The following is a 72,089-nucleotide window of genomic DNA, read 5'->3' as shown; positions in this document are numbered from 1 at the left end:
ACCTGATAAGGGCATATTTATCTTCTTTTTTTTTCTATTTCGTTTATATGATTAGGAGTTGTTTGGGCATCGGAAGATCCTGCTTCCGTAACGCGATTCGAGAACGAGATACGCATTTCTCCTCTTTGCACGTAAAGCTTTTCTTCTCTTAAACGCACTCAGTAAGAATATTTTCATCCCTTTACATACGCTCTTCCATGAATAAACTAGGCAAAGTCGTACACTAATTACAAGTGTTCCGGCATATAAATAATAATGGAAGTTTGATGATTTAGCGTTATCTGACCCATACGGAGGCATACTTTCTTTCTCGCCAGAAGCTTAACTGGACGCCAAATTAGGTTTATCAGAAATTTCCTGAACAAAGCACGGTTTTGTCGAACAGCCTGCGGGTGTTAGGTGCCATGGTCTTCCCCATTGGATTTCCCCAATCACGTAGGTCACAACCGAGTATTTTGCTGCTTTTCTAATTGGAAACCTATGCGGCCTTTTCCTATTTGCTTCGAAATAGATCGTACCCCTTGCGACGGGTAGTAACGCTTGTGACACGGTGCCAGCCAATTTCAAACATAACAGACATAGAAAGTTGAATTCTACTGACGTGGAATAATTTTAACTACAAAATAAGCTGAAATTAACGATTCAAATATCTTGAAAAAATAACGAAAATCTCTTCTGAATACCAACCATCGTCCGCGGCAGTAAAGTGCCAAACAAGAATTCTGTAATTGCTTGATTGATACATAGCGTCATCTATTATAAATTCAATGGTATTATTTCAGGTATATATATGCCTGCTCCGCTGACTGGTCACAGACAATTCGTCTTGGCTCTGTTTCGCTCAGCTCAGCAGTCGCGTGCCGTTTGACGCAGTGGTACGACAGCCTCTATCATCCAGATAAGCTTCCGCACAGAGTCGCCGTTCTGCTACATACATGCACTTGTATGCGATGCACGTCGTCCATAAAAATGCGCGTCATTCATTATTACACTACTGCCTTTAGTCTGTCCGTTGGTATTTTCGTGTGGTGCTTTTCGGCTACAAATTCAGATTGACGATCGTAGGCAACGCCAGAAGCCTTAGGGCAACAGCCGATAGACAAATACTTGTATGGTCAGTTTTTGCTAGCTACATTGATCCTGTCGGGAAACCATAGTAACCAACCATCGGGGAAAAAAAAAAAAGAAAATATTTGGCAGCCCTGTATGAATATGACTAAAAGTATGAGAGCTCAATAAGCCCCGGTCACGTTGTTCCCGCAGTCGCAAACTAGGGTCTTGCATGCAACTTCGTTTCGCGTACACAGCAAGACGAAAAAGCGTTCCCGCAACGATGTCAAAAGGCAGTACTGTTTATAACTTACAGTCATAATTATTTTTCAGCTTGACTATTTAGCAGTTGACTTCAGTTACTTTTCGCAAGGACCGTGTCGTAGTCTTTTATCTGCTTTTTTAGACAAATCTCGATGTGCTTATTGTATACAAAACAACTTTTTGTTCTCCTATTGGTTCAGCCACATTTTTAAGAGTTCCTGACATTTTACCCAGTGGTCAAGTTAGCGGTCTGTTCAGAATAAACAAACAACAGCTTTGGCGGAACACTACAAAACTACACAAATACGCAGAACAAAGTCATATAACCATCAATTTATATAGCGCTGTTTCTCGCACGCAATCATACAGGAACGAAACTTTAATCCAAATCAAATACTTTTTATTCGAGAGGAGCGACTTAAGTACAAATACAAATTTCCATTTTCTTTCTGTGTGTTTCATGTCACTATTACGGAAAAGATCGCAGCAATATTACTAGGCTGGTACACACGCAATGGTGATTTTTTTGCCTCTGACAGCCTGGCACAGCCCATCACTTGCTCGGATCATTTCTTCTATTCAGAATCATCTTTTCCGATTAAGGCGGGATGCCTCTCTTAGTTCTTAGCTGTTAAGACTAGATCTCAAGGCAAAGTTTTCCACGTAACGAAGTCAAAACAAAGGGAAGAGAGGATGCATTTGAATGTCCCGTAGACGTCCATAAACATCGGAGAGGCGAAAGGAAATATCCAAAATAATTACCATTAGGTAACATTGTCGCTTCCAGTTATCAACAGTTTCTCATATGCAGTCGACACTGAACTGATCGTAAGCACAAGTTTAATTGTTCTTACATGTCAAACATTTTCCAGCCATAGTTAAGTCTGCTGATGGCTCAAGCTGTGCGTTGAGGGCGTAAGCTCAATGCTTAAGCTTTTCTATGAGCCGAAATAGCAGCGGATGAAACGCTGAGACCTTTTCGCTAATTAATACCAGGTCAAAAAGAAAACTGTTTCCCTACACTCTAAGTGTAGACAGCTTGTAACGAAGCAATGCTGAGATTTCGACTTTACGCTGTAAGGATAATTCTTACATTTTGTTTTTTGAAGAAAAGCCTTCTTCCCATTACATTGCAGGGACTAACTGAGGCGTCATGGATTCGCTAAAGGATGGAATCTGCTAGATTAGACACTGAGATTATCTAGTATCGAAACAACACTGTAAGATTATTGCTCACGTATCGCTAATACATAACGTATTACCAGTTACGTATAGCAATTAGATGAGATAAGAGATATAAGATAGTACATGACTTTTTCATAGAACTGCAGTTGACCAATTGAACTTCGGAAGGAATAAAAGCACGGGGACTAATCACGTTTTTCAGAGCTAACTGCCTTTATGGCTGCTATGGTCCGACCCGCTAGGAGAAGTCGCTTGGATGCTAGGTGCGAGGAATCGCACACAGAGCAAACTGCATAAACGTACTCAAAGTTGTTTATAATATTTCAACTTATAAAGTACCGAAAAACGTCTATTAAGTTAATCAGTGTTGTAGAATTAACATTCATGGAGAATATCTAATTAGGCATAAGTTTGGATAAGAGTTCTATAGGAACTGTCTCTTGAAAAATGTCTGCTACCCTACACTGAAGAATTCAATCGAGCAAGGAAGTCGTAGAATATATATCAATACCAACTATAATTTTCGCAAATAGTGGTCCACCATTGGTGGCTCCATCATGACGTTCCTACGATCTACATTGCATATGTGAGCATAAAGCAACAGGCATTTTTGAAACTCAATATCGTTTATTAATCAATGAAAAACAGCATTTGAGATAAACTTTCATTTTCGCTATCTTGCGTAAAATGATAACATGTAAAACGCCGGTTTCATTTCAGCATTTGCATACGTTAGGACTGTGCTAGGACATCCTGTATTGGTAAAATCATTTTATGAACTGCAAACTCACATATGGACAGTGGAAGTAGGCCTCATTATTCAAGATAACCCTTTTAAGTTTGAGCACGTGCGAGACGGCTTTAAAACGAATCGGGAGTGCACTAGGTAATATAAGGTTTTTTTCGAAAGCCCGCTGCTGATCATCGTGCACTGTATATCAGACACAACTGTTATGCGATCGGTTCATGCAACGAAGGTTTAGATAAAGAAGAATATATATATACACGAATCAACTTTAATGGTGTGCACGGACATTTATATACATACTTGAAAGATAAACCATTTAACAATTATTATTATATCCGAAATACTGAACAAAAGCACGGTAGCAGGTTATCAATATGCAGTGAAATGTTTCATCCGAAATCTAGGAGAGCAGTTTTGCCGTGTGTGGCATTGCGCTATTTGGGAGCAGGATAACCTGATGATATTTTTCGGGTCCTTTCTTTTAACTAATCTTGTTGACTCGATAACAAACGTGCCGTTCAATTGTCTGCTTTGTTTTTTATTTGAAAAAATTAGGCCCCTGCAGTTCTACCAAACACGACGCATATTTTTTAAAGATCTAGTTGATTTGTCGGCTTTAATTTTTCTTTTAAAGCCATGCATTCCGAGCTCTAGTTTATGTAGACACAGACACAACATTTCTCGTCGCCGGTGATAATTCTGTGGAGAAATCGGTTATTGTGGCCGTGTGACGTTCGATACCAGTCTGAATGTTAAGCCATAATTCCTTGTCGGATTCAGAGAGTTCATGCGGCACGCAAGATTCCGTGCGACCCTCAAGTGCTTGAAACAGTTAACGACGGCCGTATAGCTGTACGCCATCTTTTCGGGCAATTGCCGAGTTGTTTGTCGGCCGTCTTCTTTGAAAAGTAGTTTCAAATGCTCGTCGTCAAGTTCAGATGGTCGGTTAGAGCGAGGGGCATTTCCTAGGCCCCAGAGGCCATTTTCAACCAGCCAGACTGTTCCTGAGCAGTATTTTAGTGGTAGCATCAAACACGAGGTAAATGTCGCAAACCTTTTCGTCGGCCTTTTCCGTCTTTGACGGGTTCCTTCAGGTTAAAGTTGTATATCCACACAAAACACAATATCGTTACAGCCCCCAGACTAAACAGCGTATCGAAAGTAAGCACACATTAGGGGAAGCGGATTAAAGGATGTTTCAAGAAGCGTAGAAACCTAATCGAGTAGCTTGGCAAAAGAAAACTTTGCTAACAGAACCTTGTAGCGCAGTTACTCGTTAAAGCTATAATCAGAATCAGCAATACGTGATAAGTGTAAGCCTAATTAACAATTTAATTGCAAATCCCTACTGTTTGGCTCCTCTTTTGCTAAACTGTTATCTGCTATTGCGTGCTCGATTGTTACCATTGTTTTTTTTTTTTACTATTTTCACTTCTTTATGTCATTTTTAAGCACTTAAACTTTGTTGTTCTTCGGTTTATTTTTCTTTTTAATGTCTAATTTTTCATACAATTTCTTACATTATAGTACATCCTTTCGAAAGCCAGCCTCTAACGCATCGTATTAAGAACAACGGTACAGCATTTCTGCAATATCAAGCATCTTGTTGCTCCTTCCTTACGATGTTGCCGTAGTTTTCCGACAATATTATTTCTTCTGAAAACAAGTTCCTGTTAATGTGCAGCTTGGTTCGTATTTATTATCGATGAAAATTATCGATTCCTAATACTTGGTAACCTTGCAGGAACGCAAAGTGTTCATGGGTAAATTCAGTCGAAGCAAGCTTATATGGAGAAACCACCATCAGATCGCACATGGGCCGCCGCACGGCGTGCCGGCGGGGTGTTACAGAGGAAACGTGGCCTAGCGTGCGCGTAACCACTTTGTTTGTGCTTCTTCGCCGGGACCTATGTTACCTCAACCGAGAGAGAGAGAGAGAGAGAGAGAGAGAGAGAGAGACGAGGAACAGCTGTCAGCAAAGGTATTGCTATAGCGTGTTGTTTTAGTCTTTGAAGCATTTAATTAAAGAAGCATTAAGCATTCAAAGAAAAAGAGGGATATGCAAATTCTGACTGTTTGAATGACCGTTGACTATTCTTTCGCAGTGCCCAAGACACATCGACACCCACTCATCGCCATACATTTACGCATACAAGAATAACGCAAGGATGTCTTATGGCCGTCTATCGATTGAATGACGCGATGGAACTTCGAAGCACAACACGAGGAGTAATGGGCTGAACAGGAAACACTCGTACGGAAGTGATTTCTTTCTGTACAGTTAGACACTCAGACACATCAAGATGCGCCAAAGTAGAGTGTCGTGGTTATGTGTATGAATGTTGTTATTTACTGTGTTCTGCTAGTGTCAAAAATTTCGTGCTCCTATCGTGTCATAAAGTTTGTTTACTTCCGTCTACCTATTTGTGTTTGAAGCCTAGGAACTAAAAAAGAAGGTATATTGCTTCTGCTGAATTCAAGAATTTTAGAAATGCTACAATTTAATGAAACTACATGATCATCACGCATATGCTCAAACAATGAAGGGATTGTAATCATGGACTGTGACATATATGCGTGGCATAGCGAAATTCTAACAGATTTCTAAGGACAATAAAATGATTTTGTCTATTTTGTTGTCGCACAGACAAGAAAAGGACCTGTTTACTTTTCTTCTGAAGAAAATGAATGAAGCAAACAACAAACTGAGCGATCAAAGCGTCCTCAAAAAGTAAATAGGCAATGGCGCGAAAAATAAAAGACAGGGTAGGATCATTGAGATTATTTATTTTATTGAAGAGAAGAAAAGTAAAAATTACTTACATTGCCCTATCGACGCTAACCCTCTATCATGTACAGGTCTTATCTTTATTTCCGCGTTAATAGCATGAGGAAAATACAACGTCGGCTCCAGGGCCCAGTGCGGCGGCTGTCTACGAACTCTTGTGGGATGTCCGCTCCAGGAAGTGGTGATTCCTGAAAGGTCTACTGCGCGGCAGCGGGAGGAAGGTGGGGGAAAAGGAGTCGTCCACGCGGCCCCGAATACACACTGAATTGACTAGTAAAATGTGTCGACAAATCCATGAGATCCCATGTAGTCTCACTTAATTTGGAAACGATATCACCGGCGCGTTCACTCCCCGTGCTTTTAGGGAAAGCCTTTTTCTCGAGTGACAAATAGACAGTCTTTTGCATAATTTTTAAATGATTCTAACAAGACAGTCTTGTTCCAAACACAGATTCAGAAATGCGATACATGTTTCTGTATGCGTAATTATGCGTTCCGTTGCGTGCTTGATCATAACTGAATCGAATAGCTTTAGTCGAATAAACTTTGGCCTATGTATAGATGTGTAATGATAATGTAAATCGTCGTTATTAAACACAAATTTATGTTAAATTTAGGACAGTAGTCGTGATATGCCATACGATATACTACGTGACGGTCATCGTGTGTAAATCTATAGAGAAAACTGGTCGATTTTACTGTTATACACATCCTCGAACCTACAGAACCCTTTTTTTTTTAAACTGGATGTCGTAGTGTAAGAAGGAGTTAAGTGCTTGGTTGCAAGCCGCTGGTCAAACGCGTAATACAATAGATCCCCAGAGCCCTGCGACTATAATATTCATTGATACAAATTATTACCTAGCCATCGACTAGATTACTAATTCGTTTAGCTAAAAAATAGACAAATTTCGGATTATGCTATCAAGACACGTTGGCTGAGTAACACATTTTATATGAAGGCTCACGTAAATTTTAGCCACAATGCCAATGAGACAACGTTCCAGCATGAGTGACATTGTTTTATACAAGGAACGATCCTAGCCAAAATCAGATACGCTGACATCTTCATATAAGGTTCATTAAACACTTGAGCTACATTCGATCCTGTCAAAATGACGATCAAAGGCTATTGCGCATACGCACGGCGTGCGTTAGAATTGTTAGCCTTAAAGAGGCCGAATGTTTCATGGGACATCCTAACACTATACCATAATCTACGTCTACAGAGATTTAGATTAGACCGTGCGAAGAGCTGCGTCTTCATTTTTTCTAACACGCACTGGACTAAGCACAACTTTATTGTGTGCGTAAATAGGCACCATTTATTGTGAAATGGATTAAGAAATTTTCCCAAGTCGTCTTAAACACTCAACGAACTATTAGGAACGTAGAGAATGCGCGCTCGTCGATGCACGGCAAACAAACAACGCGTAGCCGTAAGACCTCACAGAGGTATGGCTTGCCAAGCTGAAGTGTGGCCTACAGTTGTCACATGTAATACGATCAGTGAACTTAAGACATCAAAGTTGAATAACAAAAGTTGACTCGTCTTCGAACTACAGTCGTTGCCAATCGTGCCTAAGTGCCAGCAAAGTTCTGTAACTTGTGCAGGCACTTACGATGACGTTCCATTGAAGCTGCTGAGTCCAAAGTTGGCAATATGCTAAATGCGTGATTTTTATTTATACTATTTTTATGAATAGTTTAGGGAAGTCGTCTTTGCATGCCATTATCGAACGTAAATAGAGAGGAAGACGTCATTTTTATGATCGTTGTTATGGGCGCCCGAATCGATACGGTGAGTTCGTGGGCCCATCCTAACTTCGAACACTTGGCTTATGCCTATATTTCGATGCATGTGTTAGCTAAAGATATAGTAGTAGCGTAATAAATAAATCCATCGTAGTCTGATTTTTAAATGTCTACTATTTTCAGCTGTCGTAAAGTAAAGTGTCACTTCAGAAACACCGGCCCTGAATAAACGTATCCTGTGCGTCCGACGATTTATGTTTGCTCGTCTGATTTTGAAAAAAAGAGCCCAGTCTTTAAGAGCACTCATTAGCATAACGGTCGTGTAAGATCCAATGTAGCTTAAATTAAGGTTACTCAAATAGAATGCTTTTTCTATTTTGAACTTTAAAGTTAATATCTTTCATTTGTGGTTTAATTACATGTTATTTGCTGCTGTCTGTCAGTGGCGATCATGTCGCTGTCGAGAATAGGCCAGCCAACAGATACTGCTAGGGCTGTCAAGGATTCGCTATAAGATGGGATACGGCTCGGTATCTCTTTCTGCTGTGCACTGTTCCTCGTCATTATACATTCCGTCGACAGTGTAAAAATTATTTCTGTGGTGACCTGATTACGGCTGCCCGTAATGATCATCGTCTCGCTCTTGCGGAAATCTAGCGAGAGGTCCACTAGACGAATGGAAATGCTGAGATAACCGAGAGGCTCTTATCCGGTCTTGTTTTTGTTTACTTAAATTGTAAAATTGTTTACTTCTTGTTTCCATAAAATATAACTATGATTTAGAAAAAAAAAAAAAAAAAAGACTTAAATGCAGATTTGACGTCAATATCATTTCTCTCCCCTCGTTCATAAACATATGAAGATACAAGTGGTGGTTTACATAGCTTGTGATATGCCTATTTTCTTCTGCAATTTCCATATGGTTTTACAAGCATAGATACGACTCAGGACACTGCGTCTCTGTGGCACCCGCTTTACGTTTGCTTGCATCTTTTAAGCACTCCTAACTGTAGTAAAGGGGACGGTTTAGTAACAATATAGTAGCTCGGAATTAATTGGACTTTTATCAGCTTTAATATGGAGAGTAGCTTTCGTTACTATAAAGCATTGAGAAATGACAAATTACATACCTTAGTTTTTCTGTTATATACGATATAAGTAATACTGGCAAACTTAGCATAACAGCTATATTAAGGTCACGATAAAGCTTTTTATGGCTGTTTCGATTGGACCTGTTTTCCAAAAGTGGACGTTCAAGTTCACGACTGCTACGCTTATTTCGCCGATTTGGAATAAAAAAAAGCGTGTATTCAAATCTTTAACGAGGCAATAGTATACATTGGCGCTATTCACAGAGATCTGAATATTCTGAGGCCACTGCCATAAGCTAGTCGCTGAAGAGCTGCATAGTTCGCACGACAGGTATCGAAACCCTCATCGTGGTTACCAATTTCCTGGATAAAGGTGTGACATCGAACATAATTTCATTGTAGCCGGAGCAAACAAGGCCACTCCTACCGAGTGAAGTTCGGCATAGCTCTCGTTTAAAAAGAGTCAACTAAAAGAGTTCTCCTAAGCTATCTATGGTATTCGGCGAATTTATTAAGTACGCTACAGCGCAGCTCTACAGAGCACTCTTTACGTGTCAGGTTTTGTTTCCCGAAAAATTCTAGGCTCACTGCTGGGGTGATTCAAGGTGTTTTCAGACATCAAATTGATTTAATCCTCTCTAGCAATGTAATGTTTGTCTTGTTTCAGAGGTACATCGCGCAAAAGTTCTCCATAAGTTGCGCCTCTTGGTTCTCATAATGTTAACTCTAAAATAAAGCAGACCTAACCGCCGCTTGGGTGAACGGTCTCATTGTAATAACCCAATCAATTCAATTGGAACGTCTTGTATATATATATATATATATATATATATATATATATATATACAAGACGTTGTATCGGATATTTCAAGGGTAAAGCATCTAATTACAATTTCGATCCAACAAAAAGCTTATTTAACTGTAGGGTAATACCAAAATTTCCTTTCCGGCATTTCTGCCATGCTTCCAAAAGTGGATCCCTTGTCAAGCACAAGGTTCGTACGGCGAGCCGCTTGTCTCCGCCGCTCTAGGATGGAATACATTCATGAACAACAGTTGAAATCTCTTGTCTTTTGTGGCCTGTTACGACTCGCCTGTCAGCACCACAAATGACGACGTATGACTGAACGCTCCTACCATCTGAAAATTAGGTGCCGCTAAATATCGCACCGTTAGATGATAGCCTTCTTTGAAGGTATCAGATCAAGAGTTTTAGCAGTCCATGAGCAAAAAAATAACGCCAGCCAAACACTACCACTCGCCGTCGAAAGTGCGACTTAAAACAGCTACGAATTGACGTATATACGTGATGAAACTTATGTGTACATATTGCAATCGAACGTCAGAAGAAGCACATATAGAATTCATAATTAAATCCCTCTTTAAGACATGACGTTATGCATATTTAATTGAAATACTTTATTATTATTTGAGTAACCCTTTATGAGTAGAGAAGGACTGCGAGCTATCAATATAGCTGTTAGTGGTGTATATATATATATATAGCTTGAAATTGATCCCAAGGCAAGGTTAACTCCATCTTTCTTTATACAAAAATCTATTAATTAAATTAAAAATTCATTAATTAAATTCTAATTGATGAATAAGTGGTAGATGCTTTTTGTAGGTTTGCAGACCCTGTCACGTTAGTGGTTTTGCTGGTGCAGTCAGTCGCTTCGCTGCGTCTGATGCCTGTTGGTGCTATGTTACTGCTGCGTCTGGCACGTTTAATGGGGCCTACTGCATTCGGGTTGGCAGAATTGATGGCACTACTCGAAGAGATATGGGTAGAATCGGTTGAGCTACTACCATTAGAACTAACGGCCGAAGAAATACGCAGGCGTGCTGGGCTGGGATGAGTTATGTTTTGCAGTAGTTTTAATGTGGCTATCCATAGACTTGTTGAACAATCGAGCTCTACTTATAGTGATTATGGTGATCGCCGTATTAGGAACGAAGAAAATTTCCATTAACTTGTCTCATCGGTCGACTGACAAGGATCCAGAAAACAAGTTAAGCTCTTGTGTTTTTTTTTTCTCTTTGTTCTGCTTCCACACCATGGAGAACATCTTCACGTTTGTCCGAAAAGGTCACACCATCGCCGAAAGCTACTTCAATGCTTCATTTATACGTTCTACTCCAAATAAAATTTAACGTGTCATTAAACGGACGGTGCCTCCGCATAGGTTCAAATAGTCTAGGTGAATTTTTGCAAATAGTCACAGGTTATGGGCACTGAATGCATGCAACGATAGATAAGGCAAAAAAAAATTGTTGACGCGACGGGGTGGGTGAACAAAGCTGTCGTCGCATTTACGCATTACGACGAAGGTGATCCACACGGACATTCATTGATCTCTACATATAATATAAGATTCGTACCAAGTACGTTCATTCACTGCCGTACGATGATCAGGAATTGACTGCAATAGTTTTCTTCCAGATCTCAGAAATTTGTGTGGCAATTTACGTAATTTATTAACTCGGAGACGAAAATAAGACCAGTGGACATCCTTGCTTATGCAGCACTGGTTTTGTTTGCCGCTTTCTATTCGATTTCGCTTCCGAAGGGAAAATAAGACGGAACGTTTGTGTCCTTCGTATGTAACAATCGATGTGTTACGGTTGACAGCAATAAAATATTCATATTTCAGGACCAACAACAACTATTTTGGTGGTCGTACATTCAGTGCCTTTTTCCACTGTTAAATTGGAGTCGTTTGTTTGAACTCTTCGCGTCGAAGGTATCATCGCCGCGACCTCGACAGTGACGCTCGAAATGAATGCGCTTCATTTCGTCGTGTCGATGTCCGGCATCCTATTGTCGATCGTAGTGGACTCCTTCTCAAAATTCCTACGCCTTTTTTTCTATTCGATTTTACTTCTAGTCCATATAGAAGCAGACGCCTTCGTGGATTCCTTTGAACTTTCACAGCCAATCACAGGATCCTTCGATTTTTTTGCAGAGCCTATGAACACTTCGACAACTAGGCTTTAGTAAATATTATGAACAGCAAACCACGAAAAGAGATCGCTGTTTCTTATAAGGGCTGCTCTTAATCTCTAAAAAGGACTTCCGTCAGCCGTTTGTAAATGCTAATAAGCAAACCTGTAAGTAGAGGATATTATGTGTTGTTTCAATAATGTATTAGTACACAAAATAGATCGATCGCACGTTTCTCGAGTCGAACCGTCCACTTCTGCGCTGAATTGGTTCAGAACATATCATAGATTACTTGACCTTGATAAGGAATAGTTCTGAGCTCACTTGAAAGGTGTATCCGCCGATCGTATAGTTAGTTTGACCACTATTTAACTACTGCTCTTTTTGTTTAGAATACTCTCAGAGCTTTAGCTTGTAGAACTTAAAGGTTATCAAGAAAATTCTAAGTGTCACAGAGCTCGTTTTTACGGTCGAACAGGTAGGCTAGCATTCTTTTAAGAAAATGCCATCATGCATAGTTAATTCTGTTAAACCTTGTTGTCCTTCGACGCGACCAGGAAAAATAGGCCTGATAAGGTAAAGAAAGTCTGTTCTTTTTTTTTCTTTCAATTCGAAGTACCAGCAAGCAGAACTTCTGAAATGTGTCTATCTTCGTCAACGTGTCAGAATCACCGCATTAATAAAAAAAGATCTTGCGATCATTCGTTTCAATGGACCAAGCCACACTTACAATCGATTTGTTTAACTTCGTCAACTCACGCGCCACTGTCTATCGTTTGTCCGTAATATAACGTATTTCGGCTCCTGTCATCTTAAAGACGCACTGCTTTGGGCATTAACCCTCAAGACGTCGCTAGTTTCGTTCAGTTTACGTATGTTTCGCGATAATTCGCTTGGCACCAGAAGCGTTATCGACTCTTACCGACGATGTTGATTGTTATATTGCAGATACGAAACAAATCGTTTTGGACCGTATCCAAAATGACCTAGAAACCGCTACGGGTTGGCAAATGGCCTCACCTAGAGAACGGGATAGGTAGTGAGGTGGGGCAAAGACCTGCAGGAAGAAGCATACGTTCATGCCGAGGTTTACGTTGATAGATGGCTTGGGCATGCTAATAAGTGACATAAAGGAGGAACCAATCTCGAGCGCAATGAATAGCAAAGTATAAGACAGAAATGTAGATCGGCCAGTACACAGCGTGCCGGTAAGTGTTGAACCTCAGTCCCGGTAAACACGGAAAAGTTTCATGCCAGTGGTCAATAGACTGCGAAAATAAAAACAACGGAGAAACAATATTGGCCAAAAAAAAAATTTGAGAGTGAGTAAACAAACGCGTAACGGTATGCAATACGGCGGAAAGTACGACTCATGCAGATTAAAATGTCAGATGACCATGCTCAGTGAGACCATCTTCTACTAAACTCAGATCATTTTAACCCAAAGAACGGTTAAAAGAACTGTTAGTAGTCCGAAGTGTGTGTATATATATATATGTCTGGTAGTCATGTTCAGCAACATGTACACTGGAAACAATTAGTACTAGACGAGTGGTAGTATCTAATACGAGTAAATATAATACCAACATATGTAATCGGGATTTTGGGACAGCCAAATTTGTGTCAGATGGCAAAAGTTTAAACAACATTTGTTAAATTCAATTGCAAGATTGTGCCGAGAGAGGCGTGTTATTTCTACATCTACAATATCATATATGTCAACAGTAGGAATACTGATAATCTAATAGCAACGATGTTTGCAAAAGATAACGTTATTTGACCTCATCTGTGACGAAGTCTACGGATCAACTTTCTTATGAAAACATTACTTAGAGGCGTCTTGATTGTATCTTCTCTATAGAGTGTGTTAACGGAGTGTAATATACTACCGGATCGTTTTAGCCTTTTAAACGTGTTAGTCTGCTTCAAAGTTTAATTCATGTACAAGTTGAAGGAATAGACTAATTCAATCCATGCCGCATCTAAAAGTAATCTGACGAGCCTATAGTCCTTCAGCGCCTGCATTTTGACCACATAGTATATATTTAAGTAATATATCGTTATATTTTTAAAAATAATGACTGTTTGAAGCTCGTGCCGAATTGCCTTTGACTAGAGGCAACATTGCCTCATACTTATACTGCCAACGAGTTTTATATAGCTATATTCGTTTCACTAAACTGAAAGCTATTATTAAACTATATACTAAGTATAAATATACTGGGTTTTTTTTAAAACTTACAACGATCAAAGTTAGTAACTGAGACATCTTTCCTGATGACCCTATTGAAGGCCGAGGCACCATTTTCTGTTAATATCTTAAACAAAATTGTTACTCGAAGCGCCTGTAATTGTGTGCGAGCCATTACTCCAATTGAAGAAACTCTACAGTCGGAGGTTAAGTAGTAATAAATCAGTTCGTTACTGTTGATCCTAGAATTTTATCTAAACTTCCTTTCTATTTTGGCGCATCTACGTATTTTGTAACATTTCTCACCTAAAGGTAAATAAGGCCGGCAAACCATTGCGATAAGTTGTAGTTGTGGAAAGTGCCATTGCCTCGATTCAATCAACTCTAGTGTAGAAGAAATTTATACCGGCCGTCGAAAAGTTTTATAACGTTGTGAACGGCTGATCACAACCGTCCTTGTACCGCGGTTGCACATCAACTTTATTATGTTGCAATACCAGTGTTACATATATACTTCGTATATTGATGCGTAAAATACGTCTAACGGAGAAAGTTTCGCAGATATACATTTCAAGTTACACATATTTTGCAAATAAAGGACACCCAGACAAGATTGAAACATCCATGTATATTGCTATTTGACAAAAATCACAGTACTGCGGCCGGCTGTTGCCACAATAACGCATCGAGGGTTCCTGAAAATCTCGATCCTTAATTGTACCCCTTCTGAAAATCGAACGAAACAAGGCATTATTGTCAACCGAAACTCATGCGTCACAGTCAGTCAAATATTTAGTGTTACCAAAAAAGCAGAAGGTCTAAGCCAAAGCAGCACAAACTGGTACAAAAAAGGGTAATTTGGGGTATTTTCAGATTATATCAATATTAAATGTTCTATTGAAAAAAATGAGCTAGATAAATAAAATTAAAATCATCTAATCAAACTAGAGGACTCAAATCCGAATTTTCAGGTAATTGTAAAGTATGGTATAAGATAGCAGCGTTGTGTATGTTTGCTTTACAATTTTTAGAACTAAAGAGCTTGAACTCCTGTTTCCTTGGCTTGAATAGTTGAGAAAGTTTTAATGATTGGCGTATCCACCACCACAATTTTTCTCGTCATGCCGCTGATTGAAAATAGCTATTAACTTAATAACGAATACGAGAAACATCACTTTATAGACGCAGTACGGTGGCGGATTCTGCAAAAAGGCCTTAAAGCTAATCCGCAACTAAGTAAGTTCTGGCAATGCGTTCATCATGGAGCTCAGTGAATCGAGCATTTTTTTTCCCAATGGTACCATGCAGCGCCCATCTTTGTATAACCGTGAATCGTGAACGATAAAAATTCATTAAAAAAGCACTTCACAAATGACGCTCAAGTGAATATGGTATTGCATGAGGTGAAATATTAAAAAAGTAAACATATTTATTTGGTCTGTTAAAAAAAACGTTCGAGGAAAATCTGCTTTCTTTTGATGCTTTTTTAAGCTACACTATTTGTTGACATCAAATACCCGAAATAGTGACCCTTAACCACGATGCACTTTTGACACTGATGAAACAGAAATGATGTTTGTTTTTTAAAAATGAGAATATTTCCAAATGGAGAAATACTTTTGAAAACTCGAAAAATGAAAAAACAAAAAGAAAATTTGAATTAACTAAAATAAGCAACCTTAAAAAATGCAGTTACAAAAAGTTAATTTTCTGGTGATTCAGGATACCCAATCCTGGAACGTACGAAAGAGAGAGAGAGAGAGAGAGAGAGAGAGATAAAACTAAAAGTAAAACGTTTTCTTTTTTGGATAGGATCGATATTTAGATGCAGTCTTACCTTTCGGTTGATGAATAATTCATGTGTAGACTGACAGTCATATAACGCCGTCATAACGTGCAAAAACCGGTTAAATTTAAAAAAAAAAAAGCTAAAGCATATAAAGCGGTACGAATGATATATGTTGGAGTTTATGTAAAATTTAAGAAAACCTCTCGACTATATAGCACTTGGACTTTCGTTAGCGCGCCATATTTACAATTTGTGATTACAACTGAATGATCGCAATTTGTACGATATTTCCTTTGGCTAAATATATTTATATTCAACTTGAGAAGCCAAACTCTTTAAATACTGAAAATGCTCCGACCTTTCGTTATTTTGCCTGCGTCACGAACGGATTTAGGTACTGCAGTAATTCTAGCTGCATTGCGGAAACTGAGACAATAATAGTCAGTGTTGACTAAGGGCTCAACCTCGTTATCTGAGATTAAATACTTTGTCTTGTGTCGCTTTTTGACGTTGACAACATGTTGTCCTGCCTTCGTAACGTTTTAAGCAGTCGTAATGGTAAAAAGCAAACGAAAGTATTATAGTAGTATTATAGGTAAGTTTAGGTTTAAGTTATACATAATTGAACGACATTATTACGATGGGTTGAATTAACTGCTTTATTTTGCCTCACTGCCTACCTTGGGTTCGCCCATTTTCTTTCTTTCTTCTTTGTTATTTTTACAGCTGCTGATGCTCTTCCGCCCTTTTTTCTATTTGTAATCCTAGATTTAATTGAATATTTCGTCGCATTTCAGTGCAATTTATATTTTGTGCCCGATATTATGACACCCCTTAATTTAATAGTTATCTCGTAGCGAAAATGTCGAAATAAGTGCCTTTCTTCATCGTGAGAAAAATGTCAAAATATCGAATTTTTCTATCGGAAATTCTGAACGACCTCTTGCGAATTTTGTTAGCCATAATAGCAGTAGATCGAGAATATCCTTCGACGCATCGCTTAACGAAGCAATACGATCTTCTACACGATTTAACGATCTTCCAGCAAAAGGCTCAACATAGCAAGTTCAGCTCTTATAGCAAATCTACAATTAAAGCTATCATACGCAATCAAAATTAAAGGTTTCCTTAATTAACGTTATCGCATTATCAACAATGATTAATTTCTACGAAAGATTGAACGTAAGATTTCGGACACTTATAAATTATATCTTTATTTTTCTTTTTTGGCGGCGCCATAATCTATGTAGACTAAGAATGGAACTAAATAGATTTCCTGATGGATGGTATGATTCCACACGATTCTATCAACTTACGGTAGTAAAATGTTTGAGAGGTTGTAGACATTGACAAAGTTGCCCCTTTACTTTAGCTGACGTATGCCAAACGCTGAAAAATTCCCTTTTGGAAACCGCAGCTCACCGCTGAAGCAAGGAAGACTTACAAGTGAGTACGGTCCACGCAAGCGTGCAGGATTCAGGAGATCGAAGAAACTCTCGATCGGCAACGATTTAGAAGCATTTAGTTTAAATAGTGCGTATCCGTACCTTGGGAGGAGACAAACATGAGTTCCAGTAGAAAAGGTCGTTTGGACGTGCACCCAGGGACGATTTATTGATGCCTGAAAAATTTAACAGGTAAAAGCAAATGAATTACTCGTCGGCATTGGCTAACCAGATCCTCTACGTAAATTTGAACGCATAATGGAGCCTTTAATTCGAAACGTTTTTTCCTTTTAGACGGCCATCCCGATGACGCGAACTCTTTTCAGCAAAATGCGGCCTTCTTCACAAGTCAAGTCGATTCGATTACACGGAAGAATAAACAATGTAAAATACTAATAAGGTCATTGACAACTTTCTTTAAGATTAAGATCACTATAATGTAACAAAGTAATATCATTGTGTGCTAAATTAATTTTAGATCTACTGGATCGGATACAGGTTCGAACCATCTTTGTCTTTACATGAACTAAATATTTGAACGTTTGTTGCGGAGAGCAAAACCGATGACTAGGAAAAATAGTGTTAGCAAACGTACCTCGTCTATTTAAATATGCATAAATATATGATTCGGCGTAAAGCCACAGAAATGAATTTAAAAAAAAAAATAAACGTTTCGATATCCTTCCAGATACGTAGCACTTCGATCACTCTACTAATTTTACTTAAGCGTTACAAATTAAAGTGACTGAATTTCGTAAATCAGCGAAAAAAGAACTTGCAAATAATCTAACATCAACTTTGGGCTACAAATCGTAGAGAATACAATGTACAGCTACAGACATCTAGAATAAGCTAGCAATGCGATAATGTAAAACTCGTGAGTGTCTAGAACGAAGAGTCGATTGACGCCGTTTTTTAGATCGTGACAATAAACTTTAATACGTATTTATTTCCCTGTTTGCCTAACGAATTACTCGTTTACAATATTTCGTCTGCTTCAGGCCAAGTGGTAAATTCGTTGTTTCTGGACAGCACTATTCTCATCATTTCTCCCTAAACTTCAGATTTCAGGAATATCAGAAAGAAAAAAAAGAAAAGAGAAATTATTTGAGCCACCAGCTCTTTATCGATGGTTAATGCGAAGGTAATCGACAATGTCCTATAGACAGTACGCGTAGACTTATCTAATAACTACACTTATTCAAAGCGAACCCGCTCAAATTCAAAAAGTAAAGTGGACTGCGTTCAATAAGAAGCTCTTAATCAATGCAGGCCACTTTTTAATTGTACTCTCGGCTAAAGAGTTCTTGCCACATCTTTACCTTGCTATATATCTATTTGACAGCTTGTTTTCGGAGCCTGGACTGGAGTTAAGCGATGAGTATCTGCTAAGCTCACCTGCTATTGTGACCATCAGTTTTAAGATGCGAGCCCATGCTTTCGTGTTACATCTATTTAATATAACTGTATAATCCTAGAAAATACTCCTTTCGCCCAACTCTGCGCTGTGACGCACCGGCCTTTTGATTCGTCTTTCGCTTTGCATACGGCGGTGTTGCCGTTGGGATAGGTGCATGGCTGCCGCGGCCCAGTCGTCGATTTGACAAAGGAGAGTCTTGTCAAATCGACGACCTCCAGGACCTCCGTTTCTATACGTCATTAGGTTGTACATCGTAAATGCAGTTAGGGGCCATAATTGATGAAATATGTTTCTTTTTCCTCAGAATATCGATTCTAAAAGATGATTAATGAAATTTCTGCAAATATTTGCCATATTATTCAGTTTTATTACGGAGAAGATATAAATATAGCTCGGGCTTCTAAAAAGATGGTCGTTCTATCAGGAGAATCATCATCGAATTTTCAGGTGCGTTATTGGAGGAAGCAGCCTAAACATCATTCCTTCGCTTTCGCTTGGGAAACTTCTATGTCGAAGAGGTTCCTTGTAGTGGTCGACCGGCCATAGAGAAAAGAGCCGACGAATTAGTTCCAAACGTTGAGCGAAGCAGTTTTAACCTTTTGCAAAAAGACCCGATGTTCAGGTGCAACAGGATACGGTATGAAGGAATTTATTTTACCCCAAAAAAAGGTGATACTAGATTTGATGAGGTTGGAAAATTATGAGTTGGTGCCGCGTGACAAAACGAATCTCTGCCGCCAACAACAGCTACTAAAGATTACAACAAGCCATTGAAAAAAAATTCAACCGGAACTATTGAATGAGAAAGACATCGTCTTTACCACGACAAGGCCAAACCAGGTACAGCTTTCGCTACCCAGGAAAAAATGCAAGATCCCGGATGGTAAATCTTAGCGCATTCACCGCTGATTTTGAATTATGAGACCGTTATCTATTTCGATCATTGTAAAGCCCTCTTAACAGCATTAGTTTCGTTCCAATGGACAGATGCTTAGAACCGATAGAAGTTTTATAGTTTAAACAAACGATAGAAAGTCATCGATCAAAGTCACGAATATTCCCTTTACTTATATTACTTCAAAAAAAAAAAAAGATATTTTAGATCGGTCAATACCTTCAACTCCATCCGCAATCAAGTGACCTAACGTAAGTATACCCTTTATTGATAACAGTATGAATGCATTTTTTTTCCATCGTTGAACAATTTGACTCAGGGAGGGTTTTGTATGCTTGCGACTTCTAATTTTCCTTCTCCATTTTTTCTTCTGCTTCTTTTATCATTTCAATTTTGAATAACCCTCATTTCATTCTTCATTTATCATCATTCGCTAGGATCATGTATTTAGCCGCGGCTAACTTCTGCTTTCGACGGTAGTGCTGCTTGAATTGCCCACAGCGATCTCGTTGGTCGTGAAGAAGATTTACAAAAAAGGGAAGTCTTTTTTGGTAGGACCTACCAGCGTCAGGCGTCAAATTTTACTCAGGTTTGAAAGCATCTTGTAAAATTACTGTAGTTACTCCTCATCTGATTACTGAGAAGAGAATCACTTTATAATAGTACTATAATTATAAAATAAATATCAAAATAATTAATAGAGTTATTGAACTTGATAGGTATTTCGTATTAACAGTGCCACTAGAATTGTTTTTTTTTTTGTTTCTATTTCATTTTGGTTGTTATAGTAATATTGCATATTGTATTATTTTTGCCTTAGACAAGATTAAATAATCCATTTCAGGTTTCATTATAAATGGTAGCATGATCTGTATGATTCGATTCGAATTTTTCATAGATATTTTTTTTAATAATCAGTCTTTCAATCAATTTTTTAATAATCTCTCACTTTATCTAATTTTTAATATAAATAAATAAATAAATAAAATGAAACGTTACAAAGTTCACTATCTTCTCGCATTTATTAGACAATATTAGAAAAACGCCCATAAAACCTAACCCTATATATATATGTAGTCGATAGTATGACCTAATAAAAATGAGGCAATATTTAGCCGACTACTTTTCGCGTGAAGCTAACCGAAGTGAACGATGAATTTGATACGGGTGTATGTGTTTTAATACTCGGAGCAGAAGGTCCGTCCGCTGAACGTATTTCCGTGAATGAACCTCTAGGCAGTTAAAGGCTGCGATTATCAATTGGTGAACCATAGGCCAAGGGTAAGATCTGCGGAATACGAGATCTATCTAGCAAGTGTGACTTACGTTCTGCAATTCAGATCTTGCACTAAATATGCAATGGACATTTATTTACTAGCTGAAGATATCCACTGCCAGAGATGTCATCGTCAGATAACGTTGGAACAACTACAATAAGAGACTTTCTTCGTTTCCAATGAAAACTTTCCATTCTATACGATTAAGCTTTAATTAAGATACACTTATTGTGAGCCAAAAAAATAGCTCAGGCCTAAGGAAAGCCCGCATGGTCAATACGAACGTCGGTGCTGATGCCAACAGGTACTGTAAACTTTCGACCTATTAGTAACTAATGTAAGTTTGGAAATGAAGCTGCAAACATTCAAATCTTTCGTGGCTATTTTGCGTAGCAGACTGTTTATTTATGGATAGATAATTATGAAGTTAGTTTACTCGTTTGTTACTCTTGGCAATCAAGCTGTCGTCAAATCAAAATGGATCAGATGTTAATTTTAAGTTATCGTTCGAGATGTACGCCAGCATTGTCCAGGGGGGGACAGGACTGTGTCAGTTCAGTGATAAAGCTGTGGCCTGTATGGATTAGATCGATTAAAAAATTAATTTCCCATTCTTAAATTTGCGGTCAAGATTATTTTTGGGCAAACAATGTAAAACAACGTCACCAGTCTATAGACGCCTTGTAATAAGATTTTTTTGTAAGCCAAGCTGCTCGATTGGATCCTGTGCCATTCACAATATTTTGCATTAGCGATTTTATCCGAAGCTCATAATAAAGTTTTACCTAACACAGAGATAAAACGACTGTTTTCTTTTAAAAATATTTCCTCTTGAAATCCAGAGAACGACTTCAAAACACTCACCGAATGATCATCCGGAGTTGTTACCAATTAAGGGATGGTATTCATTGCCGGTTAAAACGTAAATAGTACACTCTGCCCTATATCGAGCTTTTCGAATTCCGTGTTCCGAAACGAAGCTGCGCATAACAAAAAAATGGAAAGCTTCGAAAAGGACGGAATAATGCCAAAACGTTAAATCGATCAAACGTCTCTGCAAGTTCCCACCCGCAGCACTTACTTAAACTCGGTAAAGTTTTGGTTTAGTGTGTAAGCACGGAAAATGCTATTAAGGTAGAAATCGGCACACTTTAATGTGGAGATCGTCATGTTGTTAACAGCAAATAATCTTAATAAACAATTTACACAGTAGACGATTTCATTTTTACTCATCGACGATCCATAAAACCTAAAGTCATCCATCCGCATGCAGTCTATATATGCTACTATTTTAATATCTAAGATAGAAACATAAAGCAGAAGTTCTATGTAAGGTTCCTGAAGGACCTTACATGAGTAGGCTTTTGATGTGCTAAGTTTATCCCACCCTTATTTTAAAAATGTCTTTTTAATGCGCCTAGAAAGCTACCTCAGAGCTCGGATACTTGTAATATAATTTTATAGTAAAGTTTACGAAATAAAATAATGTCTCGAACTGAGCAAAATCAAAATGTATGTTTTCATTTACATAAATAGCTTAGTGTTGCACTATCCAACTAATTGTATTGAAATGGGCTTACTTTCCTAAACTAATGTTGTTTTTTGCCTTAAGGTTTCCTCTAAATTAGAAAGACTTGTAAATGGTCTACTGAGAGTGCCCTAAATGAAGCACTTTACGAATCGAGAGGAGCTTATCTGCGTCTGACCTCGTATATATATATATATATATATATACATATATATATAAAATAAAATTTTCGGGTAGCACAACTTTATACGACCCACTGAAAATAAAAAAATACTTTCCGGTCAGGAGTTATGTTTTCAGGGGAATTCCCAGGTCATATTCCCTATAGGTCCTTCCACCGAAATAAGCATATTACAATATAATAGGACCACATCTTTCGTGGCGATCTGGGCAGAAAAATCTGAATCACCATAATGGTTGAGGAACAGCGTATCTTTATATTTATCAATTGCTTGAAATTCTAATTAGGGTTTCGAAAGGGGGTAGGAAGGTCCAATGCGTTCTATCATGTATTCTGAGACCAACGTACCACTGTTTCTTCATGCTGCAAACTGGAAGGACCGTTATTTGACAAGATTCAGAGTAATCAGAGTAGAATGCTTTCGTACGTCGATACAGCGACTATTGTGGCTGACGAGTCTACGAAAACAATGCACGTGAAGCACTCGTTAGCTTTTCTTAAGTGACGTACAGCTAAATCAGCCGGCGGCACCCTGTCTTTCTTTTCAGCCAGGGAGTTGAAAAAAGCTCTTCATATCTTTTCACAATGAATAAAAGAGTCGGACGAACATAACTCTGTCACTGCCGAACACTTTCCTCGAACTTAAAACCATCTCTGGCTGCTACGTTAGATGGCTATACAATGATAAATAGTAAATTCGATTACACAGCCCACAGTACAGGAGTTTTTTTGCAAAATGATAGGCACTGGCTCTTTGTACGTCGGTTTTTAAAACGTTGTTTTTTTTTTTATAGAGAAGCAGTATGTATTTGTTCGAAGTAGCCAAATACACGAGGGGTCTTTGTTGCTTAATGTAGTGAGCGTGCCTTTCACCAGTGCCTTTTGGCGTTTGAAGGAGCGATATATTTTCCCGTAAACCTACTAACGGAAATTGCCAATCGGGGCCTTTCGATTGTTTATCACTGTTTAGACTACTTCTACGATTGCACTTTATCTGGAAGATAAGTAGAAGTCATTCTCAATGCTTTGTGAGGCATAAGCAAATTTGATAGCTGGGGTAAGTTGCAACCTGCTGCTTCGCGGTACGGACCCTTTGCGTACAAACAAGAACTCTAGAGACCTCCTGCTTACATAGGATTACTCCTCCAACTCAGAAGACATCAAAGCCTAGTGTCTGCTCTGACGCAGAAAAAAATTAAAATAGAATAATTCATGTTGCTAAAGCGGACGCAAGTTACTCTCTTAGTGGGTCAGGCAGGGATGAGTAGCTGCACAGCGATAAATCTTACTCTGTCATTCTTTATGGTGCGGAAAGGATGCATACTACAGGAGAAAAATAGCCCAGCTAGGAAGCTAGGGAACGACTGCCAGCTGACCCGTTTTCTGGAAAATCGAATGACAAAAGCAGAAAATGAATTGCCCACAAAAGATGCTTCACCGAATTTTGACTTCGATGTTAACCGAACACCATATCGTTTAAGTACAGTGGCGCGTGATTGGACCGGCTTTCTTCTGACCTCATAAGAATTTCAGTATTAGATATTTTCTAAAGCTTTCAAAAAAAATCCTATGGTGGATTCATCGATGTGCTAGGATATCACCAACTGCCAGGAGCTCACCGATTAGATGCAGAGAGGACGAGACGTAATTACAGTAATGATGTCCTAATGAGGTTTCAAATTTAAGCTTTAAATAGGCTCTTTTCGGAAAACTTGTAAACTCAACGTACAAGATGCCGTTAGCGAGTTCTCTACGACTCTACTAAGAAAAGCTGAGAGCGAAACGAGCATTTCATCTGAAGGGTGACTGCATTCAAAGCACATAGAGGTTTTGGCTGACTAGGGCTTTTTTTGGGCATCAGAAGACTTCGGCAATGTCTTGCTCTGATGTCTTATGCGGAGATAGCAATAGTAAACTGACCCAATACAAAACTAGAATTCAATACCTTTTGAATTGGAATCAACTGTTTTAGATCTGTGACAAATTTTACTAGTGTCTGCATAAAAAAGCGTAATAATAGAAAACGTATGCATCCTGTAATTCGACTGCAGTGCACCTGTCTCAGCAAGACCTTACCGAAAATATCTTGTTTAGCTAACACGTTGTAGCAAGGCAAGTTATCTCTTAACGAAATGTTAATTGAGAGCTCGCAAGTCGCATCAACTTATCTGACGTTGCTGGCCATTAATAAGCATAAAGAGTGTGCAGAACGATGTTGGTTAGGCAGCAGTGACTGATAGAAGTACTTTCGTAGTACTAATTTTTTTTTTATTAGTAATTCTTAATTTTTAATATCTGCTTGACAGGCAGGATGTTAACGATCCGCGATACACTTTTAAATTCTTACGGGAAAAAACGGAGAACAGTGTCTACTGCTTACAAGCGAAGAAAGAAGGACCCGGTTATTGTTTGTTCTGACATGATGAACGCCCTCCTGGCAGACTGCCATACGTATGATCTAATAAGACAAGTTGCTATCTTGAAGTCACGTCTGAAAATGATTGTACTGCAATCAAATCTTTATAACGATGAGGAACCGTCTTTTAATAGGTAATCTTTTTAATCCGTTCAAACAGTAGTTGGCATCTTGGCCTGGACGATACGCGTTCACGAATGGTATAGCTTTCTTATTCAACGAAAATATTTGTCCTTTAGGTGAAACTTTAAACGTAGAGAATAGAATAGAAGGACATCGCTCGGGGCCACGTTTGGTAGAAACGATGGACGGTCAATAAACCTGAATTTTAAGTTATACATTTACACGACGAAGACAATGCACCGTGTGAGACGGTGTATTATCTCCGTCGTGTAAATATCCTCGTGCTTACCCAGTTTCTACCCTCAGCTTGTTCAGTAATAATCCTCCATTGCTGTCTTTGCTTTTTTAAAACAGTCAATTAATACACGTAATAATCTTGAAACAGAGTCGCCGTACCGTTCCAGCTGACGGAATAGTCTTCGCCTGTCTCGAAATTGACCCCGCTTTGCAGTCCACTTTCCGGTTACGCATTAGCTTCATTATTAATGTAATGGTCTATTTAGCTTGAGTTTACAGCCATCAGTAACGTCAAAGCTCCGGTTCATTTCGCTCGAGCCTGAGTGGGCGAATTCGGCACAATTAGCTCGTTTTATCATCAAATCTTCAGCTAATATATGGCAAATATATTTCGTTCAAACTTCTGTTACCGCTCTAGATTTAATGCAGTCATGATTACCTACGTTAGTGCAGCCAGATTCAGGCTTAGCCGCCTGAATGTCTAGGTAATAAAACGGTATGAAGGGTTTCGGTCGTAACTTGTGTCGGCATGTTACCCAGCAGATGTAAAAAATTTAATAATAATAACTTAATATTCAGTGTTTGTCCGTTACTTCAGCATTGCTATGAGAAATAACTCTTTTCTTTAATAATTTTCAACAACGAATGCTATAAAAACAAAACCGACAAAGGAACGTTTTCGTCCGCCCACTTCGATCTGGCGCATCGATGCCAGATGAGCGGAGCTTAAGAGCAATAGAGAACAGGGCATACAAATGGCATCGGAGGAAATCAGGAACGACATGTTCTGACAAAAAGGAACACGTCACCTGGGGCGTCACAAACATTTTTTACGACAGCCCCTTACGAATTTTGTTCAATTGAAGCTCAGTCCGTCTCTGCCGTAGACTTGAAAAATAACATTTGTCAATAGCTGTTGTACATTCGCTGAAACCCACAAAATAGATAACCGTATGAAACAAAATACAACCAATATTTACGAAACCAAATATTAATAGGAAGACAGTAAATAATATATGTCTCTATAAAAGAAATAGGTTGCCTATTCAAACGTTCCAGTAATAAATTTGACTATATTTACTATTTCACGGTAGACAGTCTTAAAGAAAACTCATTTATCAAATCAAGCTGAATCAAAGACGAAGTTTATATATAAGAATAGATATTGGATAATCCCTGCAAGTTATTTTTAAACAATCTCGAGAACCACTGGATAGGGCTGACCCAACTATTGGTGCGGTAACGGGCCATTGACGATGCATACAAGGCTAGAGGATTGTTCCATAGGTGGTCAACATGATGTAATCCTTGTTATTAAAAATTGCTAAGTCGTCTTAATACGTACATGCGCGCATATGCTGCGCCCAGTGACGTAGCTGCGCCTCGCTTCCATATACCAAATTTAAACCGGGTCATACATCCGACAGCGTCTTCGACTCGACCCAAGAAGTGTCTTGTGTATAACCGCCGATGTACTGGTATTTACATGGTAAAACAGGTGAAGATAAATTTTTAGAGGACGTTCAAAAATGTTCAAGGAACGTCCTTTTCTTCATATGCAAATTACAAATACTGATGATAATTCGAAATAAACTAGCCTCGGGAGAGATGCAAGGCCGCTAATTTGTTTTCCCTTTGGCTCTCGAACACTTCGAATGCAAGGTGACTGAACCAACTGATGGAGAAGTCCAATCGCCGACTTGCAACAGTTAAGCGGGGTCCGTTACCGCCTACGGCGTCGTAAACAGCGCTACTAAAAGTGTTGGCATGGGGCCTGCTTGATTGTGGCCCCTTCTAGTTATAAGCACATGCTCCTTAGGGACTTGGCTATTTACGTCTCTAGACACGCTTTCATATTTCTGCTAGTACATTAGCTAATACATGTTACAATCATCTATGTGGCAGGATTAACCCAATGAGAGGGTCAAAATACATCAGTGCATCAATCTGCGCAGCAGATTTATTCTAAATGATGCCATTGTCAAAAGTTCATCATAACCCTTGTCCTTTGTGGATAGCGAGTTCGGAATTATACGAAAGTGGTGTCCTTTAGGTAGATAAGTAAATTATAGCTCAGCAATTTCTCTAAATATTGTTTTTCTCAGCTAAACTGAGCTTGATTGGAGCTATAGAGCGACAATCGTCAGTCACTATGGCTATATTCAACAAATCTTCTTACTTCTAGCTGGACAGCTACTTCATTTAAAGCTGTTTTTACTAAGAAAATATTGTATAAATAGTCTACGCTGTAGCCTTTTTGTCATCTCACGCTCAATGTTCTATAGACCTTTTTGATTACATTTTGAAAAGTATCGAATCTTCCAGGAAATAATACTCCTTTAAAATAACAGCCAAGAAAACGATTGTGAAATAATTTCTTTAGAAAATAATAACAAAATTTCGTGAGTAAAGTTTTAAGATCCGAATATATTTAGTTATTTTTTTGCGCATTGTCAAGATGTCTCGTAGAAGCGCTTAATGTGTAAAATATATTATATGCTATGTAACAAAAAAAAAATAGCATAGTTTAATAAACCGAACAATTAAATTTCCCACCATAGGACATAAATCGAGGTACTGTATTAACCTATGTTCGTTTCCGTTTTCTCAACAATTTCACCGTCTGCAAAATAGACACGGAAAACCAAAGCGGCAACCGCCCTGGACATATCTTATTCTCTAAATGCCAATATTGCTCTAATCAAAAAGGCCAGATGGTCAGCAGATCAAGGACGTGATAGCTCAGTTTCAGCTGTGCCACGAACACCGTTCCTAATTTTACAGTTGTGATGTAATTGAGCGTTTATTAAGGCTTTTCATCATCTCACTCCGGTACAAATGGCAACCATTCGCAAGATGAACGAAGATCGAAGGTAATACTAGGTCAACTCAATACAAACAAATATCGATCAGTTAAATAAGCACTGAACCGTTTACGGACAGCGGTCAGTGGTCGGTGTTTTATATTAGTCGGCAATATTAGTCGTCATAAAATAAAATTTTATTTAGCATGACGGAGAGCAAAAAAATTGTATTGCTGAAGTCGTCTGTAGTTTACGGGTAACGGCATTTTTGCACCTTTTGGCGGGTAAGTTATGAATGCGGTTCAGCCACATTGACCCTACCAGCTGTTCACTAGTCAGCTTATTCATTAAATATGTTCATCCATTGGCATATAATGTTTCTTATTAATTAAATCACTGAGGACAAAATCACGTTCCTTTAAACCAACACGTTAAAGATGAGAGGTCGTCTTGTGCCCGGAAAGTTCTATGACAGACTATTATTTCAACATCCCGATTTTGCAACGAAAAGGAGAGCCCTTCGAAGATGCTTCGGAAAAGCTGAAGATGAAATTGTATCCTGATGCACCCTGTCTGATCGTGACGATAAAACACGCAAGGCCATGTTTTTGCTGCAACATTTCTATGGACAAGCCACAAATCCAAAGGAAGAACAGCGCGACAAAGCATCCAAAAGTTTCGTAATGCATTATATTATAATTTATGATTAAATTGAGGTAATTATCTATTATATAGCATGCCACTGTGTAACGTACTAATAAGGAAATGGGTCTATATGAACTGAAATTTAAACACAGATCTGCCGAAAGGCACTTTGTGCCCGAAATGAAAAACCACTGAGAGATGGGTTGTCCATCAAAATAGATAATACCGACGTTTGATAAATTCGTTTTCATCAAAAGGCAGAATCAGAACGACGTTAGATTCGACGCTGAAAGTTCGAGCCCACCAGGGACTTTGTAGCAGTGGCACTTGATTGAAAGTGATTTAGTTGCTACAATTTATACCTCTGAGATATTAGGTTAGTGAAGCCGTAGGCGTAATAAGGCGGTATTCCAGGCGGTAAGGATGTTTTCCAAACCAGTGCATCATGACTACGTTCAATAAATTGTGCCCATAACAGGTTTACACTAAAGAAGAAAAAGAAGAGAGTCGGCTGATACGAAGTGGTATTCTTTTAAAAGACGTTGAATAATGTTGTTTACGCACAATTAGGCGCAGCAGAACAGCGTCTGTCCGACGCGAGGATAAATGTAGGGCCAGATTCTAGCGGGCAGCCTTTACTTGTTCGAAAATGCTACCCACTAGTTTTCAGTTCCTTTATTATGCATCATTCAAACAGTCCGACCCTCCAGCTAGCAACATTGCAGACTGTTTGGTGAGAGCGAATGGTATCATCATAAGGTTGGCGTCACCTCGGTTGGGCTTCCCACTGCGTTAAACGAGCCATTTTTTAGGCGGCACAAGTTGTTATCGCTTCGCCCACCTTCCAGACCCAACTTTCGGGCGTCGCTTATAATGCTAATAAGTTTAGCTTTGAAAAGTCCTCGCTTGTTTATCATAACCTCCATGTTCCAGCTCCCTTTGGGTAGACGTATGCTTCATTAAGCCCCGAGCTCCGTCTGCCAGAGCATCCATGAAGCCAGAATGGTGTAGCCTCTTCTTATGTGTTCCGATGCAGGACAGAGTGTAATCTTCAAAGCTCTTTAGGCATAGTACGCAAAACTCTGTTAAGAGAACCCATTCACTTTTCCATCTATAGATAGCTCTGAAAGACATTTTGCTACGCGAGGTACAATTGATAGTCGATCCCAGCAGTTCAAGTACATAATTGCAAATGTTCGAAAAAACTCGTATGTTGTACATTGTATTTAAAAGCTGATACATTTTACCAGGTGCTAACAACCGCGCCCCTCTTCAGAGGCCTTTGTGGATAAAATACAGGCTAATGTAGAGCAAATTATAGTAAAAAAAAAAGATCGAAAGATGGTTGAGTTTCGTTCAGCCGCATTATGGCAGATGCGAGGAAACGAAAAAGTACCATACCTAGTCACTTTTCGGAGGGACAAAGTAAATCATGTTTTGTCATGATCTGACTGGATAGATTTAGATGTCTCTCGATGAACTTGCCGATGCGCATCTGCATCGTTTGTTGTACCCTAGTTTGGGGCAGATTCTTTTCGTGATTGATTAATTCATAAATGAAGGCAACAGGCTAAGCTGGCAGTAGACTACTAGCATCGCAGGACTATGTAAGGGGATTAGAGAAAAAAGACTCGTCGTGCTATGAATCGCTCGCTATACTAACTGTTGTCGAAATTGCTTACCGACTAGTTTTGGTTGCGTAACAATAGCTGACACTGCCCAGCACCAGGTAGAGCACTCCGAACGCAGCAGCTCGTTACTTAGGTCCATCGTCACGTCGAACTGTTCTAAAACAGATGATATGAGAATAGCTTTCAGAATTATTAGTACGGTCGAAAGTGCTAGGTCGACGAAAAGACCTTATCAATTAAAAGCAACTTGAACATTCTAGACAATGGTACTACGAAGAGGACCGCTCTCAACCAGCCAAAAAAAATCGCACAAAGTTCTATTTATTTCTAGCCTATTACTCCTCCCGATTCATACCAGCAAGCCTTTTTCATGTGCTCGAGAGTAGTACTCTTCCTTCCCTCCCTCGAAACTAATCCTACAATCAGACGACCTCTCTACGTACGGCAAGATTAGATTCGAGCTACAACAAAGGCTAACAGCCCTTGACGACTAGTTCGTCTAACTAAATAAGCAGAAGAAAAGACATTCATTTCCTAAACTAGAAAAAGCTGCAATTTGTCAGCTGGTCTCAATTATCAACTAGTACACACATGGCAGCTTCAGACAAGCAACAGGACGAGGATACGCAGGACAGTGTTACGACTAGAGCGCAATGGTTGCAGCCGTTGCGGTTCGTTATACGAAATTTTACGATTTACGAATTTCATTGCCACTGGACAATACAGATAGCGTTAATAAATGAGAAGAGTTTTGTCAAGTTGCGTAAATCATCTGTCCAATATACACGTTTAGCTTGACAGCAGGAAGGCACATTAGTGAAGTAACATCTCAGTTCTGAGAAACAATCCCTAATATATTTCACAATATATGTTGTATGTACCCCACAGCTTTGTATATGCATCATGTATATTTAGAGAAGTTGCGTTAGAAAGTTGTTCTAGCTAGTTGCATGCATGCATGTATGGGTCGTAAAAATCATATGGTCACTCTCTTTGCCAATGAAGTTATGTTAAAGGATTTTAAATATTTCTAGATTCATCTGTGTAAAAAAAAAAGTTGAAATTTCTGCTTCTACTAACGGCACTACGTCAGAGCGTGGTGCTGGTATGGTAGGATATTCTGTTGAACGCACGTCCAGTTAAGTTCTCCATGGAGATGCCAACTGGGCCGCCAATACAGAACACAGCTTACAGTATGACGGTACGGTTGCACACAAGCCCAGACGGAAAAATTATGGAATTTGGCAAATTCTAATATTGTCCTATAAGACAAAAAAATGGTGAAAGTGAAATGCATGGAATAACCTGATGAGTGACATCATCAGTGGGTCAAAAATGGGCTCGTACTATGACGCGCTCGTGATAACCTATACACACGGCAATACTGCTGTTATGGCCGCTAGGTATTTTTTTTTTAACAATAAAAGTTACTCAAACTGAGTACTGAGCTGAAGCATTTAATCTCTTTATACTTTGCATTGCTAAGTTGAACTAATACGTATTAGCTAAAAACTGACATTGGGTTTGTGTTGAAACGAGGTGTTCCAAGATTTGGGCAGCTGCAGCTAAATAGTGTGAATACGGCTCCGGGAGGCGAAAACTTGTGTTTTCGATGTAAAGACGACGAAAACGTATACGCAGTTGTTTCACAGAGTTCAACATCTGAAACACATGCTATAACTAGAGCCTGTCTTGCAATTCAACCTTGCAATTAGTAACAGCATAGCAGGACACTAGAGTATCCGTAACACCGCAATTGATGACGGACGACGTAACAACATAGATTTTAAAAGAGAACTCCTTTCAATCTAAAGATGAATAACATTTGCTAGAGGCAATGGGTTGTGACGAACTTCACCAATGATACCGCCATATACTTGTGCAACGTATTAATTAAGGAGACAGCATGAACCACCCTCGAAGACGACCGGCTAATGTCATCAAGTTTACAGGAGTACCTTACATCGGTGTTTTCTTCAATAATCTGCTGTGTCTGCATTGCGCTGGCTAACAATAGCCTCGTACCATTATTCCATTCCTTTCTAGCCTACTTCTTTGAGAGATCTCATATTGACAACGCAACAAGCAGACATTACTGTTACTCAGTGTTTTCTAAGATCATACTGGGTTGGTATTCCCATGCATAAAAAAAAACACTTACTTATGCCTTAAAAATTACCCAAATGATGCTATAATAATATACAGAGCAAGCATAGGATCGTTCGACTGGGAACCATCTTCTAACTTGGATACATTTTCTCTATGGTTTTCACTTGTAGCAGCTACAGGTTGAGGTAACAAACCAGAAAACGCTACAAATTCCGATATTAGATTTAGCCTTCTCTCCGGAAATTGAATTTTTAGCTTCGGCTATATGTCGGCTGCTGGAAAATATAGAAAGTGGCTCTAGAACAACTCCGAAATACCCTTATAATAACATTATGATCCTCACCGGCCGTCAGCCAAGCTGCGGGGGCGCGTACAACAAAATCGACAACAGTAAAATGTACCGCGAAACGAAAACAAGAACACACACACACACACACACACACAAGCACACTCAAATACGAGCTCCCATATTCGGGGATAATAAAGGGCCCAGTGGAACGTTACTATTAGTCGAAACACTTACTAAGCTTACTTGGCCTGTGAAATCCATAAGACTATTTCTTGTAATTGATCCGGCTCAAGCAGTGCTGATCCATCGTGTGGTTTTAAACAAACCACCCCAGTTAATGAACAATGCGCCACGCCTCTAGTACAATATACATGACTATTAAAAATATTACAACTATTGCATTTTTGACACCTCTCCTACTACCCTATTTCCCGAGGTCAAACAACTATTGAAGTACCCCCCGTAAGATACCTGTGCCGTTTTCAGTGAGAACTTAACAACTGACAGGACTGCTCGAAAGCAGTTTGCGAACTGAAGGATGCGCCTGCCAGCAAAGACCGATTGGACACACACTTCTGGCGAAAGACGGCCGACAAACATTACGTAAATTGAATGAAAAGAAATATATTGCGGCCGTATTGCTACGACTAGAAACTTTATACCTTCTACAAAGTGTACTCAACAATTAAGAATTCGGGTAGCTGAGTAAACATTACAACAAACACGGTTTGCACCTAACGCAGACTCGTTGCCAGTAACGAAAAGCGGTGACTCGACGTCAATCGAAAGCAGACAAAGCAATGGATAGCTTCGATCTAGCGTCAACTCAAATTCTCATAGTCATTGTTTGTGTTTGGTGGAACTGGAAGTGGCTTGCATACTGGAAACTGCTGCAGAAGGGCAAGACCATCAACACAGATCTGTATCGGGTTAACCAGGCTAACGAATATAGGCAACACCGTAAAGGCCTTCCTGCAACAGCTGAACTGAGAGTTTCTGTTGCATCTATCATATTCTCCAGCTTTAATTTCGATAGATTACAACCTTTTCCGATCGCTGGCAAATGGGGTTAGTAACTGTATATTTGACAATAAGCGAATTCTTAGAACTAGGTTGGATAAATCCTTCAATACCAAACGAGAACAGGTGAAGGCCACAAAATGGCGAAAAAATAATAGATATTTTTTTGCTAAAATCCAACTGGTTTTTTTTTGGGTCAAAAACCGAAAATTTTATTTATATTCCAGTAATGTAGGTAGGTAGGTAGATGATGGTATAAGATGCGCATGGCTTAACAGGTAAAAGCGATATCTCTGACATAGATGTTTTTGCATTAATGCAGTCCCAGGGGAATTCCAAACAGTTTACCGCTATAAAAAAGTGTTACGCACGGATTTCTAGACCTGACTACTCAAATTATACCCCAGTAAAAGTTCAACCATCATCAGATTGTTGTATGTAATATATGCCTATCTTCACAGAAAAACGACCACGTTTCGTGTGCTTTAAGTTGTTGTTGTATGGAACAGTAGCAATTTCAATATAGCTTACTAGTCGTGCTGATAACCTAATTGCATATATAGATACGTCTGGAAATCATTTTTATCAATTCTCGTACGACCTAAGGCAGCAGAAACGCGCGCGTATGATCCTTTCTTAACAAGATAAAAAGAGCCTGTTTTTTTTTTAGGTTTACCCACGTCGCTTAACTACAATTGAGGTTCGAACCATCCAACGCTCCAACTAGAAACCTGGTCTATTGTTTATAATTGACCGGAAACATGGCCAATTTACTTTGACACGATTATGACTACTATTAATCAACATTATATGAGCCTGCTGATGTCTGGATCATATGAATATACAAAGGTTTGAGATGTCAGTGTAAAAAAGCTATAACCCTTCAGAATTCCACTATAGTATACCTAATAGTTTGTTTTGTTTGCGAATTTCGACACATGCTGAATGCCCATATGACTGCATAGAGAATTACCGGATGTCACTATTACTGCTATATACGAACACACATCATTACGATCCGCTGATAATATATAGATTTTATAGAGAAGTAATTATCGGTGCGTAAGCTTTGACAGATTACACATTATTATTATTTCGATTAAGGATCTTCTTTGTAAGTCACCATATAGCGTCTAAGCACACCGAGGCGATCGTGGCATTCTGTTGACGTCCGGTTTCGATCGCAAAAAAATCTTTTGAAGCACCGTGGAAACCATGTAAGCATTGTTGTTTTACTGTAGTTTTTCCTCTATTCTTTAGTGGTTCAATATAAAAAGTGACCAATACTGATTAATCACATATTTCAAACGGACGCTATTTCGTATTAGACATGCAGGCGTGCCATTTGTAGTTTTTTGAGATGGTCCACGGAACTTCAGCAGAGGAAATTTACTTAACCGCGGAAAATCATAGCTTTTGAACGGTTTACAATTATGAGTTTTATTTTACTACAGCAGCGGCAGAAATTTCACTTTTGGGTGATGATATACTATCAGGAACACCGTAAGCCGCGTAGGCCAATGTGTTTCAAAACGCACGCGTGTTAGAATTCAGCTTTGGTGTGTAAAAAATGCCATACTTATTCATTTTGCTTAGGTTCATAGGAAACGAAAATTAACAAATTTGTATCTTGTGATTTGAGCGAAGATCAAACACAGAATTGTAGAGACGTTGGTTTCTCTTTGCTTCTACGTAGGTTGGGACCTGTGGTGAAAAACTGGTCCTACGCGATAGTCGCAGACGGTCACATAAGTGCAACTTACCCCGCAGGATTTCATCCTTAAGCAAATGCACAGCTGCAACTGCTATGGAGTCTGTTTGGTGGCCTAGAGAAGGTTTTATCCGGTACAGCTTCATGAGTCTTGATTCGCAATAGATTATGAAAAAATTTCCAATTAGGCAGCCATTATTAGTGCAAACTATTTCTGGTGCACGATAACGCTTGTCCACGCACCGCAATGATAAAAGTACAGGAGTTCATACAATCATCCACAACGTTTACCAGACACCGCTATTATAGACTAGCATTTTTTAAAATCTTAATCATTTTTAAATGGAAATCATGGTGAAAAATCAAAACGGTGTTGAGGTAACTTTTCGAAATCTCCCGGGCTCTCGTACCCCAGCGTACTTCAAACGTTTCACGCTGAACCACATAATACATTGACTGTGCTTATCACGGCTGTCGGTTGCTATAGGAGGATGTTCTGCACACAAATATAGATATCGGCAGAGGTCGAACCAAAACGTTTTTGTCTTCTTTTAACCGTTTACACAGTTTCGTTACTTTTTAGCCACTTTGCTGTGATCAATAGACTGGTCTCTTCGTTGTTTTTATTGGAAAAACTTTTTTAATACTCGTGTATTATTTACTATACACGTCTGTGTGTATATATACGTGATTTTTTTTTATTAATGTCAACATCATCTGCTAACAGTCATTGTGGGCGATGGTCTAATAGGAAGCACTAAGCGACTACAAGGATTTTTGACCACTTTGATAGCGGGTCACTAAATCATCCTAGCGTGTAATGATTTATTATTAAAAGTATTATATAGATAATCTTCTGAATCTACTGTCAGTTAATAATTGTTATACTGCACAATAGACACATAGTTTAACGTTCCATACCTCTTCCTTCACTTCGCTGAGGTAATGCAAGTTAGCAACTTAGCATAAGAGCTCAGTACTTCTACGTATGATTACTTTTGACCAAAAAGTTCGCCCGTACTGGATACGTTATAACTACCATATGCGTCCGAATAACTCGGACAAAGCGAAATACGCATAACTTGACTGGGTTAACTTCAGCAAATTTGAAATCCGTATCGCCTCGTATCGTATATTGGCCGTATTTGCCTCAGCAGGAAGAACTTGTTCGAGTCGACGAAGCCGAATAAGAAATAGACGAAAACCAAAACAGTGGGGTTCGAAGACTCGCCCCAGGTCCCTCTCGAGACAAAGGTACACTAAGTCGAAATAAAAAAAATCCCGGAGATATTGGGTATTAGCCATTTATTCGTTCAAATCACTCGTGCTTTATTGACACACGCTTTATACATATGCTTGATTTGTATATATAAGTTGGCTAAATGGATGCCGCACGTTGTCTAGGAATGACCACCGGAAATTGGGAGTCACGCCACCGGGCACTGCTAGAATGATGCCTCCTCTTAACAAGCTTCTTAGATCTTGAAAATTCTTAATTGCTGTTTCTACTAAACTCTTATGAGGTAGCGGATTTTTTTCTATTATATTCTCCAAGTCCATCACGAATATCTCCAAGATCAATGAACATCCGTTCGTACGACTCGTCGCAGGTAGTTTCCGGGCCATTGCTAAATGAAGGTATTGTATACATGCACATCTGCATTCGTAGCGCATTCAAAAGTTGAACGCGAGCTACGACTGATCTCCGTAAGCAGCATTTAAACTATGTAAGTGGCGTGACGACACCCATGTGTTGTGGCTCCTTTCTCTACTGCCTGTTACCGACCCATAGTAGACTATGACGCGACTTAACAGGAGAGCCAGTTCGATCTACGTTGGCCTATCCCTATTCATCTATTATATGTCTGAAACAATTTATCAGTGAGGTTGAGAGTACACACTTGAATGGGAACAAATGGACACCGCTTTCCACTTGTTGCCCCTAGGCCGAGCCGGCAAGATGACATCTCAGGCGAATCAGAAAACCTTCTAACCTTGCCTGTTTTTGTACCTTAACAATGCACAGCGGTACGTAATTTCGGCGACGAATGTGCTATATATTTATATATATACCTTTTCAAACAAATGAACAGGGTCAGAATGCTGAAGTTCGACCATAATGCTACTGCTCCTAAAGGGCAGCAATGTCGAAACTTCAGCAAACCTATAAGGCGAAACCGCAAATATCAACTATATACACAAGCGTGATCAAAATATGGCTGTTATTAAATTCAGTAAAGAGGGTAATCACTGAGGATGTTTTATATATGTTTCTTTAGCTCTGTAGTACTTCATAAAATTGGGGACAATCGTCAATTTAATTTGATAAAACGTCCCTTAGCAACACGAAGAAATACGTTCTACTGATTACATTTGTACATATAAAGGTACACTGACTGTTCTGTTCCTTATAAAAAAAAAACCCAATAACATCGTGGGATTTGTTAGCTTCTGTCTAAAGAAGATTTTAAGACCCCAAGCAACGGCCCAACCCAGTACTTAATGTTTGTGGCAACCGGCAATACTAAATACAGAAAGGGCTGTTAATACAACACATGTCTATTTACGCAAGCAGATTTCAAAAGACGATGCCTGAACTATTCGTTAATATTAAGGTTTCGTTTGAAGGCTTACATCTTTGGGGATTCTGCTAATAGCCTGAAGTAATGCTTGATCATGCAACAACACAAACCTAAGGATGATCTGCCTAGGTTCGTATATGTCTACCCACTGGAAGGTGCTTTTCTCTCTCTGTTTTGAAAACTTTAATATATCAGAGTACGTTCAATATACATCGAAAGTTAACCTTTTGCGTTATATTTAAAGGTTTCGCTATTTCAAATTATATATACAACGAGGCATAAAGAGTAATACTGAAGATCCTATACTAGTTTAAGCGATACGAAATGCATGCGAGTTTACATAGACCATGTAATAGATTCATTACTTATTCGGTCAAGGATTTTCAATATTTTAGTTATTATATACAGAATTTCTGATGTGTATGGTCCACACAGTACATTATGATGTAAACTGAGGCTTACAGGGAGATGGTCTATAACTGGGAGGAAAGTGGGCTTACGGTTTAATTAACACCGGATTCAACTGACAGCTTATCATTTTCTAATTTAGAATCATCTCTATAGGATTACTTTTGTTCCGCCCCTCACACAAATACTCTATCGCAGAACGGCAGCAGCCCATTTGCATTTGTTACTGATATTTTGTTTGACTCCAGCTGTCGTTGACAACGAAGACATTACCCCCTTTGAACATATTTAATGAGAGCTCTTTTTAAACATCGTTCATTCGTAAATACCGCCCACCCACCCACACATTTTTGACGGACAAAAGATATATCTAAACATATAAGGTATTTGGTATTTAATAAGCAGCTTGCGAAAATTGTTTACGCAGTAACCTACTTCATTACTTTTGCTGCTGGACTTTTTACCGCGATGCGTTCTCTTCGCATGAACCTTTTATATATATATATATAGTAGATACGGTCCTTATAGTTTAAGCTAACATTGAATTTTTCGCTTATGTCTATTTGAGCAAATTGCTAGATACGTCTGTGCAGAAGAAGTGGAAGGCTAGCGATTGCAATGGTTCTACTCTAGGTATCTTGATTTGGAGCAATAGCTAGTGTTACACAGACATATTCTTGTTGTAGGTATTGTTACGGCAATATACGTATCCATTTTGAAGCAGGCACATAAACTGCTGGTAGATATGCCTAAAGGGTCCCCGTCATCTCATCGACTCATGTTGGCCTTCGCTGTTTATTTGGACCTTTGCCATCAAAAAACCATAGCCTTCACGGGCAGTGATGCATACGTCACTCAACGATTCAATTAAGACCCTGATCCAATCAAGTTGGTCTCCGACATTTTCTACAAAAATTCACTCCTTTGTGAAGTGGAGAAAAATTCAAGAGAACAGAGTAAAACGATTAGCGAAGAACTGTCATAATTAGCTAGCGAATTTCCTTTCTAGTCATGGTCATGCATCAATTTGGTTTAGCTAACTAGCTTTTTCTATATTTTTATAGTCGTACGTTAATGAACATAATGCATCTCGTAAACATTTCATGTGAATATATTTCATATTGCCGAAATAAATGTTTTTTTTAAATGCATAAATGCATAAATAAATGTATTTTTTAATGCATTTACATAACTTTATTCGTAGGGGCTATTATTGTTGCCCCGTTGAGAAAAGTCTAATTGTTACCCCTTATGACCGGAAATTATGAGTATAGCACCTGCTAGACGCAATGTTCATATGACGACAGCCTCCATGAAGAGACGCGAGACTTTTATCGAAAAGCATCTGATTTCGAAGGTTCGACGCACAGTATCGATGAAGGAGGTGTCCGTTCCCATTTGAGTCCATGTAACACATCTTCATTCTAGGTTGCGTATGGTTTACATACAAATACGTTATACGCGCAAGATAATCTTCATTGAAAGCCAAGTATGGTGCTCCAAGGCTTCAACGGCAATGTCTAACTTTAAAGTTGAGAAATATACGGTTTTTTTTATATCAGACTTTTTATATACACGCCGTGAATATACTGTTGTCCACTTGGGCGTACGTTTCGATATACTATATCAGTCACATTATACTTGTACATACAATAAATTGGACTAATACGAATATGGCAAATAATTATAAGTGGTCTGGAGCTGAGGGTCGTTCTTCGACAGCGAGAAATAACCTATGCGCGGCTCTTTTGGAAAATTTAGTTTATGTCCCATTTCAAGTTAATCACGATCTATTTCTAGGGCCACTTTGCAACAAAGCAGACTAAATGCTTGTTCGTATACGCAAATCCGAAAGTTACTTACAGGCGAGCGGTGAGGGAAGCGCCTCCTGTCGGAAACCAGAGTATCTTTATCTGATCGAATAAACACATTAAACACAAAAATACGCGGCTGTATTTTCGGTCTTCAATAACATCGACATTCTTCGACGACGATTCTTCACAACGATATGTTGTTTTGACGTACCTCAAAGTACAGCATACGACTATGTAAACGTTCCTTTGTATGGGTAGGCCTTTCCATAAAATTCGAAGCAAATATCTTCTGGAGATTGCAATTGAACATTGCTCGAGTTCACATCAAAGGACGCACGGTCAGCCTTACTGAGATTATTGATACTAACGTTATACATAGTTACTTAACAAAGCATAGTTTGTGCCGTTCTTGGACTGTGACAAGTTTGCCAATGAATGGCTGTAGCTAGAAGGAGCAACGGTCTAAGAAATAAGCAAGCACTCCGCTTCCGTTGTTGAAAGTCAGCACGTATCGTACAATCTAATTTCAACTCTAACGACTGAACGCGTACATAAACCTACGACTTCGTATCTCATGTGACGAAGCGCGCCTGGTACTTGACCACGAACCTGTGACTTCTAAGCCACCATCTGTTCAGACGATATTATCATCCTGAACACCGGAGTCGGAAACGACTCTTCTAATACGCACGCAAACAAATTCTTCGTTGGAAGAACTCATATCATACGATTCCATTGATTACGAAGCATGTGTAGACTATTGGAAAATATAGACCTGGATTTGCAATCCAACTCTGTCTTAACAGAGGCGATAAGCTGCACTTACCGCATTACCATCGCTTAACAACATGTTTGCGTCTAAAGCATTTTCTTAAATAGAAGTCAAATGACATACGCACCGTACAATGGCGTCGGAGAAAGAAAAAAGCTCGGCCAAAAAAGCAACAGTCATTTTATAGGCTAGATAGCTATAGACGTAACGGAAACCGGGCTGAACGTCAACGTCAAACAACTATCAGTTAGCTTGCTTGTGAAGTCTACAAAGGACTGATCCATTTAATTAAATGTTTTCTATGGCACGGGGAACTTTGCCGTTAGGATGCGGCACAGAAAATTACATTCTATATATTATTGAGGAATTTTGGCTAGGGCACGTTCTGGACAGCTACGAACGTGTCTGTCGAAAGCTCCTAGAAAGGCTTTTAAAATTGGTTTTGGTTTCGGGGAATTCTAAGAATACGCTACTTAGACTACTTAATGAAATCCAAATAAATTTGATTGAACACACCTGGTGAAAGATGGTTTTGCTTCTTTAGTGTGACAAAAAATGAGTTTGACACGAAATAACAAGTTGTTAGACAATGAATGAGTGATATGTAATCTTTAGCAATCTGAAGCAACTTTAGCGCCGTACGCCTAAGTTTATAAAAAGTTGTAAATCGGCGAGGCGGGCGATTCTGTCCGCTAAAAGTTGTCTAGGCAGTTTTATGGAGAAGTGACACGGAAACTATTGCTAAGTTAGTTTTAAACGTTTTTCGTAGCTACGCAGGCCAACACATAAATCACAAACGGCTACTATAGCCGCCTAAAAACCACCGTACTAAACTATCCTAAAAAATGGACCGCGCATTTTAAAATCTCGTCCCAGTATTGATTGCGAAACCGGCGGACGAGCGCATAAATAGAATCAAATTCTCGAAGAATCGAGGATGCTCAATAGTAGTTCCTACATGTGTCCATCTATATTGCAGAAGCTGCGAAATCTGCCGGAACAATTTGTAATACGTTTTGTTTGCTTCTTTGTAAGCTCATATATTGTGTGCTCACGGCAATATAGACACAAGCGTTAGGCAGAAGGCATATATCATGTAGACGATACGGATTATCATAGCAAATTCATTTTTTAAATATTCTTAAATCGATTGGCGCGGATTTTACATCCGTACGAGGTGCAGTCTTCGATGACAGCGTCCATGCTGAAGTTAGCTATGTTTAAAGCGAAAACTCATTACGCGGCCCATTTACCAGGCAGCGGGCTTTTTGGCGTGTATCAATATTTGCAGACGCATAAATATAAACATTTCACCTTTGTATTGCCGAAATTATGGCGACGATGTCCTTATTTTATTCTGCAATGGAACTGTCTATATGGGGACGGCTTAATTAGCTCGCGTGCATTTCCTATAATTCGTGGTGTTTATGAATGTAACATATCGCAAGGCATGCGTAAACTTTTTTTTTCGTTGAAAGATGCTTGCATTGTGGGACCCGTGCTCAATATATAGTCCTGAAAGATCCGTATTTGAGAAGTCGCTGTCGAGCCGGGCTCCATAATATACAACGATTGTTTAACATCACTTGGTAAATAAATTGTAAGCTTTCGCGTCTGCCCGAAAATACATAAGCAGCAAATGTAAATTTATTTGGTGTTGTTATTAAGTATTTGTCTGGGCCGATTCCACATCAGCAAATAGATGGCCCAATATCTGTCAAATAAACCTTAAACTGAAGAGGAAAGGTCAACCTGACCTAAAGTGCGTTGCCTAAGTTAATGACAGGCTATGCGACGGCATTAGGTATTTTGTCACATGGAAGGCTCTATTGAGTGTAGCCGAAACGAGTGACGCCGTACATAAATCGAAATTAGTCTCGAGTCAATAATGTCTGGGGAAAATCTTACAATAAATTTGGTAGTAATACAAACCGCATTTGAAGTGGCAATTCTCTCGCTAGAAGAAGCCCGTACGCCTCGTGCTCCGTATATCCTCACATTAGATGTTTATCAATAGCTAAATATATGTCATGGATGAGATGCAGCTGAACGTTTTGGCCAGCCGAAGAACGAAATATAGCCGTACTTTGTTGAAGGTCGTTTGTGGGAGCTTTATTATTAGCGATGATTTATTGTCGGTTGAACGAATAGGGGTTTGAATGGGGTCTGGCCGTACTACCGCCGTGTACCTGCAGTAAATAAAGCTATGAAAAACATTGATTTGAATAGAATAGAATAGACTTTGCTGGCTGCACCTTGCAAATCGTTGAGGCAAATAATTTCGCTTAGCTGACCAATCTTGCCCTCTTGTCCAATCGACAATCAGTAAAATACGTCGCCGATACGTCGAGCCGATCTACGTTATACTAATGTATAAATGAAGCGTTCATTGCCTGTGGGAGACGACTACCGCAAGCCAGTGATCTGCTGAACTGCCTCTAACTAGACGCACGCAGGCTCGCATACATAAAAAGGTACCCATATCTCGTCTTTTATGACTGTATATACAACAGTGTAATATAAGAGTTATTATTTTCTCTGATTCTTCAAAACAAATAGAATGATAGCTTCATTTTATTAGATTTTTCGAACATCAAAAAGGGCCTCAACATCTATATCTCGTTACTCCAAAATATGTTGCATTGTTTGCTTGACATTTTGCTAATTACTTCAAAGTTCGTTAGTTTTTCGTTGCCCTATGAACATATCGATGCTCGTACGCGTCTGTAGGTGGCTAGAGGTAGTTTAAAGTGATCTTAAGCGTAACAGAGGGCATAATACACAAATGACCGGTGACGTCAGCTGATCATCGCCGCTCTCCGTGGACGCTATCGGCGACATCAATCATTTCATATTGTCCAAACGTATTTTCTGTGAATGGATGCTGTCTTAATCAGTATTCTCCATATACGGAAGATGGCCGATAGAGTGGTGATCAGCCAGCGGCTTTGCCTGCGTTCGTAGAACGACGGAGGTCTAGTTTGTCGCTCAATATCAACCTATCAATTTTCTGAACTATTCGTTAAGGGCTCCGATGTAGCCATTAAAGCAATAGTAGCACATTCAGTAAAGCACATGAATTTTCAGAGATATCTGTGGCGTTTCGCAGATTCGGAAAGTACTTTTTTTCTTCTGATTTTCCTCAGACCCGTGATGCTAAGAAGAAGATTGAGAATGGTCGGTGATAAATTATTATTGGTTGACAGACAGATGTTAAATCGAACCATGTTCGGGTGTACAGATATCTGGAGACTATTGCTCTTACAATTAACTCGGAGCTGCCCTTCCTCGTAATATATCCATAGCAGCCAAACAGAACATAATCGACGCAGTCTTTTGCATAATTTCACAGTTCAAGTAGATCTCACGTTGAGAGCTAGAGAATGTAATTTCTCCCATTCTCTGAGCCATATCATACTTGCTAGAACTGCAAGAAAGATTTACTCTAAATCTAAATAGGTTTGACATAGATATAGAGATAAGCATAACAGATATATATTTTTCATAAGAAAAGTCTTACCGCTCGGCATCGGGCTACAGTCGGTCAGATCGTTCGCACGTGTAGATATAGAGCCATATGCTACCTCTCTCGTACTTTGCTTTTCACCTTCTGAGTCGAAACAACAGATAAGCGTATTCTATAGATTTAGAGCCTTTCACCCCTATATCGTATTATGCGGCCGAACATCAGCACTGCTAGCTGCTGCACCACCGCTTGTCGTTGTTTCTGCCCGCGTTCCGCGTGCCCGCTCTTTCTTTTTTGCTTTCTCTTCCTTGAGCCGTCTGCAGTACTCTGACAACTCGCGTAGAAAAAGGCGCTCTCGATGGGCGGACATGACTGACGTAGCATGTAGGCCGCCGCGTAGAGCGTACGGAATACATTCACAGTTGCATAAGAAATACAGGCCCGCGGCTAAAAACGACAAAACAGTACCGATATGACGATCCGGGTTTATCTCAAGTCTTAGCATTCGTGTGGAGCAAAGTGGCCGACGCAACCACCGCTGATGCTGGCGCTTTCTTTCGTTTTGCATTGTATGTTGCAAAAGCTACTCTATAGCAAAGGGTCTCTGAACGCCGAAGGGGCACAATAAAAAAAAATCACCAAAATTGAATCTCTTGACAAACTCAGGCCTCGTCAAGCGGTAAGGTGGGAGAATAAAATGGCTTGAATCGATACCTTTTCATGCTTCGACAGAAGTATGGCTTTGCCGGAAGCGGCTTCGAGAACTTCAGTTATACGAATAGCCACATAATGCGGTTTTAATTAACAAAATTAGCGGATATGTTAGATATAATGTAGAAAACGGTACTCTTCCCTTAAAATTTTAGAGGTAATTGCCTGATCTGAATGAGCTACCTCGTCAGAGCAAATATCTCTTCGTAGCCTCAACTATGGTTGGGCATTTGTGGTTTAAAAGCAACAGTAGGAGTATAAACCATTTTCTTCCAGTAACGTCTCTCTAATATATATAGGCACCAATTTGAGTACGAATCATAAGAAAGAAAAATGCACGCAATCTCAAGTACCAAAGGCTGATTCCGGCTTCCGTAAATTTACTGAAATTAAGCTAAGAGCGACTTTAGTAAATGGTTTACCTATTAACCCTTTAAGGTCGATGTCTTTTACGCAAAGCGTTACTAGCTGTAGATCGAAATAACGTAGATTCCAATAAATCATTTGTTACCATTATTTACGCAAAATATTTCATATGGCCGTACTAGAAATACGAATTAAGATAACGCAAGAACCAGCATTTAACTTCGCTCATCTTTGTTTACTGTAAAATATCGTACATACATACATACATACATACATAAACTCGTTAACTCCTTGAACACAGCGAAGTCAGCAAACTCCGCGGACCTTGAATCAGCGAGGTGCGGCTCGAATCAATGGATATGACTGCTTCCTTTGCCTAGACTACTAAGACAGCAATAGGGATGTCATTTGTAAATTTAAGTAAAGCTAGCTGATAAGAAGTCTACCAAATGACGAATTAGATTATGCTAGCTAGTGCTCGCCAGAGATAGCTAACGAGATTGTTTCGAGATAAGAGCAGGCCCTCTTGACATGTTGAACACGAGCGATACGATTACGAATTGAGACGTATCCTCCTATTTATAGAAATCTACCTACATGGACTTTTACGACATATTCTTAGAAATTTCGTTTTGGCCGTTTAATCCTCTAATATGTTGGAGGTAAAGTTCGCAGAATTGGGAGAAGCAAGCCACCAAAAGTTTACCGAATCTTCCGGTTTTTTTGGCATGTGTAAGACTTTAGTAGTAGTAATAATATATTTATTATCACCGATTTTCATAAATGTATTGGATCTATTTTATTAGAGTAGATACACCAGAGGGGTTGTAATTACCCTCAGCAGGTAAGTTAATGGCCACTTTCCTGCAGGAGGTTGTTGGCAGGCGTCTAATTTTTCTGTCAACCAGCTTGCCTTTCAACTACAGCGTATTTTCCTATATGTACATTGATGCACAATATTCAATAGTTCCGTTGACGACGTCAAAAAGCGAAAGCTACGCAATTTTCGCTTTTATCGAAAAATTATTAATCCGAAAATGAACACTCTTGGCCAAAGTGACGTTTGCAAAAGACTTTGATCCATCAAATCATGCGTTGGGGGGCATATTTTAACGTCCCCATTCTTCTGCTACCTTTTCAAAGTCTCCCTATCGCATTGGCCATATTAATGATAAGATCACAGTTAGAGAATGTAAGCAAGTATCTAAAACGTTTCGAACTCTTGTTTTACCTCAGAAATAGAGCTTCATTTGTAACCGGAGGCAGGCTATGTGCATATAGAGTTCTTTCTTCCAATACCAATTCAGGTTTCCGTTCCCAGTCAGTTGATTAAAGGGATCTATTGGTAATGAGTCAAACGCCGAATAACTTTGATTCGCCCTGTTCGACCTTTCAGGTTTGAGGCGAAACCACTGAGTCTTCTATGTTAATTGCAGGCTCAGGGGTACCTCCTTAAAACAATGACGTTTCTGTTACAACAAACGTTAACGGCTTTCAGTTGTGGAAGATAACAACACTGCATCTTCATTGCAATCGATTACCCTAACAAAACTCGAGAAGTAGCTCATTTTCTTGTCTTTTGATGTCTCACCTGGTGCTCAAAGCACGATCCTTAACCATCACGCGCGCTTGGTATATGATGAAGAAAGAACGATAAATATTATTCGTGCGCTTCTAATCTGCGCAATAAGATTTAAGCTAGATGACTCTAAGTGCTTCAAACCTTCACCTGTATAAATACGCGCATGAATTGTTTTTTCAGTTTCGATAACGCGTCTTAAAACCCCATCCCGGTTTTTCGAATCCTATTAGTGAGTACTCTCGGATCTCGGATTTCGTGAATATATACGATTTTGACGACAAATGTCACATCATTGCCAGCCACAATTTAAGCTTGTCCCGGCATTTTTCCAGACTAGTTGGCACTCGAGTGGTACCAGATAAAAGAACACAGTTTTTGCTCTAGGCAGATTTGGGTCTCCAGTCATAGCGATTCAATTTTCAAATGGAAAAGTCAAGCGTGATGAATTAAATTAAATCATTATTTAACTTACTTATTAGAAACAATTAAAATTGATGTTAGAGGGAAAAACAGACGCTTTTCCAGCTGCGAAATTGTTGCGCACTTTTTATCCCAATCTAGATTCCAAACACAGATTTTCCGTAATGATACCTAACAATAAAGCTTAGCTTTTAGTGATAAAATTAATGTCAATCAAAAGAAAATGTTTATTCATTTGCCGATCTCTATCACCGCCTTAAAAATCCGGAGTCTCTAAAATAATAACATTGGTCATGTTCTTCCTTTAGGCTACCTTCATTTATATGCGCAAATAGTAGGCCGTGAAAAACGTATTTTGGGAAACACGCCGCTAGCGCGAGATTTGCCTTTAATTTTCCAGAAACTTATGAACGGTAACTGGTTGGCTTTGCTTTAGAATACATGCGTTCAGACGAAAAAACATCTTGTTGTCCCAAACATCAAAGTCCAGTGGTGACATCTATATCTTTTCAAAGGCCGCAGCGCTCTAAAAACGATCGAAGATTGGTGAAGACATTGAGCAAGGAAGCCTTAAGCGAACGCACGGTACGTGAATGGTGCTAACGTTTCAAGTGAGGAGGCTGGAATATCGAAAGCCTGGTAGGAGGTGATCAGGTGTCGAGATCCGAAAGACGCACTACCACAATTAAGAAGGCTTCTACCAAAAACAGAGTTTAAGGTCTTTATCGCTAAGAATGACATTTCACAGGTAATGTAGTACAGAGCTATAACCTGAATACTGAGAATGGAAAAACTAAGTAAAGTGAGTTTCCCGTGAATTGAGATACACCACGTGGTATATTCCACGTACGATTTACAGAGCCTTTATCAACAAAAAACTCTCTAGAAGCATAGGGTCGCTGCCGGCGAGGTATGGTTCAAACTTCATCGCCAGCTGAAGAGTGACCATGCGAAAAAATGGCGTCGCTCTAGAAAGAGGGTCGAATTCGGTGGCTAGTGAGTTCGTGTGATTGCGAGGCTTTAATAGAGGCAACTGCTAACCAGGCATTCGACCACTTCGAGAAGCTACAAATGAAGAAATTTCTGAAATGAAAAAACTCGAGTGCTATATAGACAGCTCTCCAGAAGCTGCTAGAGGTGTGGGAAAAGTATGTAAAAAAAAAAAAAAGGAGAGTACCATATTACAAAAAAAAGATATTCCTAACTTAAAAGTTATACAATTTCAAAGTCTACTGGATCCGTTTGCGGCCTAACACATGCATATGGGCGGATGCTTGCTGAGATCTCTGACAAGATATTTTATCCGCTCACTAAGAAAACCAGCGGGTGTTTCCTCAATCAGCGTACTCACGTTTTTTCCCGGAGGCCGCGTATTTTGTCACTCAACTCAGTTTAATTGCTTCACACCTTGCTTCAATAACAATACGATTGTTATAGGTTTAGATAGAGCAATTTAAGCTCTTCGGTAAGACAGGGCGAAGGTATCGTTTGTAAATCTCCTGCCCAAAACCCCTGGACATTAAGGTGGCCAGCGTCACAATGCTGCTCCTGGTATCAAGTGCTCTCTTGATAGTTGTGGTAGATTAGGTGTATGTCGATTTCTCTCCTGAGCTTTCTTGAAACTATAACGAGCACAGTGTATTCCCAGCTTTTTCGACGACTGAACAAATTAAAAATTCACATACAAAAGTACCGACTTTTGGCGCAACAGCCATGCGGATTTGAACCGAATATGGTGTTCCAGCGTGGAAGAGAATGCTTTCAACCACCCTTTATGGAGGAAGGTGCTCGGGCAGCTGAGAACCTCGCTAGGGGCGTAATCGTACACTTGTATACGCGGTTGTATAAAATTTCGAAATCACGCAGATTTAAATTTGGACGGGCCCTGCATTTTGTATTATTCCCAGCTGAAGTTCAATGATATCGACGATGAAGAGTGTGCCAAAGAAAGGCCTAAGCTAATTCAATGAAGTCGTCGAGTTTTCTAGCGTTTCTAACTGCCAATCTTAATTACAAAGCAAGCGCATTCCGACCCGCGGCTCTACGTGCAATGTTCCATGTTGTATCATAAGTTACTCAACAGTCGCCCTGTACTAATGAAGCGAGCCAATACAAAGCTGTGTTGGTTTGTACTTAATGCGCGGGTGGTGATGCTAATACAGACTTCGAAATGCGCAGGTAGCAGTAGGCGCTCAGTTGCTAAGACTAAAATGGTTCTGCTTTTTTAAACGTAAGCATAAGCTTATACCCTTCAAGCTGCTATAGCGCAAGCTTTATACTAAACAATTCTTAAAATTACTGAAAACTTCTATGATTGACTTTATTAATGCTAGTTAAATGTGTCCTATAAACTGATATTAAACTTGTGCCACATTCATCATACTGGATAGGTCTTAGTTAGAGGAGATCTTTGAGATATTACTTTATTTATTTATTCGTCAATGGAGACAGATTTAAATGATGAAGGCTATATAAGTACGATGTTCACTTACGCCGCATTTATGCATCTACGACTTTCTATAGTTGGACTAAAGCCGAGCACACAAACGAAAGTGGTCTTCCAAAACTAAGAGTACAGGTGCTTTCCTCTCTATGTAATTAGAAGCCAGTGTATTTTGTCAAATGCCGTATTCGTGCATCCACGATCAAATACTAGAAGTAGTAACAAAAAAAAAAAAAAACAAAAAAAAAAGCACCATTCATTTTAACGGTCTCGATTCGTCGCAAACTTAATCAATGCACAATGAACAACCTTTATGTTCACCTCTTTGTGTCATCAACTTAAATAGGTAGAAATGTATTTTTAAATAGCCAAGCTTATCAAAATGTGCTTATGGTGACACACAGCTGTGGCTGCCCGTAACTTTGGCATTTCTAGGTATAAGATCCCCATGATTCAAGTAGCAGACTTGTCGTAGACTTTCATACGTAGAAAAAGATCTCATACGCTATTCACTACAGAGGAGGCCCTTTGCCGGACAAGGAGGTAACTATGCACTACTGGTCTGGTATGTAAGATTATAGAACTATCAGTGTATCGGGTAACTCAATCTGTTAGAATAGAATCGATAGCTCAATCTGTTAGAACAGAAAGTTCCTATGTCTTTCGAGTAAACTGTTTTCTTACTTCTCTCCACCTGTTTACTTCTGTGTGCCGTTAGAAAGCGTACTGTGTTCTAGATAACTCGAAGAGACTCTAGAAAAAATGTTGTCCCAGGTAGGAAAAAGGTGCCATTTCGACACTTCCTCTATTTTATCGAAGATAAAACTCTACTGAAACAGGAGAGAACGCCCTGTGTACGCCAATGGCACTACGGCTGAGAAGATCGCTTAAGAGTGACTTCTTAAGCTAAAAAACGGTATTTAAGACCTAGAGAGTATACCCACCTCTGGCGAACCGTCTCAGTTTGAGTATGACTCACTAAAGGCATCCTTGAAGAAAGACAAATCGTAAGTCGGGCCCATAAACTCTCTAAATCCAACCAAAAATTACGAGTCAGCGTTGCACCTCAATATCTATCCGAGCGCCACGCGGTCAGTAACTGATTTTTCGTAGGATTTTTACCGGTGACGAGGAGTGGTGCCTGTGTTAAGATCGAAACGGGCGTCACAAAAGAAATCACGGCCTTCATCATGAGATCTTCATTGAAAAGAAAAGTTATGTTTTGTGGGACTGTAAGAAAATTTGCTTAGTACAGACGAGGAGGTTGGTCGGCATGTTTATTTGGCCTACTCGTATGAAGTCAGCAAGGTTATTCAAGAGAAAACACCCAATAGACGGGCCCAGATCATTCTGTTCCACGACAGCACGAAACCACATGCGGTAAACATCGTCTATGTTGCGGTCCTGGATTCCGAATTGGAGCTTTTTTTGCACCCTGTACGTTATTCGGGGCTTGGATCGGCATTTTCGCCAGCTACTAAGCCCTCACAACCCAAAACATGACTAGAAAACATCGAAACAAAATCGGCTACTTTCCTGTGGGGCGGCATACGTCGTTTGGTAGAAAGATGAAAGTTCTGAACAATTACAGGGATAATACATAACAATTTGTATATTGTCAATAGAATAAAAAAATCTAGTGCTTTTCATTCAATGAAAAATCGCGGGAATTTATCCAGCTTATTCACTATACATATAGTTCTCTATCATTCGCGGGTTATTCGATACAAACCAACATAGTTTAATCAACAGCCATATAACTTATACATATAGTCCGAGAGTAATCTTTACAAAACAATTGCAAGAGCAGGTTCAATTGTATGTTCGAGAAAGCCATCTTCGAGAGATTTTTCCTAACATCGATTCTATGTAATGCCTGGTTACAGTACCGTACGTAATACTCGAAATAGACACTGGAGTTTTTAGCATCAATAACCTTAAAAACGTATCTAAAGCTAAACGATAGTTTTATTAAAAGTTAAACTTCATTTAATTTTTCATGTTTATTCTAAGTATAAAAGATTTTTAAAAATTTTTAGAGATAAAACACAAATTATATACGAATTATTCTAAATTATGCTACGTTCTATGCTTCGGCGGAATGACTCACGTCACAAATAGCGATAAAAAAATTACATGATCATTTCTGGTCGCAGATGTATTGTCGTCCCCAAATAGTAGTTGACTTTATAAAAAAATCTTGTTAACATTTACTTTGATTTTAGCACTCATATAAAGCACATAATTTACATTGGTTCTATCGTAGTGACGTCGTAATTAAGAATGATGTATCCGTCTGGTAAAAAGTTTCGTTTTACTAATAGAGATAAACTGTTACGAAGTCCTTTTTATACGTTCATGATTAAGTCAATAGAAGTAAAAAAAAAAAAAACTAGTCATCTTGCTTTTACTTTATTATTAAACTGAAAGCTATGATCCTTCGTCGCGACTGCGGAGTACTCTATTTTTAATACCCTGTCACTTTTATGTTACAATATTCCCAATTTCCTTCTCTCGTATCAGAAACTAACTGAATTGGCCGATACAATAATTGAAAATGCTTTCAGGAAAAAAAAACCGTTCACTTATTCGGCATTTCAACTCTAAGGGCTAGAAGCTGATCGTATGACTTACTAAGCTACTGGTACTGGTATCTCCCCATGATGTATTTAAAAATCCCAAATAAGTTAAATGTTTATTAGCGAAAGTTTATGCGAACGGAATAACATGGTGCAGACCAGCCACTTAGCAGAGAACGCAGAAGCTAACACTGAGACCGCAGCTACGGTTCTGTCCGCTCTGCAATTCATATTTTCGGGTTTTAGGACCACATCATTTAGCGTCCGTCTAGAAGTAACATTTAAAGGCAGTGGCGAAAGTGAGCTATTTCATTAAATTTAAAAGCTCTAGAACGAACACCGCTAAATCCATTTTTAATCCCAGTAATAGAGTTTTTTTGATAAGGCCTATCACAATTGGCCCGGTGGGGAGGTATCGCTTAAAAGCTGTAAATAAACATCCCCTCTTATACAAGCACACTCGCGCCCCTTTTTTTTTATCGCCTGCGCGTACCTTTCCGTGCGAGGTGTTTTATCATAGTGAATAGTGGATATAGGTGAATAGAGCGAGGAATAAACACATAACATCGATGTTACTGCGAATGAGTATCATAAAAAAAAATTGGATTATCGTATTATCGGCCTGCGTATGGACATCATCCTAGCTTCTTGCTGTGTTTAGCCACACAGAATTATAGGACATATTTTGCTGGTTTAATGATCTTTGAAATTAAAAGGCTGTATTTTAATAGCTGCAATTCCTAGGTTCAATAGTTTTATGAAACGAGTGAAAATGTTGCTTTTAGATCGTTGGCAAACCACATCACTTTCATCGTACAAAATAAACACGCAACCGTCAATTGAAAAAATTCAGTAGCTGACTTTATTATTAAATTGTTGCTATTTGAAGTACTGACCTCTGCAGTAGTAGTAGTAGTGATCGCACATCCCGATCATGGATTGACTAATAGTGTCAAGAGTGAATGAAACAAGCTTGTTCTATTCTGATCAGTTTGATATCAACTGAACCTAACACAGGACTGAAAAATGATATATGTAAAATGTTGCTCTGGGACACTATAACACTATAAAGTGCTTAAACGCAAGAAAAATCTGAGTTATACACATAGACATTTATTACGAGGCCTTAAGTAATTTACCAATACTGCGATACAACTGCGATATCTGCTACTGCTACCACCACACGCTATGGCTGGCAGAACAGAAACAAGCAGAGGAAGTTATGCGTTAACTTGGAAGAAGCTTGTAATATTGCCGCGCAAAGTGGAGGTGTTGCATGCCGTACGTAACCAAACGAGCACTTTCGCAATGTGAACGAAGAATATCCTTCTATAAAGTGAAACTAATAACTAAAAACCTGCCTACTAATGCTTGTTTATTGTGTTTTTTTTTATATAAATTCTGTGTATGTTTATCGATGACGGTTGGCCTATTATTCGCTTCGCTTCGTATTAAGCGCTTGGCCTAAATGAACTGACTAAAGCTAATTTGCCTTTCTTCACAAACTTCGTTCTGATTATATTGCAATCCCCATCCCACCTATTGTTCTCTATTAAAAGTTATATGTAGTTGAAGTTGCAAGAAGAATGTAAGAGATCACATACAACTTTGGTGGTTACCAGTTTGCAACTGTCAACTAAAGCTATTATTTTATGTCATTGACATTCTGAGTAGTTGAACCGCCGAATAGAAATCGTCTACTCTTAACAATAATCCAATAAGTTTTAATAAACCACGAAGACACAATTATGTTATTAACATTATTATACATTAGGATTATGTTATTGTATATTAAGTATAGTGTAACAATAACAAGAGACAATGGTAAGCTTGAAATTCGGGAAACATTGTGGCCCCACAGAAACGAGTATTGAGTTTCCGATTCTAGACTTTTACGATACATATTTTATATGGCAAAACGACAGATTGTTTACCCACCATCTGTTAACACCTGGTCTATTCTAATGCGAGATATAGGTTATCGTAAAAATTGTGTTCGACAGAGTAAGAAAAACCGAAAGAACAATTTCCAACATCTCATATATTTTTATATGTGAAAAAAAGAAAGTTGACGCAGGCGGATGATGAGATGCGCTGTGTTTCAATAGGATTTTGTTCTTTCTACTATGATTCGAAACCGCCTATAGCGCGACTCACAAAAATAGTGCTTCCGTAAGTTGTTAAACGTGCCGACCCTTGAAGCAGCGTCTATTGGATTACGGTTAGCCTCCAATAAATAACACAGGTTGGCCTTTTCTGCGCACAGCAGGCTTTGCAGGTACATGATTGAACCTTTAGAAAAAAATGGCCAGTAATACGCGACTTCGTAGGGTTGGAACCAGGAAGATCATGTTGTATTTTGGTTGTTGTGTTATTTAATGTGAATTATTTATACTCGACGAAATGACAAAAGATCCAAGCGTCGAAGTAATGCAAACATCTTTTGAACAACAGCCAAACAACGGTATTGACGGCTCAGAAGCAAACTCAAACACAGGCACTAACTCTTCCACATACAGAATGGAAAAAAACGGATATAACTCATGAGGTGCATCGTAACGAGGGCCTTCAAGGTATCACGGTGTACTGTACAAAGCGTAACAAAATAGTTCGTGCAGCTTGCAGGACCACCGACGAAGCGGATTCAGCTGGATAATGCATATAATATATATATGTATATATATATATATATATATATATATATGTAGGTGTGTCATGTGCCAATAGGCTATTGAAGAGGAGCTGGGCATTTTACGAGGTGCCTGAACAACACTTTACTGGACAGTCATATCATGGGCTATATCACGTTTCTATTTCCCGTATCAAAGCACTAAAGCGTGAGGCGGCAGACCTCAACTGCGGAAGAAGCTAACCAGAACATATCCACGCTAGCAAACTTTCCTGCAGTGACGAACCCGCCGACAAGCCTATGCTGCCTTTCAGTTACAGCATCATTGACCCCTTAAGCCGGTGTTACGGAAGCTACTATCCAGAAAAGCTTCCATAGTTGTATGAGCTTTTTCAGGGATGGATATCGACAATGTTTTTAGTGGAACAGACGGATATCTTAACACAACAGCGCGCTCTATAACGACCTTCCTCCAAGCAGTATAGCAGGAATGCACAACGTTTGGGAAAGATAAGTTTATGTTCGCGATGGAAAGCTCTGCAATAAACTGAAATCAGTCTACTCAGAGTCCGAACTCTATGTAGCGTCCGCGCTTTTCTTTGCACCAGGGAGGTTACCAGCGACATCCTGACTAATAAGGTAGCCGGGAATAACGCTGTATTCTCAGCATCCCATTGCCGAGCGCATACCGACAAGAACGGACTATCAAGCTACGGAGGTAAAGTAGCCAAAAAATCGTTTATGACTTCACCAGGGGAATTATCATTTTACGAGTGGATACATAAAAAAAGGACAAGAAGGAAAGGACGAATTGTCAACAGAAAGCTCCGATGAGACTGAACAACACCTCTTTATCACCTCCGCCTACGATGGATCAGCAGAAATGGCAAACTGCCAAGTCCTTTTGAACCAACATTAGTGAGGGCTCACCAACAATCCGTTTGTTCCAGACTGAGTCAACGCTGCCATATGGATGGCCCGTTTAACGCATGCTGCAGCTATTGAACACTTGTTGAACCAAGCACTGATCACAATAAGGGCACATACTCCATTCAATCACGGCAAGTAACGCTCATACACGCTAGCGCTACCTACACCAAATGCCCGGGACATCGTTACAATAATGGTAACCTAGGCAACTAGGTCCTTGGGAGGTTACTGCTTCGCACACTGTCGTGCCTGGAAGGCAGTGAACCCCCGTCGTACTGGCAGCGAAGGATCAGTCTTCTACAACCACTGAGTGGAAACCTCGCACTGCACTGAGCCGGGGATTCGAGCCCCATGTAAAGATGGCAGCAGCCTACGTGCGTGTCGTGGATAGGGTTCTGTCTCTGATGTCGGTCAAGAAGTTCGACGGCGAAGTTTAGGCCGCGTCTTCAGCCCATCATAAGTCACCTACTTCAATTGCTGAGGACGTCACTACTTGGTGCCAAACGTTCCTTGCCCGCGCAGCGAATTCTTTTCCATAAATGGATAGTGAGTCATTTTTGTCGAGCGGATCTACTGGATGGACATCTGCAGAAATAGGTGCGATGAGAACGCCAGTACATCTTTATTTGATTCCAAGAAAAAAGACCATTTCCCCAGCGGCTAAACACCTGTTAAAGCGTACCCATGAAATAATTCCGGAATGATCAATGCCGAGAACTACTGGCAGATACTGTACTCATATTAGACACACACCGAAGATACGCCGACAACTTTCCGCGTCTAGGGCTGCTCGACGATGAACTTTTACATCGCATTTAGAAGGTACTGGCTCCAACGGCTATGTCAACGCCTATCCAGCTCAAATGCTCTAAGTCTTTTTCGACCGAGCCGTTCCAGCAGTGGCATATCACCTTCATACGTGATACGATAGTATGATTATAGAGAGAACATCGAACAACTAACTCCGCTAATGGAAAGATGACCAAAATGTATCGATCAGAAGGAAATGAACTCGCGCAATGAATGAGTGAACTGAAATTTGCCGACAAATTGCTTCTGGCCGAATGAGCCTTAACCTTTTGCGTACTCGTATCTTTACAATAAATCTCGTTAGCTAAGAGCGGAAATTTGCGGAAGTCAATGTTGACTTCCGCAAATTTCGCGCTAAAACAGCGCTAAAGCGTTGTTTAAACGCTCAGTAGTCACATCGGTACGCGATCTGAGGTCAATAACATTCAACGCGTGCTTATGTCTAGATTGTAGACAACCCAGTGATGGATATTTGGCGATAGGATGGCATTAAGCACACTCTCTAGGAATGCTTGCACGGTATGATCTTGTGAGATTGTTGTCAAGCTAGTTAGTTGTAGTCCTACGAACTCTGTACAATCCGGCACCGTCACAAGGACTATATGAGTACATGGGTACGACTATAGCTATTGAACTTATTTGTAAGGGAACTGCCTAACAAGGATCAATAAATACCTAAAACCGTGGGAACGTAAAGGGAATCGAAAAGCATTCTTGATCTAGATGAAAAACCAAGGCCAGCTATTTATTAACATTTACGGCTATTTAAGAAGATACTTAAAGCAGATATTGCTCGAAAACGTATTGTTGACCTCACGTTCGTCACTGTGCTCAAAAGGGCTATCGTTTGCTCATTCTCTATTCAATGAAGAAACATTTGATTTTACAACATATATATATATATAGGTAAGTACGTCGGCAGCATCATTATACGTAGCTATGATATACTTAAGCTTTACCTATTGTGTTAAGAGGGGTGCAGATATGAATGCGAATAAGATATAAGAGGGGTGCAAATGAAAAAAAAAAATGTCATGATCTTGTTAGCCTTGCTTAGGTTAACTTGCCTTTTTGTCCATGAGTTTTTAGCATTCGATGATTGTGTATTCTTCAATAGTTCTGAGTAAATGAGGAGTTCTCAGTGATAATCGGTGATCGTTTAGACGATTGAGCAGCATTTACCTTAGATATATGGAATGCAGTGTGGTGTCCTGTAAGAGTGTATCGTACCACTCTGGCAACAATCGTCAAACAGGATAATACAGTATGAATCTATCCAGGACATCCAAAAGAGTTTTGGCACGTAATAACATATTTTATTTAGGACGCAGACATTTCAAAAATCATTTTTCTTCTCTCTCTCTAACAAACATTGAATTTTATAGCGCATAATAATAATACGCTTTATCGTAACGTTTTAGTATTGCGATGGTGGGGATCATGTGGCAATAATTCATGGAGTCGCTACTGCGTAAAAGAGAGATAGCAAGGGAAGTCCATATGCAAACGGCGTGCAGCCTTCATCAGGAATATGCGACGTTTCATAAATGTAACTGGGTGTGGCGCCGCTTTGCAGAATGACAACACCGTTTATTAGGACGCCACAGACAAAACGAACTGTGGTTCGCTAGCGGAGGTTGCAGTTGGTATCACTTAGATCGTAAGGCACTTCTTACGCCAAAGCGAGCCTTTGAGGCCAACATAGGCTATAATCCTTCAGCACAAGTCAGTGAGTGGCTACCGGAAAAGCAACATCTCAGCTGCACACTCCACGAAGCTACATTACGAAAGCCTGTTTCGACTGCCCCACTAGAGTATATGTAAGCATGTGAATAGTTTCGCTTATAGATATATCATGCATAAGTAGAAAGGCTCAGTCCGTTTGTCTTGAGATCTCGACTGCGGCTTCTGCAAGAAACGGCAAGACCGAAGCCCCACAGGTTTATCCACGATGTGAAAACGCCGTATTTATTATACCTATAGAGGAGGATATACGCTGTGATATTGGTTTTCGCCGTTAGCACTTGCTTTCTTTCCTAGGCTTTATTCGCTAGTGTTACCGGTTCTCTTTTTACAGAGGAACGTCACACCATTTGTCCACTGATTCTACACAATTTCAAATGAGCATCAGCAGGTGTTCAGCAGCGATACTGTTACCCAAAATACAATACCGCAGTCACGAGCGAACAAATGTATTCAGATATCAAGATACAAAGATTAAGATGATAGCGATCGTATGCTTTTGAAGATGCCCTATTTTCAAAGTGGATTTTCCCTGAGGCCACAAGCATTGTCCACCTCGGGTTCATTTGAGGTCTCGCTGAGTCCTATTTTGTTTCATGCGATACTATACCGGTTATATATATTGGCCAATAAGCAATTTACGGGCTATTGTGTATACACGTTCTCCATGTGTTCTGCAGGTGTTTCGCCGATCTAGGAAATTATTCAGTCTTTCACTCCTTGCACACCTCAGCCACGACAAGGTAAGAGAACGCAAACTTTTGGTCGATAGGTAAATGGAGAACTTAACACGAGTACATTACGTTTAACCAGAAATCAGTTTTGATTCATGATCGTAACCGTTACGTCAGTAGACAAAGTGTACAACTTATTTTTATTTATCGACTGATGTCTGTTGAGGGGAGGTAGTAAACGCGAGCTTTCCCGTTGCACAACAATACATCTATTATAGGATAGAAACAATCACTGAAAGACTGTGGTCGTCTTTCGTCTTATCCACGCAGATACGTTGCTTAATTCCGAATGATACACAGCAAAGGATCACGCTATCAGAATACGAATTCTATGCACAGATCCTGCTTTTTACATAGCGCGTACGTGAGGTGAAGCTTCACATTTAACACATTGCCGACGGAATCGCACGCATACGAAACAGAAATTTTGACCATGTAACCTAACCATGCAGATCTATTCCATTCACAAGCGCGACATACATGTACGACGATTGGCTAGTTTTGCCAGATAGATTGCCACACAGGAATATAACCGACCTGTTCCTTAGACAATAGATTTCGTGCAGATTAAAGCAAGCAACCTTTAAAAAAACCAAAGTTTCAGTATTCAGTAGAATCCGGCATATATTAGTATTATTAATATGGCGCTCTAGAGCCTACGAAGTCACCACTCGTCTAGACAAGTACTTGTTAACGCTTCCGTTACGATGCTGCATATAGCAGAATCACAAACCTGTTGTCGTAAGTGTAGTAGACAAAGGCATAATCCCTGCTCCTATTTACCTTAATCGTTTCGAAGTAAAGCACCTGAGGTCATTATTAAGAAGGTCCATTCAGAGAGTTGCAGTAAAACCGTTAGCGTTCGATATTTTCCACCATGCAAACAGCATTTCAAGAGCAGGCTAGTAAATTTCTCCTTGCTCAAACATAGTACTGCTCTGTGGAATAATCAATATTGTTTGAAAAGGCCTACTCACATTCTAAGTTGGCCACAACGAGATTAAATAAACACAACATTACTATGTATCCATATGTCAGAAATTTATCTATCATTTTCCGTGTTTTTTTTTTCGGGTAACTAACATCAGATCAAATAAATACGGATTCGGAGAGAGAACGTATTTAAATTCTTTCCATTGGAACATTTTAGTAATCCCCTTGTCCATGGTTTCCACTGTATCCACCAAAATCGAACACTAGGGAGTCGCCCAGTGACTCGTGAAAATGAGGCTCCGGAAATGAGACTGCGTTTCCATTGTAGCGTGACGCTAAAACGCGACGCATTCGTCGCTCTCGTCTTCGGAGAACCTCTTCGCGCATGTGCTTGTTTAACGGCGGCTTAGCCCAGCTTACCTGAAAGGACACGATGTTCTCATTTATGAACGACCAAATGTGAACTATTTCGGAACAGATAACGACTATAGCCGTTTAGTCTCCTCGTAATAGAAACGTTCTTTTTTTTTTTTTTTTCTGTAACTCAGTTAGGTTTTTAATGTTAACTTACTGTGCTATGAATAGCAATAGATTTTCTATTCCAAGAAAAACAACGATACAAACTAGGTCCCTATCGCACCATATTTATATAAAGATCTTCTGGCTGTAATATTCGACGAATATAGTTATGACATTTTCCCGTGTAATCCCGGGCAACCGCTTAAGATGTCAACCATTTGAATGCACGTAAGCACTTCTTACGCCTCTTGTCCTAAAAACAAGGCATGAGAAATGCTACACAATATTTGAAACACGTACTTATTAACTCATTTCATACTTTTAGGGTTTGTCCATCAAGCTCGAGGTCTCTGCACGCTTCCATCGCGGCTTCCGCACGTTCTCGGCTCACGAAATGCACGAAACCAAAGTCTCTAATAACTTTTACTCGTTCTACCTCAATCCCTCGTTCCTGCGCCGGATTCAAAATAACGAAAACGCTCAATATTTAGACAGACCTAATATCATGGGCTGATTCATACTTACGTGACGAAAAGTCAAATAGTATCGTACATACTGCCACTCTCTACGATTTTCATCGCAGTCTACTATGGCACAGACCACTAGACCATACGTAAACTAGACCATAGGCAATATTCGAAGTTCTATACCAATACTAAACATAATGGCCGTTTGGTGATTCTCTAAAACATGCACAACAGTAGCCGACGTTACAAACCTCGATCGCCTTTCGAAGATCGCCTTCGCTGGTAGGTGGTGCAATATTTTTAATGTAAAGCACTTTTACATTTTTCATCACGTGCTCGGCTGGCTCTTGTTCGGGATCCGCCCAGTCTACGACTACTTCGCATCCCCATGGCCGAATAGCTACAATTGCATCTTTGGCAACCATGGCTTTCTTCGTTGATGTGAATTCCACAAAGCAAAAGCCACGATTTTGCGATGAGCCCGGATACGTGTACAGAACGACATCAACAACGCCTGACAGGTATCGCTGAAAGTAGGAAAGTATATCAGGTTGGGTTTTATTCTTTGGAATATTGGCGACATATAATCTCCTGCCCATTTCTGTCGTCGCTATTAAACCCTCTTCGAGTGGTGTCGCTTGTGATGGTTGCGAGATGGGCAAAGGCGGGGCTGGTATAGGCATCAGGGCCACTGCTGCCGTAGCCGATGACGGTGTTGCTGCTGCTGCTGCTGTTGTTGTTGTCAGTGATGACGCTGATGGCACAGGCATTGTCGCTGAAGATGCCACTAGCATTTCAGGTGTAACCGAAACTGGCGCGTTAGCGCCGACAAGGACGGTGGCAAGAGCAACAGCAGAAGGTGCGGTAATAACACCAACTGTTGCTGTCCTTACTTCATTTTGTGCTGATTGTTGTGTCATGGGCCTAGTCGCATCAGAAAATACCTTACTATCGTCCTGCGAGAGGACGACAGCTTGCGGTACTTCGGCCGTAGGAGACTGTCGTTCTGAGAGATCAGTTCGCTCGTCATCAGTTTTATCGATGCATGACGATGCTACTGAAGCTGACGTAGTTGTCGGAGGTGGTTGATGCTGAGGATATGTCGGTGGCTTTGACTGAAGAACCCAATTCTCGGTTTTGACCTTTAGTCGTTTTATTCCTTCGTCAGAAATAATTGCCCCATTTAGCTCTAACTCGGCGCTCATGGCGTGTTCTTCATTTTGATACGTAGCTGTTGCTTTACCGGTTAAAATCCCGCTGGAGTTTATAAAGAGTGTCAGGCGCACTAACGAAGCAAGCCCACCTGAGTCATTTAGAGAAATACATAGCCGTACAAGCTGAGCCAGCGACACCGTATTGGGTATACGAGATATATGAACCTGAATAAAAACCATTATGGAAATACTTTAATACTGGTGGACTCTGCAGATCACTTGTAATTAGGATTGCTGATCAACGTACAGCGTTTAGTAGAGAGAGTATTGTGCCGCTGACAGAACTGGCAGACATGTCTATACGTTAGATCACTGGAAATCTTTTTGCTAGGAACCCTTTACAAGTTCCCTATAGCAGCACTGGGAAATAAATAATTTTCATCGCCCAGTGCAGCTAATCCAATGACGCTATTTAAGTTAAAAATACTTTCATAATATCAAAACGAGTCTTATTATATGGCAGGACGGAGTCTAACAACACGAATGCTTAAAGCATCGTGTCTTAGCATAGCAACACTATTTTTGTCTATTTATCTGGACGTTCCCTATTACGCACAAATTCAAATAGATGAAACTTTACTGATATTCTAATGAGTGATACCTTGAAGGCATGAAAATGCTCGTACCTAAGGTTTTAGCCATTAGTACCTTAAAGCGTCGTTCTTCTCCTTAATTTCCCTAGCAAACAATTTACTGCAGTTATTCCGTAGCTGTTTTCAACAATGGGACCAGCTATTGCTTTATTTTATATCATTACTTTGCAGAAACCATCCAATTTCTCTATTCCGTACTTTCATTGCAACTGACTCGTCACTCTGCAGTCGTTAGTGCATTCTCCTATAAGTTACCCACTAACTTATTTATTTCGTTGTAACAAGGTGAACTGTCAAATCCAAAAATCTTAGAAATCTCAGACCATTTCTGAAAATCTAAGTGATTTTTAAACACGCTCTCAACAGCTCTTAACCGTCTTAAAAGCAATTTCGCCCCAGAGTGTTTTCTCATACATTCGGGCGCATAGGACAAGGTTCGACTCCTGACTCAAAACAGTGTAGGATAGGATTGTTGAAAGGATTTATTTAAAGGCGGCGTGTGCCACTCCAGCACAGTTTCTATGCAATCATCAAATTATAGCCCCTTACATATTCGTAATTGGCTTGCGATGCATAAAGGCAAAAGTTCCGCTAAAATAATCTTTCATTGTGTTGGAATCCCAGAGCTGTGTATCACTCTCTACGACTTCCAAAAACTGTTGCTGTTATTCGTGCCTGTTCTATGCAACAGTCTTAAGCAATAATCGGACGTAAGCTCGTTTCCGTACTTAACTTATTAAGTTAAGCACGGATTTCGTAGTCTCCTTGTTCACAGTCGTTGAAGCATTTAGCTTTGATTAGATGTTATTCGGTGATGCAAAAAACAATTAGGTCCTATCGTAAAACAGGAAGAATTTAATTTAAGAGTGATGAAGATTATTTTGCTGACCTAGTTAACAATAGTCGTCAGGAAAAGATATCTTCTCGTGCCTGCTGGACTTGTATTGCCCACAGCCGACTACTATATATATATATATACACTTCTAGCCATCTACCTATGAAATGACTGGATCATCAGACGCCAGGTTTCAACAATAAATTGGGCAGTTGTACATTGAACTCAGTTATTTAATAACCTTAGCATATAGTCCATAGCGAGAAACCTCTGTGGCTTAATACGCTTTTGTTTACTTCTTTGTCTGTTTGGACTCATTTGTCATTTGCCTCTACTTCTGTAACCCACAGGACACGCCACGGATGGGGAGATCAGCCAAGTTTCGCCGCCCCATACCCGTCTCTGCGGACATATGTAAGTGAAAAATAAACTTGAGCAGAACTCAATAAGGATATGAATTGTATATATTTATAACAACGCTCAAGCGGTCGTTGAAACAGCAGACACTCATGTTTACGTTACGCCTTCCTTTTTTCGTACACTTGAGACACTAATACATTGGATAATTCTGCCCGCTCAAATATGGCCCCAAAGGTGTAGTTAGTTTACTCGAGGGCGCTTCCATTTCAACTCACCTCGCAAAGATCATCGAGCTCATTGTCAGCAATACCTGCGAGCCTGAACGTCTCTTCTGAGGGGCCAATAACTACCTCGAACTGCTGAAATTCCCTTAATAATGCGTGTATTTCTTCAAGGTCTTTTAAAGGTTTTACTTTCAAACAACTCGCTGAAGTCGTAGCCATCTTTCGTTATTTTTAGTCAGCTTCGTTATGGCTAATTAAATGACCAGCTTTCAATCCTTAAGCATCAAGTTTTCGTCGAAAGATATAGCCAAACAGTGTTTTGTTTAGGTTAGGTTTTTGTACACTGCGCACGTACTTATTTTTCCTACTCAAACTAGACTGCCAGCTGCGTCCTATTTATCTATCAAGTGAGAAAGTCTGTTAACTATGTAATAACGGCAAACACTTTGTGTGCCAGATTCGTGAGATAAGAACGCGATGCTTTATTCTGTTTTGCCAGGACGGCTGGGAACATTTTTCAGTCGTCTGAGGTAAAGGTCACGCAGTGCCGTACGGCAGGATTAGGACGTCAGCTATAAAAGTTTTAACCTACGACGGCTTTCGCAGTCACGTAAGCTGCTTATTATTTGGGTAACTAACGTAGAAATGCTAGGAGGGATGTTAACTAAGACCAGGTCTACATTGGAGCACAAGTTTTCTACGTTTTCCTGCAACATACCTGTGAAGGTCTATTTAACAACTAACCGGCAGAAACATTTTTAATACGAAATGGATCTTCTAAGATTTATCAATAGCGAACCAGCAAGGCTGACACGATACGCCAGTAGAAGGGTTGCAATGGTTAGGCAAACAATAAAGCGAGATCCATGAGTATTTGGTCATTCGGGTTGGTCACGATTTCGAACTTGTGGTTACCCCATTAGACCAATGAAAGGTAATTAACAAAGGGAACATTTGCAATTAAACGCAAAGTAAAAAAAAACGCCTGATTTTTTGAAAATTGCAAACAGTATAATATCACGCTAAAAATTATCGCAGTCTAACCTCAACCATATTTATGCACAAAGGCTAGTAGTCTACCATTAGATCAGAGTCAGCAATTTATTATACATATCTGTCTAGCTAGATGTTCCGCGTGAACTTATCGTACGCCTCCATCATCACTATCAGGCTATCTTGTTAGACGTATTTACTGCTAGCGGTTACATATACGCTCACATGAATCAATGTATATTACAAAGTTTAAAAGACAAAATGAGGCCAACATCCGTACAATGTCTCTGCTGTTAGAACAATCGATGCATGCCTCGTCGATTGCGGGCAATGCAATCTGAAGTGTTATATTTCAGGAAAACGTTGTCGTACAGGACGCGTGGCACCTACGTCGAGAGCATAAGGATGGTTCACCACGTCAGGCGTCGATCTTTGATGTGGACCCAACGTAGAGCTCTGCCAGCGTATAGTAGGATGAAAGAACAGTTCACTAAAAAGGTTTTTTTCTGGCAAGTGGAACCCCAGATTTCGTGTGGTTTGAGTCATGATAGAATAGTTTTATTATTAGTAGCCGTCAAAGCTTGGATATCAATCTTGGGAGTTGAGGAAGCCGCTTGTTGGTTCCTTCTAGAAAGGTACCCAAGACTGAGACGAGATAGAGCGTTTTTAAGACTACTTATGTAGCAGGCACACAGAAACAGCAAAGATAAAAAAAAGCATACAATTTGGTGTGCTTACGTGAAGACTGTCGACGCTCGATGCAAGATGATCCATTTTCATTCTAATCGTGAATTATTGTTTCAGCGGGTTGTTATAGATATAGAGTGGAACAGATGCTAAGGTATGTTTCTCTGTGTAGTTATAATGTATCATAAGTTCGAAGGCATCCGCCCAGATTTATTCAGAATATATATATATATATACAAAGCTATAGAGCTGACGAAGATATGATACTTACTACGATTAAAAAAAAATTGAAGATAAGTTGATCACTTCAATTTTTATTCATAAATTGATCATCAAACTCTGAAAAGCAAATCTTGTCAAACATTGGCATGGTCATGTGTGGAGGGCAAGTGTAGGGCAAGGTTTCTCCACTGAGAAAGGTATGGTGATTGATTCCACGTAACGCAACGGTGCCGTGCAGTATAACAGGGGTCAAGCAGCCACCTGTGGATACTGTATGATTGAAAAAAGTTATGATTCCCATTACTGTTGTTCTTTTAGATGCCTGACATATAATATAATACATTACCTTTCGGTGTCACGTGATTATATACAAACGAGTGTATACGATTTTCTTATTATTATTTTGCATTACGTATCTAACGTAGGGTTTCCCGATAATTATGCCTACATACACGCGTAAGTCCACTTCCGGAGCGTAATGGAATAACTGTTACCGTTGCGGCATCCTGACACAACCCATCTGACCTAAACATACGCTATCATAAAAGAATTTGATTGAATTCCCTACGTACCGTAGTCAATTTCTGCGAAACGTCATTTCATGTACTTAACTGTATCTTTTTATGGCTGTCGACGGTCATTTACACTTAGCATGTACATACAAGTAGGGTACGTAAATGTCTCTCGACTTGTCTGTGTGCCACACAAGCGACGCCAAGTTTAGACGATGTTCCTTTCGTTGTGTCGGCAGCACGACGAGTTTGAGCTGAACAACGTTTCTGTCTGCGGACTGGAGCTGGCTACAGCAACCGGTGTCATCTTCTCCGCTAATGATGAGCACATCTATCTTCTTCTGTCTTCTGTACTTCGTGCTGTTGGTCAGCGTTCTCCAGATCGCCGTTTCTGTACGACAGACTCTATGACAATGCCAGTAACAACTATCATTGTTGTTTCTGCAACGCCGCAGAACCTCACACAGCTAGCCGAGAACGTTAATGACCAGTATGCAAGAAACGACCCTATAGACGATGATGCTGCCAGTGATGGCCATTGTAATAGTTTGTCTTTTCAGTGTACTATTCTTATACTTGTGCTTCCGTTTCTTTGACAAGTATTAGACGCATTTTTGGTGCCGTCTGAGGTGATCCTGTTCCGCGCGTTGTTATTTCCTGCAATTTTCCTGCAATCATATAGATAATTCATTGTGGTTCGTTAACGGGATAGAGTAGAATGTAACTGGGTAACTGCTATTCACTAAAGCCTATTAAACGACAGAACGATAAATACGAATGCAGCAGCACAAATAACAGCAGAATTACGTTTGAAAAATTGAGATTAACTATTTGTACGGCCATCTTCATTTTGCTCAATGGTGTAGACCATCTGAATGAAAAGAGCAGAGTGGTCCGCTTTGTAATGCGGTAGGTAAATGTTTTGCGCCATAGAGCAGAGGTCTGTGTGTCCAGGAGAATGTCACGGTCTCCCAATGAACGCAAACGAACGAAGTTATTTTTTAGTCATTTTGGCAATTTTGTTGCAATTAAATACGGGATAACTGAAAATGTATTAATATCAGCTGAACTAGGTTTTTTATTAGGTTAGGGTTAGTTTAATTAATCCCGAAAATCTGCGACAGAATTTGAGAAAAATATGAAAAGACGTTTGATGACAGTGGAATATGTGCTGTGTTGATTCAATGTGATTAGATCGTCATACATGCAGAGTCATACTTTTTCTATATTTTTTGTCATTCAGTACGGTTTTAGGAGACCTTAGGTTTTTGCGGGTCACATTTGATGCAATTTTCGTCTGGTTACCTTAGACTCATTCGTGGAATCGCATGCTACTTTCGGAGCGGAAAAGGTTAGGCTGTAAAACTGGTTGGCTTTGAAGGAACAATAGTTTATCGATTAGGCACGATACTATCCTCGGTTAAGCAACCTGAAGGTCGCTTGTAAATTTCTATTAGTTAGTCCTAATCGAAACATAATTGGTATAACAGATTATTTCTTGTCGAACTTAAGATCTAGGGCGAGCTCTGGACGACTCGAGCGAAAGATTGTTTCTTTCTCTCAAAGAAGGTTTCTGCAGCGCTGAAGTTCAATGATTTTGACGCTCTATACCTAAACTTTCGCTCAACTTGATATTATCAAGTGAAGGCTCACCAATGTCAATAGCAGTGTCGATAGCTTTCCGCAAGCCTGTACAAGGAGTCACCGGTTGATGCGACGTGAGACGGATTCGTGTTCTTCAGCCATGTCAATCGACCCTTTCATCGTCGGTAATGGTGACTCGTATAAACACATGCTGATATTATAGCATTTTGTGAAGGAAAAAAATCCTGTTTAATTTTTATAAATACAAATACAAGCCGACATGTGTGATCAGACGAACAATTATGTTGAGATAAAAATGTTGATGATTCTATAGGTATCGTTATGTGACGCAGCTAAAATGGAGAAAGTACGTTTGCCTTTTGGAAGGCGGACAGTTTTTCCGATAAGCTCTAAGCACTAGAGTCCATCCATTCTACGAGCTCATAAGACTGAAGCTTCCACCTGAGGAATGAACGTCAATAGACCTTCGTTCCATTTTCAAATGTAGGCTAATGTATCTATCACTTCCGCACATTTAGCAACAGTAACACCTCATAAGGAAATAAGTAAAAAAAACATGTCCATCATTCGAATAAGCTGCCTATTTGCAATAAAATCATCACCCGAAATATTACAAACCAGTGCTCTCATTTTCTAGCTCTGTTCATGTAAATTTGGTTCGTCTCTATTTAAAAGCTGATTCAAAAAGATCTATGTAACTCTTCGAAAGGTGGCGATGCTGTGACGGCCTTTGGTTTGTAGCTGGATTGAGAAAAATGTCAAACACCTCGTACGGCTGAATAGCACTTCCAAATGAAAATGTCAGTCGGAAGCCTGCATTCGTGTTTATGCTTTGCTAAAATTTTTTACATAAATTTACGAGGTCCTTACAACTTTCGTTTTTACTTTCAGATGTTAATCCTTTTTAGCTACAAGTGTACAAATTGTGGAATTATGGAAGAATAGCGACATGCGTATATGTATGACTAATATACAGACATGTCAAAGTCATTATAAAGCCATAGTGCTTTGTTGCAAGACTTTCCTGCATTCTCCGGTCGGAACGGTAAGTTATTGAGCTGTTTACAACACACAGTTAACATATCTCATTTCTAGTATACTTACGCTTATATATAAAGTCTTCAAAATAAGCAGCTTGTTTGACTATGGCTAGCCAATGGCCCAAGCACTACCAAAACACGGACTATCTTATTCGGGTAAAACACACTGTCGCACCTTCTAAAACCTAACGACTTTGGCCATTTTGGTATTTATTTTTTTATATTAACAACCACTTTATGAACTTTGACATTCGACGCCCAAGTTTAATCTTTACATAAATGTCTATAATGACAGAATATGACAAATATTTTTCCGATAACTTTGATTTTTCCCACATCGTTGAAATTAGACAGCAATTAAAGCCTTGTTAAAAGGAAAAAAAAAAACTGTTTTTGGAGAAGAGTTCCAATGATAATTTTATTCAAATAGAATATGTAGTCTAATCTTGTTCCAATACGATGCTGTTTAAGGGAATTACCGCTATGGATTTATTGAAGTTCTGTTGAACGCCGAGCTTTTTTGTTATTATTATTACCGTGAAGAGCGTCCGTCTTACTTAATGTCTTTGATGCGGTCGTTTTCGATGGCAGCTCTTAGTGGGGGCTTAAGCACATCCGTTACTGTCTCGCAAAATAAGGACGGCTGTACGGAATTGTTGACCTTATTGAAATTGATCTTAGTAAACCTCTGGCGGACAAAACAGTCATTTACAGAATAGGGTACAACCGACAATACGATTAGTAATTATGTACAAAACAATTGTTTGCGTAAATTGGCACACTGCAATTGCGTATTAGGCACACAATGGTAAATCACATGTTGACAGTGGTACGTATGAACTATAATGGCTTTTAAGGCAGTACATACGAGTGATTAATTCTGACAATTTATGTTTGCATATATTTAAACAACTGTTATCAACATTACGTTTACATCTATCGCGACAGAAAATGTTTAAGGAGCCAGCCCACTTTGTAGATAGAAGCTTTTTGGACGTGATCTGTTAGGCAAAAACTTCTTTGGTTTGAAAACCACGTTCATCCTGGTCCAAGTGGTTGTTCGTTACATATATATATATATATATGTATAAGTTGCGTCCTACGGAGTCAGATAGACCAGGTTTTGGTTTTGCCTCAGTAACGTCCTTCCATATAACATAAACGAAAGCTGGAGCCCTTTGAGTACAAGCACCGAACGGTGCTCGAGGCTCTCAGCTTCCTCACTTCAAAAAGTCGTCGCTGAGGTCCCTGTCCCGTCTCCCCTACTCCAGCACCCCTCTTACCCATGGGTCTTCTCAATTCTGGTCCTCCTCCGTTTACTTTCTATGCGACGGCATTGTCCATCTAAGTTTTCTCCCGTTTTGGATCGAGCACTTTAATAGAAGAGGAGCACAGACGCTGTTAGAGAGTTTACCTAATTTCTATTGGGTGATATTCTTTTGAAAAAAAATTATTACACTCAACCCTTCTTTTACATATCTCACCCAAACATTTTTTTTTTTCATCTTTCCTGCCTTTCAGCACAGTCAGCAGTCGTCGGCTAATAAACCCATAAACGCTCTAAAAGACGCCATCACGACCCACTTTGACTTTTCCGCCAGAATATTTCAATGAATGAATCGACAGCCGGTTATCGCGACATTTTGCCACGGCGTATCGCTAGACTGCAGCTCGTAAGATTTGTCATGAATTTGTGTACATCCTCGCGTCCCTGTCTCTTCTGCTATGGTCGAACCCTACGAGATTTCAGACGTGTGTATCATCGAGCAAGAAATTGTGTAGCTGGGAAAAGCGGATATTAGTTCTGCATTGATTTCCAGCAGTCCGTGTTCCGTCACAATTTCCACGCCAGGTCAGAGTGTCAGAGAAGCGCGTTTTATAGCGACATAATGGGGCAGAAAGGATGACGATGTTCGAATAATTGTGATGTCCGGAGGTCCCCTTAAAATAAGATAAGCCTTGTTGAACTTGCATATAAATCCGTACTTTCACACGTTTTAGATATACGGAGTAGGTGCAAAGAGACTACTTCATTGTCACCATTATTCTTAGCAAAGCTGGTAGCGAAGAACTGGGTAAACGCCGTAAGACCCCGTTTCATATACGGCCGTCCGTTTGTCCGTCATTTGCAAAGGAGACACATCGATGGATGAAGATAGATCTAATAGATGAGCTTTTCGCTTCCGTATACTAGGTAAGCAGCAGGCGGCGAACGAGGAGGTCGTGTATAAGGAGGCGGCGACGACGGCAATCGACCACTCATTCGTGTTAGAAAAGCAAACGCATCATCTTTAGCTTCGACTGTATAGAAAATAAGATTGTGAACATTAGGGTACATGAAAGTAGAAATTTCAAAAATC

At 39.6% G+C, this 72,089-nt stretch overlaps 1 protein-coding gene and 4 long non-coding RNA genes across 11 annotated transcripts in view; 2 read left to right on the top strand and 3 right to left on the bottom strand.

The window, feature by feature from the left end:
* Nucleotides 1-5,903, top strand: part of LOC147757943 (uncharacterized) — an 8,465-nt gene extending 2,562 nt beyond the window's left edge. For 2 of the 4 annotated variants that reach the window (XR_015321496.1, XR_015321499.1), the window contains exons 2-3: nucleotides 783-5,228; nucleotides 5,353-5,903. This is a non-coding gene — a long non-coding RNA (uncharacterized LOC147757943). The remainder of the gene's footprint in view (nucleotides 1-782; nucleotides 5,229-5,352) is intronic. The other 2 variants (XR_015321497.1, XR_015321498.1) reach the window with 2 other exon arrangements.
* An 8,721-nt stretch (nucleotides 5,904-14,624) lies between these two features.
* On the bottom strand, nucleotides 14,625-30,732 carry LOC147757942 (uncharacterized). Of its 2 annotated transcripts, none has more exons than XR_015321952.1 (3): nucleotides 30,459-30,732; nucleotides 15,854-17,426; nucleotides 14,625-14,742 (listed from the first exon to the last, which is right to left on the bottom strand). It is a non-coding gene; the product is annotated as an uncharacterized LOC147757942 (long non-coding RNA). The 2 variants fall into 2 exon arrangements; XR_015321953.1 differs by having other exon boundaries at nucleotides 17,353-17,426.
* A 29,828-nt stretch (nucleotides 30,733-60,560) lies between these two features.
* LOC111244575 (uncharacterized) lies at nucleotides 60,561-64,895 on the bottom strand. Of its 2 annotated transcripts, none has more exons than XM_022791817.2 (4): nucleotides 64,722-64,895; nucleotides 61,696-62,823; nucleotides 61,297-61,428; nucleotides 60,561-60,878 (listed from the first exon to the last, which is right to left on the bottom strand). In XM_022791817.2, exons 1-4 carry the CDS (start codon nucleotides 64,887-64,889, stop codon nucleotides 60,672-60,674), a joined length of 1,635 nt encoding a protein of 544 aa, XP_022647552.1. In that variant the 5' UTR covers nucleotides 64,890-64,895; the 3' UTR covers nucleotides 60,561-60,671. The 2 variants fall into 2 exon arrangements, with proteins under 2 accessions (XP_022647552.1, XP_022647553.1); XM_022791818.2 differs by having other exon boundaries at nucleotides 60,741-60,878; nucleotides 61,278-61,428.
* A 1,749-nt stretch (nucleotides 64,896-66,644) lies between these two features.
* The window catches only part of LOC147757940 (uncharacterized), a 109,109-nt gene continuing 103,664 nt past the window's right edge, over nucleotides 66,645-72,089 (bottom strand). For both annotated transcript variants that reach the window (XR_015320416.1, XR_015320417.1), the window contains exon 2: nucleotides 66,645-67,752. This is a non-coding gene — a long non-coding RNA (uncharacterized LOC147757940). The remainder of the gene's footprint in view (nucleotides 67,753-72,089) is intronic.
* LOC147757941 (uncharacterized) overlaps nucleotides 67,723-72,089 on the top strand; it is a 9,190-nt gene continuing 4,823 nt past the window's right edge. The window contains exons 1-2 of the long non-coding RNA XR_015320418.1: nucleotides 67,723-69,734; nucleotides 71,251-72,089. The exon at nucleotides 71,251-72,089 is cut by the window's right edge and continues 4,823 nt beyond it. This is a non-coding gene — a long non-coding RNA (uncharacterized LOC147757941). The remainder of the gene's footprint in view (nucleotides 69,735-71,250) is intronic.

This window comes from Varroa destructor, unplaced genomic scaffold, assembly GCF_002443255.2.
Source record: "Varroa destructor unplaced genomic scaffold, Vdes_3.0 BEIS01000002.1, whole genome shotgun sequence".
Classification (NCBI taxonomy): Eukaryota; Metazoa; Arthropoda; class Arachnida; order Mesostigmata; family Varroidae; genus Varroa; species Varroa destructor.
Note: the sequence above shows the minus strand (reverse complement) of the source record. Positions and strands in the feature narration are given on the sequence as shown.

Excerpts from the sequence above, each read along its gene's own strand:
- LOC111244575 (XM_022791817.2), bottom strand. The coding sequence starts at position 64,889 with ATGGCTACGACTTCAGCGAGTTGTTTGAAAGTAAAACCTTTAAAAGAC. Across the intron at positions 61,429-61,695 it reads ATCTTCGAAAGGCGATCGAG|GAACGAGGGATTGAGGTAGA; the intron begins GTTTGTAACGTC and ends AATCCGGCGCAG. Across the intron at positions 60,879-61,296 it reads TTGATGGACAAACCCTAAAA|GTAAGCTGGGCTAAGCCGCC; the intron begins GTATGAAATGAG and ends GTGTCCTTTCAG.